The sequence below is a fragment of the Oncorhynchus clarkii genome, chromosome 5, assembly GCF_045791955.1.
Source record: "Oncorhynchus clarkii lewisi isolate Uvic-CL-2024 chromosome 5, UVic_Ocla_1.0, whole genome shotgun sequence".
NCBI classification, from domain to species: Eukaryota; Metazoa; Chordata; class Actinopteri; order Salmoniformes; family Salmonidae; genus Oncorhynchus; species Oncorhynchus clarkii.
In genome coordinates, this window is record NC_092151.1 from 79,749,898 (window position 1) to 79,821,986 (window position 72,089).

Sequence of the window (72,089 nt, forward strand, 5' to 3'; positions counted from 1 at the left end):
TTTACAGGTTCAATAGACAAACAATAGACAGACATCTGCATATGGGAAGACAGACACGCTCCTCTGAGAGGTTTGTAGCAATCTTCCAACCTCCTCAAGGGCAGGCGGGCGTAAATACTCGTACTTATCTGTTCGTTCTCCAAGTGTTCCAGGCCCCTGATCAAAACATTAATCAAGGTTGTCAAGACCACTTGGGTCAGAGTGAGCCGTATATTAGATGTCTTTATCATCTGAAACCACTGATGGCTGAATTTACAGCAATTGGCCCTCGGCCTCAGGAAGGTCACCTAGAGGTCACCTAGGATACAAGGTTCTCCTTTATGGTGATTCCTAACCTCTTGGAAGTCACTCAGGGGCTGAGTTCAGATTTAAGGGGAGCCAAGAATTTAGATTTTAACGACACACACACACACACACACACACACACACACACACACACACACACACACAATGTTGGTATTACTATCCAAGTGGGGACCCATAACTAATAACCCTAACCCTAAACCTAACTCCTAAGCCTAAAATAGCCTCTTCAGTTATTTACTTGATATGCTTTGTGAATAAAGATGCCAACAGACTGATTCATCTCTCTTGTGAAGTTTTAGCTTACCTTTTGCCTTTCAAAACAGGTTTGAGGAAACTGTTGAAAAAGTATTGTGCTATCTCATAAAATACATACACTATATATACAAAAGTATGTGGACACCGCTTCAAATGAGTGGATTCGACTATTTCAGCCACACCCGTTGCTGACAAGTGTATAAAATGGAACACACAGCCATGCAATCTCCATAGACAAACATTGGCAGTAGAATGGCCTTACTGAAGTGATCAGGGACTTTCAACGTGGCACCGATATAGGATGCCACCTTTCCAACAAGTCATTTCGTAAAATGTCTGCCCTGCTAGAGCTGTCCCGGTCAACTGTAAGTGCTGTTATTGTGAAGTGGAAACGTCTAGGACAGGGGTACTCAAGTACTATTTGAGAAGGTCCAGTCACACAAATTTCCTAGGTGTAACGTCTGCTTCCAACTCACACCCTCAAACACGTAGATCCCCTGAACACAGCTCACTTTCCAGCCCACTTTCCAGCTCACACTCTCAAACACCTAGATCCCCTGAACGCAGCTCACTCTCCAGATCCCAATCACCTGAATTCTAATCACCTGTTCACACACCTGTATGTTATTACCACACACAAGCCTTTGCTTGTTTGTTTTGTGACACACATCTTTCAGAGCGCAATTTTGTTTTTTTGGTGAATCACTCCTCCCGTGTATGATAGTTTGTGCCTGCCTCACTAACGATGCCTATTCCCTTCCTGTACTTTAGCCTACCGGATTTCCTGTTATCTACTGATTGCCTGATCTCCCGGACTACATTACTTGCCTTTTCCCTGCCTGTACTATTTCCCTTTGGACCCCCCCCCCCCCCCCCCCCCCCCCCCCCCCCTGTGTATAACCTTCTGCCTACCCCTGGACCCAGCTACCTGCCTCCTCCTGTGGTGCTTTGCAATAAACCCCTGCTGCGCCCTGCACTTGAAACCAGCTCTCTGTCTCCCCTCGTGTTTATTAGACTAGGTGGCAAAGGTCTGGATGGATGTTATTTATCGGCGTAGTAACAAACCCACACCTCACAACCCATGCAAACCCAGACTGTTCATACCCCTCTTATTGGCGTTGAACAAATTTAGCAGTTTAAGTTAATTTCCTGCAATTCTACACATTATTCCATGTCTGCCCGAATGCATAGTGACAACTGTAAAGTTTGGTGGAGGAGGAATAGTGGTCTGGGGCTGTTTTTCATGGTTTGGGCTAGGCCCCTTATTTCCAGGGAAGGGAAATGTTAACGTCACAGCATAGAGTGACATTCTGTGCTCCCAAATTTGTGGCAACAGTTTGGGGAAGGGCCTTCCTTGTTTCAGCATGACAATGCCCCTGTGCACAGGCGAGGTCCATACAGAAATGGTTTGTCAAGACCGGTGTGGAAGAACTTGACTTGCCTGCACAGAGCCCTGACCTCAACTCCATCAAACACCTTTGAGATGAATTGGAAAGCTGTCTGTGAGCCAGGCCAAATCGCCCAACATCAGTGCACGACCTCACTATGGCTCTTGTGGCTGAATGGAAGCAAGTCCCTGCAGCAATGTTCCAACATCTAGTGCAAAGCCTTCCCAGAAGAGTAGAGGCTGTTATAGCAGCAAAGAGGGGAACAGCTCCATACTTTTGGTCATGTAGGATGCTTGTAATTTTAAAAATGCTAAATATAACGACTGGTCCATTAGTGGGCGGAGCCACATCAGTTCTTACAGCAGGTAAAAGTGATGTCAGTGGCCTAGTTGGGCTCAGGTGACAGATATCTGATCCTCCTTCTTCTCTCCCCCTCCATCCTCCCCCCTCCCCCTGCTCTGTCTAACCCCCTGGGTGAGTATCCATGTCACACGGCTCACACAGGTACTCTATTGTCAGGCATCGCTCTCCCTCCATCCCTCTCACCTCTTCCCATCACTGTGCCCTTGGTGACCTAACAAAGCGTTGCCTATCCACAGGATCATTTTTAAAATCAAACAAACCCTGCTGAAGGGACTCAGATAATCACAGGATGTCCCCTCAAGTATTGTGATTTGTGTTTATTTCTCATGCCAAGCGTCATTTGACTGAGGCAACAAAGATGTGTTTGAGCTGCAAACAGAGAGTGACTGTGTCAGCCTCCCAGGTGTGACAGTGACAATCACCAATTTGGCCTACTTCCCACACACTCACTATCTGAAAATATTGAAAGACCAGCTTCATCATCACAACCTACACTGAACAAAAATATAAACACAACATGTAAAGTGTTGGTTCTATGATTCATGAGCTGAAATAAAAAGATCCCAGAAATTGTCCATACACATAAACAGCTTAATTCTCTCAAATTGTGTGTACACATTTGTTTACATCCCTGTTAGTGAGCATTTCTCATTTGCCAAGATAATCCATCCACCAGACATGTGCGGCATATCAAGAAGCTGATTAAAAAGCATGATCATTATACAGGTGCACCTTGTGCTGGGGACATTAAAAGGCCACTCTAAAATGTGCAGTTTTTTCACACGACACAATGCCACAGATGTCTCAAGTTTTGAGGGAACATGTATTTGGCATCCTGACTTCGAGAATGTCCACCAGAACTGTTGCCAGATAATTTCATGTTATCTTCTCCACCATAAACTGCCTCCAACGTCATTTTAGACAATTTGTCAGTACGTCCAACCAGCCTCACGCCCGCAGACCACGTGTATGGCGTTGTGTGGGCGAGCGGTTTTCTGATGTCATCTTTGTGAACAGAGCGCCCCATGGCAGCGGGGGGTTTATGGTATGGGCAGGCATAAGCTATGGACAAGAATACAATTGCATTTTGCGATTTGAATGCACAGAAATACCGTGACGAAATCCTTTGTGAGGCCCATTTTTTTTAAAGGTATCTGTGACCAACAGATTTATATCTGTATTTCCAGTCATGTGAAACCCATAGATTAGGGCCAAATTAATACATTTCAATTGACTGATTTGAACTGTAACTCTTTGAAATTGTTGCGTTTAGATTTTTGTTCAGTATATAATGTCCGCTGGGATACAGAACTACCTCATCATCATCTTACTGTACACTCAGATTCTTCCATAGAGATCTGAGGTCTGAGCAGAGGTGTGGACTCGAGTCACATGACTTGGACTCGAGTCAGACTCGAGTCACAAATATGATGAGTTGCAACTCGACTTTGACTTTAACACCATTGACTCGTGACTTGACTTGGACTTGAGCCTTATGACTCGACCTGACTTGATACCCTCCCCAAGCCCAAATATGATAAATTATGCTATTAAAACAAGTGTGCAGCACATCAACTCTTCATTTAACGGATTACAGTTTGAATCGGACAGCAGCCAATCAAATTGTGCCAGCTGAGAAAAAGGTGTGCGTGGCAGTGCAGAGGTACTTCGAGTGAAATCAGATGGAGCCGTTGGAAAGATGATACCCAAAATTATTATTTTCGGATATGAAGACGATGCTGTATCAACAAAAAACGGTTTGCAAAACATGCGGGCAGAAAATGACTGACGGAGGCACAACAATTTCTAACTTTGTTCGACATTTGAAGCTGCACAAAGTCGTGACTAATATAGCCAACAGCTACAGTGCCTTGCGAAAGTATTCGGCCCCCTTGAACTTTGCGACCTTTTGCCACATTTCAGGCTTCAAACATAAAGATCTAAAACTGTATTTTTTTGTGAAGAATCAACAACAAGTGGGACACAATCATGAAGTGGAACGACATTTATTGGATATTTCAAACTTTTTTAACAAATCAAAAACAGAAAAATTGGGCGTGCAAAATTATTCAGCCCCCTTAAGTTAATACTTTGTAGCGCCACCTTTTGCTGCGATTACAGCTGTAAGTCGCTTGGGGTATGTCTCTATCAGTTTTGCACATCGAGAGACTGACATTTTTTCCCATTCCTCCTTGCAAAATAGCTCGAGCTCAGTGAGGTTGGATGGAGAGCATTTGTGAACAGCAGTTTTCAGTTCTTTCCACAGATTCTCGATTGGATTCAGGTCTGGACTTTGACTTGGCCATTCTAACACCTGGATATGTTTATTTTTGAACCATTCCATTGTAGATTTTGCTTTATGTTTTGGATCATTGTCTTGTTGGAAGACAAATCTCCGTCCCAGTCTCAGGTCTTTTGCAGACTCCAACAGGTTTTCTTCCAGAATGGTCCTGTATTTGGCTCCATCCATCTTCCCATCAATTTTAACCATCTTCCCTGTCCCTGCTGAAGAAAAGCAGGCCCAAACCATGATGCTGCCACCACCATGTTTGACAGTGGGGATGGTGTGTTCAGCTGTGTTGCTTTTACGCCAAACATAACGTTTTGCATTGTTGCCAAAAAGTTCAATTTTGGTTTCATCTGACCAGAGCACCTTCTTCCACATGTTTGGTGTGTCTCCCAGGTGGCTTGTGGCAAACTTTAAACGACACTTTTTATGGATATCTTTAAGAAATGGCTTTCTTCTTGCCACTCTTCCATAAAGGCCAGATTTGTGCAATATACGACTGATTGTTGTCCTATGGACAGAGTCTCCCACCTCAGCTGTATATCTCTGCAGTTCATCCAGAGTGATCATGGGCCTCTTGGCTGCATCTCTGATCAGTCTTCTCCTTGTATGAGCTGAAAGTTTAGAGGGACGGCCAGGTCTTGGTAGATTTACAGTGGTCTGATACTCCTTCCATTTCAATATTATCGCTTGCACAGTGCTCCTTGGGATGTTTAAAGCTTGGGAAATCTTTTTGTATCCAAATCCGGCTTTAAACTTCTTCACAACAGTATCTCAGGCCTGCCTGGTGTGTTCCTTGTTCTTCATGATGCTCTCTGCGCTTTTAACGGACCTCTGAGACTATCACAGTGCAGGTGCATTTATACGGAGACTTGATTACACACAGGTGGATTGTATTTATCATCATTAGTCATTTAGGTCAACATTGGATCATTCATAGATCCTCACTGAACTTCTGGAGAGAGTTTGCTGCACTGAAAGTAAAGGGGCTGAATAATTTTGCACGGCCAATTTTTCAGTTTTTGATTTGTTAAAAAAGTTTGAAATATCCAATAAATGTCGTTCCACTTCATGATTGTGTCCCACTTGTTGTTGATTCTTCACAAAAAAATACAGTTTTATATCTTTATGTTTGAAGCCTGAAATGTGGCAAAAGGTCGCAAAGTTCAAGGGGGCCGAATACTTTCGCAAGGCACTGTATATATTTTATTACTTTACTAGTATATCATGTAGGCTAAATCAATGAGCCTCCACACAGTCACACTGTGGGAATGGGATCATTGCACCCATGATTGAGCTACAACTGGCTAGGCAGTTGGTAGCCTAAATCCTGCCTGATGTTACTGCTGTTCCTAAAACCATTGACATACGTTAGCCTACTGTAACCTCACACAGAGAGAGAGAGAGAGAGAGAGAGAGAGAGAGAGAGAGAGAGAGAGTGTGTGTGTTAAGATTGAGAGATTGTGTACATTTGTGGCCAAAAGTTTTGAGAATGACACAAATATTAATTTTCACAAAATCTGCTGCCTCAGTTTGTATGATGGCAATTTGCATGTACTCCAGAATGTTATGAAGAGTAATCAGATGAATTGCAGTTAATTGCAAAGTCCCTCTTTGACATGCAAATGACCTGAATCCCAAAAAACATTTCCACTGCATTTCAGCCCTGCCACAAAAGGACCAGCTGACATCATGTCAGTGATTCTCTCGTTAACACAGGTGTGAGTGTTGACGAGGACAAGGCTGGAGATCACTCTGTCATGCTAATTGAGTTCGAAAACAGACTGGAAGCTTCAAAAGGAGGGTGGTGCTCGGAATCATTGTTCTTCCTCTGTCAACCATGGTTACCTGCAAGGAAACATGTGCCGTCATCATTACTTTGCACAAAAGGGCTTCACAGGAAAGGATATTGCTGCCAGTAAGACTGCACCTAAATAATCCATTTATCAAATCATCAAGAACTTCGAGGAGAGCGGTTCAATTGTTGTGAAGAAGGCTTCAGGGCGCCCAAGAAAGTCCAGCAAGCATCAGGACCATCTCCTAAAGTTGATTCAGCTGCGGGATTGGGGCAAAACCAGTACAGAGCTTGCTCGGGAATGGCAACAGGCAGGTGTGAGTGCATCTGCACGCACAGTGAGGCAAAGACTTTTGGAGGATGGCCTGGTGTCAAGAAGGGCAGCAAAGAAGCCACTTCTCTCCAGGACAAACATCAGGGACAGACGGATATTCTGCAAAAGGTACAGGGATTGGACTGCTGAGGACTGGGGTCAAGTCATTTTCTCTGATGAATCCCCTTTCCGATTGTTTGGGGCATCCGGAAAAAAGCTTGTCCGGAGAAGACAAGGTGAGCGCTACCATCAGTCCTGTGTCATGCCAACAGTAAAAGCATCCTGAGACCATTCATGTGTGGGGTTGCTTCTCAGCCAAGGGAGTGGGCTCACTCACAATTTTTCCCCAAAACACAGCCATGAATAAAGAATGGTACCAACACATCTTCCGAGAGAAACTTCTCCCAACCATCCAGGAACAGCTTGGTGTTAAAAATATGAAATGGTATTACATTTGGTGAAGAGTACATTATGACTGGTTTGGACTCAACGTTTAGGACTTGAGACTTGACTCGGACTTGCCTGTCTTGACTTGGGACTTGACATGGGACTTGAGTGCTAAGACTTGAGACTTACTTGTGAATTGTAAAACAATGACTTGGTCCCACCTCTGGTGTAAAGATCTCTCTTTATTTTCTTTGTGAGAGGAGGACAAGCTGTGACCCGGTTCAAATACATAAGAGTGAGACCACGCTCTATGTTTGGCATGTTACTGATTTCCTGCAAGAGCCTTGAAGCCTGAATACCATTCTATCAGACAGACTGACACACCACTCATTACCCACATTCCTTATAATTATTGACACTCCTGTTATGTCTTTTTCAGGCAGAGCAACACTTCCTGTGTACATACAAACCCACCTACTCACACCTACCTCCACCCACTGTTGAAGTCAGAAGTTTACATACACCTTAGCCAAGTACATTTAAACTCAGTTTTTCACAATTCCTGACATTTAATCCTAGTAAAAATTTGCTGTCTTGGGTCAGTTAGAATCACCACTTTATTTTAAGAATGTGAAATGTCAGAATAATAGTAGAGAGAATGATTTATTTCAGCTTTTATTTCTTTCATCAAATTCCCAGTGGGTCAGAAGTTTACAAACACTCAATTCGTATTTGGTAGCATTGCCTTTAAATTGGGTCAAACATTTCAGGTAGCCTTCCACAAGCTTCCCACAATAAGTTGGGTGAATTTTGGCCCATTCCTCCTGACAGAGCTGGTGTAACTGAGTCAGGTTTGTTGGCCTCCTTTCTCACACACGCTTTTTCAGTTCTGCCCACATATTTTCTATAGGATTGAGGTCAGGGCTTTGTGATGGCCACTCCAATACCTTGACTTTGTTGTCCTTAAGCCAATTTGCCACAACTTTGGAAGTATGCTTGGGGTCATTGTCCATTTGGAAGACCCATTTTTCGACCAAGCTTTAACTTCCTGATGTCTTGAGATGTTGCTTCAATATATCCACATAATGTTCCTTCCTCACTTCCTTTGTGAAGTGCACCAGTCCCTCCTGCAGCAAAGCACCCCACAACATGATGCTGCCACCCCCGTGCTTCACGGTTGGGATGGTGTTCTTCGGCTTGCAAGCCTCCCCTTTTTTCCTCCAAACATAATGATGGTCATTATGACCAAACAGTTCTATTTTTGTTTCATCAGACCAGAGGACATTTCTCCAACAAGTACGATCTTTGTTCCAATGTGCAGTTGCAAACCGTAGTATGATTTTTTATGGCAGTTTTGGAGCAGTGGCTTCTTCCTTGCTGAGCAGCCTTTCAGGTTATGTCGATGTAAGACTCGTTTTACTGTGGATATAGATACTTTTGTACCAGTTTCCTCCAGCATCTTCACAATGTCCTTTGCTGTTGTTCTGGGATTGATTTGCACTTTTCGCACCAAAGTATGTTCATCTCTAAGAGACAGAACGTGTCTCCTTCCTGAGAGGTATGATGGCTGCGTGGTCCCATGGTGTTTATACTTGCGTACTATTGTTTGTACAGATGAACGTGGTACCTTCAGGCATTTGGAAATTGCTCCCAAGGATGAACCAGACTTGTGGAGGTCTACAATTTGTATTTTGAGGTCTTGGCTGATTTCTTTTGATTTTCCCATGATGTCAAGCAGAGGCACTGCGTTTGAAGGTAGGCCTTGAAATACATCCACAGGTACACCTCCAATTGACTCAAATAATGTAAATTAGCCTATCAGAAGCTTCTAAAGTCATGATGTAATTTTCTGGAATTTTCCAAGCTGTTTAATTAAAGACACAGTCAACTTAGTGTATGTCATCTTCTGACCCACTGGAATTGTGATACAGTGAATGATAAGTGAAATAATCTGTCTGTAAACAATTGTTGGAAAAATTACTTGTGTCATGCACAAAGTAAATATCCTAACCGACTTTCCAAATTTATAGTTTGTTAACAAGAAATTTGTGGAGTGGTTGAAAAATTTAGTTTTAATGACTCCAACCTAAGTGTATGTAAACTTCCGACTTCAACTGTACCTGTCCAAACACAGGCGATGATTGATAAGCAAAAATATAAGGTGACAGGTAATTTGTAGAGTTGTGACAGTTTGTTGACAGTTCAATGACAGGGGTTGGGGAGAGTCAAAGTGGCAAAAGTCATGAAGGGGTTTCTACTCAGTTTTCTTCAGAAGACAGTGTCTGAACATGCCTCCCAGAGTCAGCACAGAGAGGAGCAGAAAGAGAGGGAGTGTGATAGGGGGTTGGAGGAAAGACAGGTAGAGAGAGAGAGTTAGGACAGGTACAGAGAGAGAGTTAGGACAGGTAGAGAGAGAGTTAGGACAGGTAGAGAGAGAGAGTTAGGACAGGTACAGAGAGAGAGTTAGGACAGGTAGAGAGAGAGTTAGGACAGGTAGAGAGAGAGTTAGGACAGGTAGAGAGAGAGTGTTAGGACAGGTACAGAGAGAGAGTTAGGACAGGTAGAGAGAGAGAGAGAGAGAGAGAGACAGTGAAAGTAATGTAGAGATGTCGGACAGAGAGAGAGTGGGAATTGGCAGGCACTCTGTACTCGATACCAGGGCTGGGTGTGGTGTGATAGGGGTTGGTTTTCGTGGGTTTTGGTGGAGTTTTAGGTGTGTCTGTGCTTCAACAGAGCCTCCCAGGGCTCACTCATTTCAGCTCACCTGATGAGGCACGATGGGACAGGTGTACGTGTTGGTGGTTGCCCCTCTATTGTGAGACTAGGGCGTAACCCCTAAGGCGTGGCCTGTTGGAAGTGTGATGAACGACCGGTTTTATCACACTACCATGGGAACAACTTCAAGAGATTTAAATCAAAGAGTGTCACTATAAAAATGCTCATCACACAGTTTTTCTGGTCAACACACATACACAAGGAGACTTATTAGATGCCCATTACAAGCCCTCATGTCTCATCCTGTCTGACATCTGGAGATGAGTGAAGTGTGATGTGATGTGTGAACTGAGAGCCTATCCAATGCCACACCTGACTCAGCCCAAGTATACACACACTACAATTACACACACACACACACACAAACACACACACACACACACACACACACACACACCTTGTCATTCAATTGGGATGCTGATGGTGATTCTTCCTGTCCTGTCTCTCTGATTCTTACATCCATTCTCGTAAAGACGTCTCCATATACAACTGGGCCAGACGTCTGTGTTTACTGTATAGAAATGCACTTTAGACCTTGTAAAATGTACATACTATATAACCTACCTGAGCCACGCACACATGTGAACATGTACATGTCTGCTATGCATCATCATAAAAGTGTCAAAGAAACATTTAAGCCCATAGAATATTGTATTTATATTGAAGACAAGAACACTGATGTGTTCCAATATATTCCAACACACACTGATCTGTTTGCTTGTTTTCTATCGTGGTAGAATGAAGACCAGCCGTGGAATGTTGGTTTGGCAGAATGTGTGTGTGTGTGTGTTCATCTGTGTGCACACACAGGCAGGGACGTGTTTCAGAAAACTGAAATGTGCCAACAGGCATATAGCCTAGTGATTATAAGGGTGGGACTACATTGGTCTTCTATCTGAGAAAAACTCAAACTCCGAGTTTATTACATTCATGAATCAATCCACCCATACTGTTGCTATTAAAAGTCTAAAAATGTTGGGTGATGGAAGGGAGGAATGGGGTTGATAGAGAAGGGGTGGTTTGTAGGTTTGTCACGCTGCATTTCCATGACAACAAACTTAGGTGTACTAACCCTGGTCTCTGGCTTGGAGCAATAGGCCTAGCTCACACACCAAGGAGCAACATTCTGCACTTACATGTTTGAGCTAACAGAAAATACACAGTCTTTCAATAAATCAATCATGCACACACAAACACCCACTGTACCCTGACACACACACACACACACACATGAACTCACGCACACGCGCGCACACACACACACACACTGTACCCTGACAGTCAATCATCATAAAAACACACACACACCACACACACACACACACACACACACACACACACACACACACACACACACACCACACACTCACACTGTACCCTGACAGTCAATCATCATAAACACACACAGACTCTCACACACACACACACAAACACTGTCCCTTGACAGTCAATCATCATGAACACACAGACTCAAGAAAGCACGTACTTACGCACACACGCACGCACACACACACAGAAAGAGCTGTGAGATTCCTCAGAGCCTGCTGAAATCGTAGGGGTAGAGTTGTTCTGGTTAATACAGTATATAGGCCAAGTACAAACATAAAATTGAATCCCCCTTATTTATTTGTTATTTTATTTAGAGTTTTTCCCCTTATCCTACCATCCCTACCCTGACTGGAGTAAGCTAACGGACAACAATACTTCTACTGCTATTTACATCTATTTTTGCTCACAGTTATGGTACCTGTAGTTAAATAATTATACATATAAACTCAGCAAAAAAAGAAAAGTCCCTTCTTCAGAACCCTGTTGTTCAAAGATAATTCGTAAAAATCCAAATAACTTCACAGATTCACATTTTAAAGGGTTTAAACACTGTTTCCCATGCTTGTTCAATGAACCATAAACAATTAATGAACATGCACCTGTGGAACGGTCGTTAAGACACTAACAGCTTACAGAGGGTAGGCAATTAAGGTTACAGTTATGAAAACTTAGGACACTAAAAGAGGCCTTTCTACTGACTCTGAAAAACACCAAAAGAAAGATGCCCAGGGTCCCTGCTCATCTGCGTGAACGTGTCTTTGTAACAGTATAACTTTGGTCCGTCCCCTTGCCCATACCCGGGCTCGAACCAGGGACCCTCTGCACACATCAACAGTCACCCTCAAAGCATTGTTACCCATCACTCCACAAAAGCCAAGGCCCTTACAGAGCAAGGGGAACCCCTACTTCAAGGTCTCAGAGCAAGTGATGTCACCAATTGAAACACTATTAGCGCGCACCACCGCTAACTGGCTAGCCATTTCACATCTGTTACACCTTACGCATGCTGCAAGGAGGCATGAGGACTGTAGATGTGGCCAGGGCAATAAATTACCATGAGATGCCTAAGACAGCGCTACAGGGAGACAGGACGGACAGCTGATTGTCCTCGCAGTGGCAGACCACGTGTAACAATACCTACACAGGATCAGTACATCCGAACATCACACCTGCGGGACAGGTACAGGATGGCAACAACAAGTGCCTGAGTTACACTAGGAACGCACAATCCCTCCATCAGTGCTCAGACTCTTCGCAATAGGCGGAGAGAGGCTGGACTGAGGGCTTGTAGGCCTGTTGTAAGACAGGTCCTCACCAGACATCACCGGCAACAACGTCGCCTATGGGCACAAACCCACCGTCGCTGGACCAGACAGGACTGGCAAAAGGTGCAGGGTTCTTCACTGACGAATCGCGGTTTTGTTGTGCCAGGGGTGATGGTCGGATTCGCGTTTATTGTCGAAGGAATGAGAGTTACACAGAGGCCTGTACTCTGGAACGGGATCGATTTGGAGGTGGAGGGTCTGTCATGGTCTGGGGCAGTGTGTCACAGCATCATCGGACTGAGCTTGTTGTCATTGCAGGCAATCTCAACACTGTGCGTTACAGGGAAGACATCCTCCTCCCTCATGTGGTACCCTTCCTGCAGGCTCATCCTGACATGACCCTCCACCATGACAATGCCACCAGCCATACTGCTCGTTCTGTGCATGGTTTCCTGCAAGACAGGAATGTCAGTGTTCTGCCATGGTCAGCGAAGAGCCCGTATCTCAATCCCATTGAGCATGTCTGGGACCTGTTGGATCGGAGGGTGAGGGCTAAGGCCATTCCCTCAGAAATGTTAGGGAACTTGCAGGTGCCTTAGTGGAAGAGTGGGGTAACATCTCACAGCAAGAACTGGAAAATCTGGTGCAGTCCATGAGGAGGAGATGCACTGCAGTACTTAATGCAGCTGGTGGTCACACCAGATACTGACTGTTTGTTCAGGGACACATTATTCAATTTCTGTTAGTCACATGTCTGTGGAACTTGTTCAGTTTAAGTCTCAGTTGTTGAATCTTGTTATGTTCATACAAATATTAACACATGTTAAGTTTTCTGAAAATAAATGCAGTTGACAGTGAGTTTCTTTTTTTGCTGAGTTTATATTATACATTTCTTCAAGTGCTGGATTTTCACCCAGAGTGGCCAATTCACCATTAATTCTGATCTTAACGCCAACCTTCCGATGCCCAAGGCTGTTCAGTCTGTACAGAGTGCAATATAGGTTATACCTTATGCTAAACAATGCATTACTGCAACATTATCTTCCGAGCTGGAAACATTTGAGAGCAAGACACATTACTGTAAATCTTTTAGAATAGCTTAGTGCTGAAGACTGAATGTGTTCATATTATCTTAATATTATATTTAAAGACTACTGTAAGGTGATAAGATGGAAATTATTATAATAACTCTTTATACAATGTGCTGAGCAGGGCCGGCTCCAGGCATAAACTTCATAAGCTGACGTTTAGGGCCCACAAAAGGCTAGAGCCGGCCCTGGTGCTGATTGACACCAGTATACTTCACGGGCAGGTTGTCTCTGCCAGTGGCATTCTGCAATCCAAATGTTTTTTCCTGTGGACCGCATCCACTGTCTTGGATGTGTAAAAATGGTTGAGGTGAAAAGTATTACAATTTTTTTTGCAATGAATGCTGTAATAAATGCTATTGTAATTAATGCTGTGATGAATATCTCATAAGATATGAACTGTCACAATTGTGTGCAACATACAGCACTTTTTAAAGATGTTTATTAGCTATTCCAGGGGGCCTTTGCTATTCAGACTCTTGCTGCATTCGGTCTGTCAATAGTGATCTAGGGGAAAGGAACAGTAAACATTTCAGTGTCGAAACTTCTTAAACTTGAGTGACACACTGAGACACTGAGATAATAATAATTAGGCTGGTCACTAGAAACACAATAATGGCGTATCCTCTCACAGAGCACGCACGCACACACATTCTTCCATAGTCTAGAAAGAGGAGAGGGTGGGAACATGGAAAGAAAAAAGGATAACATTAAAATCGTTTGCGAGGCAAACACGTTGATGGTAGGTGTGGTCTGTCTTGTTTAAACAAAACAGATTCTCTTCCGTGTTGTAGATCCAGTCTGCGCTCCTCCGCTGAAAGGTGCGAGGGGAGAGAATTAAAGCGTCACCACCAACCGCTTCGTTCGCAGCATCTCCGCTCAAAGCTACCGCGCTGTAGCCAGGATTTTTAAGTCTTCGTCCCATAATTGTTTTTCTTCCACCAGAGTTTCATAACTTTTTGCATCCAAAGATGAGTCTACACACGTCCCAGAGAAACCGCAAATCCGGTTCTAGGCCCGACCTGAGTGGGGGAACTCAACACTATGACCGGAGTGAAGTGCACGGTGGTAATGGATACGGACAGGAGTACATGGACGGCGCAGGATACAATACATACAGCTACTCAAAGACTTCAATGGGAGGTGGTGGAGGAGTACAGGGGTATGAAGGTTTTTATTTATTCTAAAGGCCATTCATTGTGCTGTATTACACAACTGTTGCTCTCACTTGACCGAATACCTATTTTAGTAAGCTAAATTCCTGCAGAGAGAAAATGCATTGTCCAAAGTGTTTCTATCTCCAATTGAAATCATCAAACACATTTTTGATTTCCTTCTAGTTCATTAATAACTTGATATCAAGATAATGGAATTCTTGAGGGAAATGTATGCAGTTGTCTGCCAGGGGCATTATACAATCCAAATGGTTTTTCCTGTGGACGCATCCACTGTCTATGATGAGGGATAGAGTTTGTATATTGTTATCTACAATGCAGTTGTCTGTCTATTCACTGGGAGGAATATTTGTATTACCACAAAAACCAGTAATACACACAGTAATTTTGTGCTGTGTGCAGTCCCATTTCATAATTTATTACCCTGCGTTGAGGTGTTTGTTTTGAAGGACAAAGCAGACTGCCTGACTGCTAAAACCATGACACTAAATGCAAATAAAACGTTTTATTGGAGCCTACATTAGTTAACATGTCAGACATGCATATTATGAGCACTGACAATTTATTTGCATGCATCCAAATAGATATGTGGAGTTGTTTTCATTGGAATATTTTCACTAGAGAGATCACTACTGACTGTTGCCGGGCTACCTAAACGCCTTGCTCTGGCCAAACGCTATGCCACGCCCACCGATTCTAGTTTATGTATGTAGTAAACATAGAACTGACACCATCTGTCTTTGTGCCTCTGTGGACAAGCTGCTGGGAGACTTAAACTTGAATTATAACTCACATGGAAACTGTGAGGCGTTGTTTAGACACCAGCTCTAACACACTTTTACTCCATTCCTGAGACCTATGTAGGAATCTAAAACATTCTATACTAGTATAGAGGTCATAGTTGATGATTACAGTATGAATAGCTGTAGAAAGACTATTCATATGACAACAAAGACCAACAGATCCTCTGGGAGCATGTAAAGCCACGTGAAGTTTCAGTCGCTCTTTAGCAGTTGCATTCTCTTTATATGTGAAGTTTTTAGTCTCTCTGCCACTCTGTGTTGTTGTGTTTGTAGGCTAAGGAAAAGCATGTCACTACTGGCAAAGGAAAAGCATGTCACTAGTCTTGAAAACCACTTCACAGGAAAAGCATGTCACTACTCTTGAAAACCACTTCACAGGAAAAGCATGTCACTACTCTTGAAAACCACTTCCCAGGAAAAGCATGTCACTACTCTTGAAAACCACTTCACAGGAAAAGCATGTCACTACTCTTGAAAACCACTTCCCAGGAAAAGCATGTCACTACTCTTGAAAACCACTTCAAAGGAAAAGCATGTCACTACTCTTGAAAACCACTTCCCAGGAAAAGCATGTCACTACTCTTGAAAACCACTTCATAGGAAAAGCATGTCACTACTCTTGAAAACCACTTCCCAGGAAAAGCATGTCACTACTCTTGAAAACCACTTCACAGGAAAAGCATGTCACTACTCTTGAAAACCACTTCACAGGAAAAGCATGTCACTACTCTTGAAAACCACTTCACAGGAAAAGCATGTCACTACTCTTGAAAACCACTTCACAGGAAAAGCATGTCACTACTCTTGAAAACCACTTCACAGGAAAAGCATGTCACTACTCTTGAAAACCACTTCACAGGAAAAGCATGTCACTACTCTTGAAAACCACTTCCCAGGAAAAGCATGTCACTACTCTTGAAAACCACTTCACAGGAAAAGCATGTCACTACTCTTGAAAACCACTTCCCAGGAAAAGCATGTCACTACTCTTGAAAACCACTTCAAAGGAACAGCATGTCACTACTCTTGAAAACCACTTCCCAGGAAAAGCATGTCACTACTCTTGAAAACCACTTCCCAGGAAAAGCATGTCACTACTCTTGAAAACCACTTCCCAGGAAAAGCATGTCACTACTCTTGAAAACCACTTCCCAGGAAAAGCATGTCACTACTCTTGAAAACCACTTCCCAGGAAAAGCATGTCACTACTCTTGAAAACCACTTCCCAGGAAAAGCATGTCACTACTCTTGAAAACCACTTCCCAGGAAAAGCATGTCACTACTCTTGAAAACCACTTCCCAGGAAAAGCATGTCACTACTCTTGAAAACCACTTCAAAGGATCAGCATGTCACTACTCTTGAAAACCACTTCCCAGGAAAAGCATGTCACTACTCTTGAAAACCACTTCCCAGGAAAAGCATGTCACTACTCTTGAAAACCACTTCAAAGGAACAGCATGTCACTACTCTTGAAAACCACTTCCCAGGAAAAGCATGTCACTACTCTTGAAAACCACTTCCCAGGAAAAGCATGTCACTACTCTTGAAAACCACTTCCCAGGAAAAGCATGTCACTACTCTTGAAAACCACTTCCCAGGAAAAGCATGTCACTACTCTTGAAAACCACTTCCCAGGAAAAGCATGTCACTATTCTTGAAAACCACTTCCCAGGAAAAGCATGTCACTACTCTTGAAAACCACTTCAAAGGAACAGCATGTCACTACTCTTGAAAACCACTTCCCAGGAAAAGCATGTCACTACTCTTGAAAACCACTTCCCAGGAAAAGCATGTCACTACTCTTGAAAACCACTTCCCAGGAAAAGCATGTCACTACTCTTGAAAACCACTTCCAAGGAAAAGCATGTCACTACTCTTGAAAACCACTTCACAGGAAAAGCATGTCACTACTCTTGAAAACCACTTCCCAGGAAAAGCATGTCACTACTCTTGAAAACCACTTCCCAGGAAAAGCATGTCACTACTCTTGAAAACCACTTCACAGGAAAAGCATGTCACTCTTGATTCATGTTTCCCCTTTGCCCATCCCTGCACATAGTCTATTCAATTAAGGCACATCGGAAGCATCCTTAGAAAACTAAATACTTGCTAGTTGCTGCAATAAGACCACAATTCATAACAGGAAACCACTGGGATCATTGATGTAAATCATTGATCAATGTTAAACATTTATTTAACGAGGACGTCACATTGAGGTCAGAAGAAGGGCCAGTTTTTTATAGGTTTGTTGACGGTGATGAGGATGATGATTACAATGTGCTATAGTGATGTTTATAGTAGGCTGATGATGATAATGATGTCTTCCATGTCTCCTACAGCCAATCCACCGCCAGTGCCCTCCAACAGAAGGCCTACATCCTGCAGGGCCAATGTCAGGAGTACCTGAGGAAGGCAGAACACTGCCTACAGGCTGTAAGTCACTACCTACCATAGAGACATAGAATAAGTGTTCTATTCTGTGAGTCACTTCATGTCCTGTCTGCTTTGAGATGCCTGCTTTGGTCCTGTTTTAGTCTAAAAACAGTTAGTCTGACAACAAGTACATGTAATCAGACAGTCTGACTAAGATATGTACCGTACCTGACTGTGAGGTATGAAAGCTGAGATAGTACTGTACTAATCCTACAGCCAATCACCCTTGACTTGCTTTAGTGGATTTGTTGTCTAAGTACAAGTAGTAGGAACATGAGGTTTCTTAAAAGTCAGGTCTATTGTGAGATGATCCATAACAGGTCATTATTATCTTTGGTAGACACTCACACACGATGAATCCTCACACCTGGCATGTGAAATATGCTCTGTCAGATGCGACTCCACCCTTTCCCTTTATGTTCTCAAATGAGCTTAAAACAGCTTTAGATATTTGTCTGTCAATCCAGGTTTTATCAGAATCATGTCTTTGTTTAAGTCATCATAACCAGTGAGATTATGTCTCATCTGTCCCTGTTATGTTTGACATGTTCATGCAGGAATGGCTGACTCAACGCGTGTGTGTGAGCATGAGTGCGAGTTTTTGATTCAATCTGCTTGGAATAAGTGTTTTTGATTATGAATGGTATGAAAGAAGGCCGTGTCAGCTTTTGTCTGGTACACAGTCTGCAGCAAACCCAGGGATTATCTTTAATCACACACCCAGGGAAAGTGCTAATTTGGCCATGACCTGTCACATTATAGTACACTACTTATAGTACACTACATTATAGGACACTACTACAATCTGATAGAAGTAATAGAAGCTGTCTGGACAGAAAGGAGATTTATACATTATTGTCCTGTCGTTAACTGGGTTTGAACTGAAGGACTCACCTGACTGAACATAGTCTACCGTATTCTCATTTGAGAAACCTAGAACACCAAGTCAAAGCTAGACTGAACGTAATGTACAAATCCATAATGTGCATCTCTTCCTGACATTTCCCTGTTGATCCTACAGGGCGGCGACTCTGGGCGTGCCACAGCCGAGGCAGAACGCTTCATGGCCATGGCCAAAGAGACCATAGAGCAGCTGAATGCGTGTGCTCGGGACCTGAGCCACATGGGCCAATCCAACGACAATGTGTTCCGAAGGTCAGTAGTCTCATGGTACCAAACCTCAAAACCATATTCTTGTTTGAAACCTAGAAAGGCTGGAGTCAAGGTTAAGAGGTAAAATATACAGAGCAATTATCACTACTACAGATTTTTATTTGTACAGGTTATTCTCATTGTGGCCGATTTAGGAAATACATTTATTTTTTACATGTTTTGATGCAAGTACTTCTCAGTATTTGGTATTTAGACTTACTTTATCTAGGTGTGCAACGAGCTCTTTGGGAGTGGCTCCCTTATGCACACTGAATGCACACACTGTAATTCAACCGCCAAAGAACCTCCCACATATTGGCCAACAGAAATAGGGTTTTCAGTACATTTATCTAAAGCAATCCCTTTCAATACAGTACCTTTTTTCATTTGAATTCCCGACAGATGTTCCCCACCCCAAATAATGTTGCTCAAACAGAAGGGGGAACTAGGTGGGGTTTTAGCAGGGGTTCTGAAAGACACTCATGGGGGTGTCCACTGAAAGTTGACCAGCAACAACAACTGGGGCCCAAAAGACACCCACCATGAACGCCCAAGAACAGGCAAACTATATTAAAACTCACATCAAAGTTAAAGACAGGAAGCGAACCAAAGAGTGGAGCAAAACAAAAACAGGGAAAATTAGATAAAGGATTGTCCTTCTAGAAATCAAATACGGAGCTCCAACTCAAGACAACTGGAGTATTGGGCCAGCCACTGTAATGTCACCTGGGCCAGCACAGGTGAAACACCTACCCACTAACGAGATGACAAACCAGCACAGGTGTAACATATACTGACTAACGAGGTGACACCAATCGGTGTGCCCCACATGCTAATGTCCAACCTCGAACTATAAATGGGAATGCCAAAGCCTGTAACAAGGCTCACTAGAATATATGAAGAGAATGGGTTCTGAGTATTAGGGATCAATGAAGAAAGCCATCAAAATATGCATATTCGTCTCTGTTTAGGAGATTTAAAAATACACTGATCTTATAAATGATTTAAGGGTTAGGAAAGTATTAATGAATTTACCTACTTCTTAAACAAAAACAGGTTTGGAGAGCCTTTACGCACAAGATATATTGGTGAATCAAAAATGCAGAGGTTTGATTCATCCTGAAAGTTGCCATATTCAGTTGTTCAATTCATGAATTTTGGAAGGGGAGAAAAGTCTACAAAGTTTGTTGAACAATAGTCATATAAATCTCCCTTAATCACTGATCATGGAACTGTGATGACAAAGGCTCACTCGTTGTGAACCATGCTCCAGGCTCCAGGTTTAAACTGCCACGTTTTGCCTGCGTTCCATATTGATACCAAACATTTTCACAACAGTGTTTACAGAGGAAACAACTACAGGTAGGCTAAATCAAACAATGTGGACTATTGGAATGATACAGAATGTAGTGACTGAAGGGAACTAACTGAAGGGAACTAACCCTAAATAAAGTTAAGGCCATACAATTTAAATTCTGCTTAACAGCACAGCATGTCATACTGTGGGAAAGGGGTATAAATACTTGTTATGTTGATATGCTTTTCAGTTTGCAGTCTTATGACTGATTTCACATTTGTCTCCAGAGATCATAAGATGAAATAGATCTAAAAAAAATAGGCATTTATATTTACAATCTCCAAATGGATGACTCATGTACCTAGCTCCTATCAATACAGTGAGCTCCAAAAGTATTGGGACTGTTACCAATGTTTTGGTCAATGTTGTTGTCCTTCCAATAAAACACCAGCTCTTTTGGAATGATACAACAACTATGAGTTTAAAGTGCAGAATCTCAGCTTTAATTTTAGGGTATGTTCATCCATATTGGGTGAACCATTTAGAAATTACACCACTTTTGTACATAGTCCCCCTGCATTTTAGGGGACCAAAAGTTTTGGGACAAATTCACTTATGTCTAAAGAGGTAGTAAAAAGTTAAGTATTTGGTCCCATATTCACAATGACTACATCAAGCTTGTGACCACAAATGATTTGGATTCATTTGCTATTTGTTTTGCTTGTGTTTCAGATAGTTTTGTGCCCAATAGAAATTCATAGTAAATAATGTCTTGTGCATTTTGGAGTCACTTTTATTGTAAACAAGAATAGTATATATTTGTAAACACTTCTACATTAATGTGAACGCTACCATTGTTAGGGATAATCCTGAATGAATCGTGAATAATGACAAAGTTACAGACGCACAAATATCATACCCCCAAGGCATTGCTAACCTCTCACCATTACAATAACAGGGGAGATTTAGTGGGGTATAATATTTGTGCGTCTAACTTTCGCACTCATCATTATCAGCACTCCTACTTTGAGAATCTTTGTGGATACGGGCCCAGTTCTGTGTTCATATCTTAGAAATCCCTTACTGCCTTCACTTTCCCAAACTGTTAGGGTCATGTATAGGCGTTGTTTAACTCTCTGTCTCTGTCTCTCCCCCTGCCTCCATAGTATTGATCTGTTTAGGGACCAGTTAAAGGGAGTCCACATGGCCGTATACGGGACCATGCAGAGGCGGAGCCGGGGGAGCAGGGGGAGTGGTGCATGGGAGGAAGCTGGGAGGAGCTTCAACGAGGCTATTGCCTGGATTGGACAGCAGAAGGTACAGAAAACCACACCCTACCCAGAGATACAGGATAGATGTGTAATGCTGTGTAGGAAGGCATATGCTATGGGATTGCATAATATTATTGCTGCCACCTGTACATCTTCAAAATATATCATGATAACTGCATGTAGTTGTGAGTCAAAAGGGGTGCTGACAACTTCTTGCAAAACATTCCCAGTGATATTTAGAATATTTAGGTCATCATTGTGAGACACTTGACCCTTTGACGCTTTTAGGAATTTCTCCCTCCCACACATAACGTTTTGATCCTGAAGGACTGGGGTGTGTAGGAGAGGCCAGTGTAGATAACACACTGACATTCTAATCTAGATCTGAATACACAGGAAATCCCACACCGCACTCGCACACAAATGCACGCATGCGCACTAATGCACGCACACACACGCAGTAAATAAAATAACCATAGCCCTTCTCTGACAATTCCCACTAAGACTGTTATCACAACCGCCGGTGACGTACGTCATCCCTGCCTGCTGAACACACCTTCCTATGCCAGCTCCTGCAACACTCTGGAGAATGAACAGAGAGCAGCTGGTGGGGAAGGTTATAATGACTGTGTAACAGTATAGCTTCCGTCCCTCTCCTTGCCCCTACCTGGGCTTGAACCACAACTGACACCCATGAAGCATCGTTACCCATCGCACCACAAAAGCCAAGGCTCTGCAAGGGGAACAACTACTTCAAGGTCTCAGAGCGAGTGACTTCACCAATTGAAACGCTATTAGCGCTCACCACTGCTAACTAGCTAGCCATTTCACAGCGGTTACACTCACCCCCCTTTTGACCTCCTCCTTTTCCACAGCAACCAGTGATCTGGGTCAACAGCATCAATGCAACAGTATAGCTTCCGTCCCTCTCCTCGCCCCTACCTGGGCTCGAACCAGGGACCCTCTGCACACATCAACAACAGCCACCCTCGAAGCGTCGTTACCCATTGCGCCATTGAGCCATTTCACATCGGTTACAACTGCAGCTTTGCCACTTATGTATTAACAGAAAATATCCAAATGTCATGTTAGCGGTAACCTTTTAGAAATGCATGTCAATTGTCGTGCCAAGTTGAAAGCATTCTTCTTATTTGCATATGCAGTAATTAGAGTTTTTTAAAGTTGTAAAGAATGCTTTAGAGTCCATCTGCCACTGTCAGACATACATCTCAATTAGGAGGGGTGGAGACCAGAGACACAGAAGGACAAAAACATTCTCACACGCCCACACTTCCCACAAACCGAGGTGAAAGTGAGACTATGTTATTGTGGTCTTCAGTGGATCAAACTCCATGTCTGCTGGTGAACTCCTGACATACTGTTCTTCCTTGGCTGTTTTTCTGTGTGTATTACAGCCTTACAGGGGTAACCATTCAGTCATACCTCGTGTTTCTCCATCACCACCGTGTGGCAATATGCAGCATTGTCTTCACAATAGTCAAATCAAATCAACGTTTATTGGTCACTACATAGTTTAGCAGGTGTTATTGCAGTGCAACAAAATGCTTATGTTACAAATAAACATGGGGTCAAAACTGGGTTTTCATAGACAGGTTGGTTGCTGTTGTGTGTTTTCAATATGTCTGGCCTCTGAGCGTTGGTTGAGATGTGTTAATGTTGTGTGTGAGAAGGTGTTGTTATGTGGTTATTACATGGTGGTGATATCTTTGTGTTCCAGCGTCTCATAGAAACCTCACCCTGGGGAGACGACTCTGCAGCCATCGAGCAGCAGCTGATCAGCCACAACAAGTTTCACAGCTCCATACAGAGAAGTGCAGAGGTGGACAGAGCCAAGGATGAATTGGTGTGTAGGATATATATATAAACAAACAAACCTATCACAAACACAGTTACTTTCACACTCTCATACATTCTATCTCTGTGTGTGCGATTCTGAGTTTGTGTGATTCTAGCTCCGTGTGTGTCTTTCCCTACAGTTCAAGAAAGGAGACAAGGCCAACCAGCACGCTCTGGATCAGGACTGGGACACACTGCAGGTGTGAGAGGGCTCTGGGGAAAACTCTCTCACACCCTGCATTACTTTATAATATGGTTGTTGTACCATATCCTATCTCTGTATGTTTGTGTTGTATTTAACATGTTGGTGTCCATCTGTCTGTCAGTTAGTCATGACACAACCAGGGGTGTAGTGCTGCCAGAGCGTGGAGCAGTGACGTGCATTCACTTCTTTACATTTGAGAATGCACAGAGCTGGTAACACTTTCGGGAAAATTCATTACATACATTTAAATAAATACCAATAACATTCCATGAAAAACTATAGAACTATAGGCTATGTGTGTACTGCTAAGGCCCGTCGGTGGCTTGAACACTTAGGGCAATCAGAACATGTCTGCCTTGAGGTTCAAGAATAGCACTACACCACTGGTAACAATGGATGTTTAACTTTATTGATTGTACCTAACTATAGATGTCTCACCATGTTTTGTGTGTCAGAAAATGTCTCATGGCCGTAGCAACCAGCTGAGAGAGCTGCAGCAAATTATTGAGGAGATCAGCAGAGAAATCATGTGGGTGAATGAGAGAGAGGAGGAGGAGCTGGTGTTCGACTGGGGGGAGAAAAACATTGACCTCTACATTCCCAAGAAGCAGGAGAGCTACTCGGTAAGGACTGGGTCAAGGGTTAAAGGTCAAGGGTCAGGGGGGAAGTGTCACAGTGGGAGGGGTGAAAGGCTAGTTCATTATCATTATCCCATAGAGGCCATACAGGATGTCTGTGTACCATATGGCACCCTATTACCTATTTAGTGCACTACTTTTCACCAGGACTCTGGTCAATGTAGGGAATAGGGTGCCATTTGGGGTGTATACTAGCTGTAATATTTCCTGATTGTTACCGATCCTTCCTGATGATTGGTAATGTTTGGTAATCTCTAGTCCCGTGACTGACACATCTAGTTTATTGTGTATCTGCATGTCATTATGTCTTGTTCATCTGTTTTGCATTCTGTTCCCTAGGAAACTATAATGCCAAACCACTGGGAGTTGTGCAATGAAACCACAGATCATTCTTCCAGTCCCAATGGGTCCCCAGGTCCTAACACTGTTTCTGTCTCTCCAGTTCTGCCCTAACTGTGTTGTTCTCTGACAGAAACTGATGAGTACCCTGGAGGAGAAGGAGAAAGACCTGAATAAACTGAAGTTGAAAGTGGACAGCCTTCTGAAGAACCATCACCCTGCCTCTGACAAGATCGAGGTGAGGAGAATATCTATTTGATTATTGATTATTAGCTGTTAGTCGCAACAGCTCCTCGTCCTGTGGCCCATGATACCTAGCAATATCTACTGCAGCTATCTACACTGAACACAATTATAAACGCAACCTAAAACCATTTTGAAGATTTTACTTAGTAACAGTTCATGTAAGGAAATCAGTCAATTGAAATACATTCATTAGGCCCTAATCTATGGATTTCACATGACTGGGAATACAGATATGCACATGTTGGTCACAGATACCTTACAAAAAAGGTAGGGACGCGGATCATAAAACCAGTCAGTATCTGTTGTGACCACCATTTGCCTCATGCAGTGCAACACATTGGCTTCACATTGATCAGGCTGTTGATTGTGGCCTGTGAAATGTTGTTCCACTCCTCTTCAATGGCTGTGCGAAGTTACTGGATATTGGCAGGAACTGGAACACGCTGTCATACATGTCGATCCAGAGCATCCTTAACATGCTCAATGGGTGACATGTCTGGTGAGTATGCAGGCCATAGAAGAACTGGGCCATTTTCAGCTTTCAGTAATTGTGTACAGATCTTTCGACATGGGGCCGTGCATCATCATGCTGCAACATGAAGTGATGGCGGTGGATGAATGGCACGACAATGGGCCTCAGGATCTCGTCACGGTATCTCTGCATTCAAATTGCCATCAATAGAATGCAATTGTGTTCATTGTCCATAGTTTATGTTTGCCCATACCATAACCCGACTGCCACCATGGGGCACTCTGTTCACAACGTTGACGTCAGCCAACTGCTTGCCATCTGCCCGGTACAGTAGAAACCAGGATTCATCTGTGTAGAGCACACCTCCAGTGGGCATCGAAGGTGAGAATTTGCCACTGAAGTCGGTTACGACCCCGAACTGCAGTCAGGTCAAGACCCTGGTGATGACGACGAGCATGCTAATTAGCTTCCCTGAGATGGTTTCTGACAGTTTGTGCAGAAATTATTTGGTTGTGAAAACCCACAGTTTCATCAGCTGTCCGGGTGGCTGGTCTGAGATAATCCCGCAGGTGAAGAAGCCGGATGTGGAGGCCCTGGGCTGGCGTGGTTACTCGTGGTCTGTGAGGCCGGTTGGACGTACTGCCAAATTCTCTTAAATGACGTTGGAGGCTGCTTATGGCAGAGAAATTAACATTCCATTCTCTGGTAACAGCTCTGGTGGACATTCCTGCAGTCAGCATGCCAATTGCACCCTCCCACAAATCTTGAGCCATCTGTGGCATTGTGTTGTGTGACAAAACGGCACATTTTAGTGGCCTTTTATTGTCCCCAGCACAAGGTGCACCTATGTAACAATCATGCTGCTTAATCAGCTTCTTGATAATCCAGGCACCTGAAAGGTGTGGCATATTTCGGTGAAGGGGAGATGCACACTAACAGGGATATAAACACATTTCTGCACAAAATGAGAGAAATAAGCTTTTTGTGCATATGGGAAATTTCTGGGATCTTTTATTTCAGCTCATGACACATTACACCAACACTTTACATGATGCAAATATATTTTTGTTCAGTGTCATTCGTTGTGATGGTTATCTTGATTCATTCATCCTTTAACCCCTCTATCCTTTTGTTTTTATTTCTTCCAGGCCTACATGGACACTCTGCAGACCCAGTGGAGCTGGCTCCTCCAGATCACCAAGTGTATTCATGTCCACCTGAAGGAGAATGCTGCATACAGCCAGTTCTTCAAGGAGGCCAATGAGACATACAGCAATCTGCAGAAGGAGCATGAGAACATCCGTAGGAAGTTCACCAGCGATAGGAACACACCTCTGGAAAACCTGCTGGAACTACTCAACGGCCTGGAGGTAAGACATGTATATCAGCACCACAGATGCTGTTCATCAAAGCACAAGACGAGACCCAAATGCAGATACAGGAGGCAGATGGTTTTGAGTCTTACATTGTTTATTAATCTAAAGGGGTAGGAGAGAGAGGTCGTGGACAGGCAAAAGGTCAAAACCAGATCCGAGTCCAGGGGGTACAGAGTGGTAGGCAGGCTCGTGGTCAAGGCAGGCAGAATAGTCAGGCAGGCAGGTGCAAAGTCCAGAAACAGGCAAGGGTCAAAACCAGGAGGACTAGAAAAAGGAGAATGCAAAAAGCAGGAGAATGGCAAAAACACTGGTTGACTTGGAAACATACAAGACGAACTGGCACAGAGAGACAGGAAACACAGGGATAAATACACCAGGGAAAATAAGAGACACCTGGAGGGGGTGGAGACAATCACAAGTGGAACAGATCAGTGCGTGACAGTTCAAGGCTATATCTCAAACAACCAATTCCCAATATAGTGCACTACGTTTGACTGTAGTCACACCAATTAAAAAAAACTGCACTACATGGGGAATAGGCAGTAATTTGTGAAGATACAAAAGTTCAATTGCTCCCCTTGTCCTCTGAAATGGATATTAACCTCTGACCCCTAACCTATGTGTCCAACAGAAGGAGAAAGAGTGGATCTTGGAGAATAAGAGGCAGGTGCAGCACCTGGTCAACATGTCCAAAAGCATCGTGAGGCTGAGACCACGTAACCCTGAGGAAGAGAAGAGCAGTAGTCCTGTTATGGTACAGGCCCTGTGTGACTTCAAACAAGACCAGGTCAGAGACGTATTTATTTAACCATGGAGTCATACTGAGACCAAGGTCTTTTACAGATGAGCCCTGAATGACAAATTACATCAATACACACATCAATATAAATACAAAATGCAAGGAGAAAGAACAACACGGTCATTAAAAACAAGCACATTCGTCAGTAATTAGGTCCTAAATCAGCCTACTGAATTGGCCTAGAGGCACCAAAACATAAAATGTAAGAACATTTAAGATTGTTCCACAAATAAGGCGCAAGAAAGGTAAATCAGCTTTTAGTTAACTCAGTAGAGACCAACAGAATTCCCAGAGTTAACCATTCCTGAGACTGGGTGTGGTAACTTGTATGTCAAGTTTAGTTATGATGTTAGGTACAGTGGGACTTTTTGTAAAAGGGCTTTATAAATGAAAACATAGCAATGTATCAAACTAGGAGACATCGAAGAGGGCCAACCAACTTTCTGGTAGAGAATGCAGTGAAATACTAAAACTGTCACCCGTAATAAAGAGCAGTGTGCTATGAGAAACTGCATCTAACGACTTTAATGAGGTGGCAGCTGTGTTCATATAGACGATGTCACCATAGTTTAGGACCGACAGAAACGTTGACTGAATGATCTGCTTTCTACTATTTAGCGAGAGGCAGGACCTATTTCTGTAGAAGAAGCCCGTTTTTTTTTTTTTAACTAACTCATCATTATGCTTTGTAAAAGACAGCTTTTCAACCTTCAAGATGCCCAGATATTTGTAAGCAGGGACACGATCAATATGCACACCATCCAAAATACATGTTTAAATCATCAGCTCCACTTTTATGCGCACTAGGGAACGACTTATACTTAAGTTTTACCAGCATTCCATAGTAATTTCAGGTCAACACAGTGTTTCTGTAATACAATGAATGCAGACTTTCTTCAGCTAGAGCCTGGTCAACTGTGGGGGCAATAGCAAACACAACAGTATCATCGGCATACAAGTGCAGGTTACAATTTTTTTACAGACAAGTCGAGATTGTTAATGTAAAAAGTACAGGACCCAGAATCGACCCCTGCGGGATACCTTTCGTAATATCCAGGAAACCTGATATCTGTCAAGTAATTTTTCAACCAGTTACATGCAGCCTGGTCTAGGCCAATTGAGGAACGCCTCTGAATTAGAGGTGAGTGATCAACAGTATTGAAAGCCTTTGAAAGGTCAATGAAGAGGGCAGCACAATGTTGCCTTTTATCCATACAGTTAACCACAGCATTTATAACTAGTGTTGCAGCAGAGATAGTGCTATGACCTGGTCTAAAACCCGACAGATGTACATTTAAAATACATTTCAAATATCAGAAAGATCTTAGCTGAGAATTAATCAAGGATTATATTTTAGCTAGGCAAGAAAGTAGAAATAGGGCAATTTTAATTGTTTAGGTCACATAAGGGTCTCTTCTCTCGTACACATTCTGTATTGTGCTCCACAGAAGGTGATTCTGAAGGGCAACGAGGGCATCCTAAAAGACAACTCCCAGCGTAGTAAGTGGCAGGTAACGGGACCAGGAGGACTGGACATGCTGGTGCCTTCTGTCTGTCTGCTGGTGCCACCACCCAATTCCCTGGGCATCAACCTGGCCAACAAGTAAGAACACTCGCATACACACACAGTACCAGTCAAAAATTCCACAAATGTACTTAACAAGGCACACCTCTTAATTGAAATGCGTTCAAATAGAAATTGTATTTGTCACATACAAGGTTAGCAGATGTTAATGCGAGTGTAGCAAAATGCTTGTACTTCTGGTCCCGACAGTGCAGTAATATGTAACAATTCCCCAATACACACATCTAAAAGGGGGAATGAGAATATGTACTGTGGCAGACCAGGGGGTTTGGTCAAGACATTTACACATATCAGACACGGACAGAGTAGGATTAGCTCCGTTTCAAGGGTGTTTATTTAAATACTAGATCAAAAAGGATAGGATAGGTCTCCCCCTGAGACCCTCTCCGGGATACCGTCTTCTGGGCGCCGGGTCTTGCTGTATTCTGTCGGGATCAAAACTGCACTCCTGTTACCTCTGTAACCGTCCCCAACTATACGGGAGTTCTTTCTTCCCCCCCATCCCCAACTATACGGGAGTCCTTTCTTCCCCCCCCTCCCCAACTATACGGGAGTCTTTTCTTCCCCCCATCCCCAACTATACGGGAGTCCTTTCTTCCCCCCCATCCCCAACTATACGGGAGTCCTTTCTTCCCCCCCATCCCCAACTATACAGGAGTCCTTTCTACCCCCCATCCCCAACTATACAGGAGTTCTTTCTTCCCCCCCATCCCCAACTATACAGGAGTCCTTTCTACCCCCCCATCCCCAACTATACGGGAGTACTTTCTACCCCCCCATCCCCAACTATACGGGAGTACTTTCTACCCCCCCATCCCCAACTATACGGGAGTCCTTTCTACCCCCCCCATCCCCAACTATACAGGAGTCCTTTCTACCCCCCCATCCCCAACTATACGGGAGTCCTTTCTACCCCCCCATCCCCAACTATACGGGAGTCCTTTCTACCCCCCCATCCCCAACTATACGGGAGTCCTTTCTACCCCCCCCATCCCCAACTATACGGGAGTCCTTTCTACCCCCCCATCCCCAACTATACGGGAGTCCTTTCTTCCCCCACTCTCCCTGTGTGCTGTCCTTCTGGCAGCTTTATGGGACTTGCACAGCTGGTGAGCAATCAGCCCTTGATTACTCACCAACTCCCAATCAGCCCCAATTAGTCTTGGCCGGAGAGCCCGTCGAGACCTGGCACGTCCAGCAGATGGAGCCAATGCCTTGTGACGTATACACTGTCTGTCACCAGGCCTTGACGAGTCTCCCCCTGGTGGCTGACCTGCTGTACGCAACAGTACATATAAATATATGGATGAGCGATGGCCAAGCAGCATAGGCAAGTGCAATAGATGGTATAAAATACCGTGTATACATATGATATGAGAAATGTAAGATATGTAAACATTATTGAAGTGACATTATTTAAAGTGGGATTTTTTAAAGTGACTAGTGATCCATTTATTAAAGTGGCCAGTGATTGGGTCTCCATGTAGGCAGCAGCCTCTCTGAGTTAGTGATTGCTGTTTAGCAGTCTGATGGCCTTGAGACTGAAGAACAGCTTCTGTCTCTCGGTCCCAGCTTTGATGCACCTGTACTGACCTCGCCTTCTGGATGGTAGTGGTGTGAACAGACAGTGGCTCGGGTGGTTGTTGTCTTTGATTATCTTTTTTGCCTTCCTGTGACATCGGGTGCTGTAGGTGTCAGGTAGTTTGCCCCCGGTGATGCGTTGTGCAGATCGCACCACCCTCTGGAGTGCCTTGTGGTTGTGGGCGGAGCAGTTGCCGTACCAGGCTGTGATACAGCCCGACGGGATGCGCTTGATTGTGGATCTGTAAAAGTTAGTCAGGGTTTTAGATGACAAGCCAAATTATGCGCTGTTGCACCTTCTTCACCACACTGTCTGTGTGGGTGGACCATTTCAGTTTGTCGTTGACGTGTACGCTGAGGAACTTAAAACTTTCCACTTTCTCCACTGCTGTCCCTTCGATGTGGATAGGGGGGTGCTCCCTCTGCTGTTTCCTGAAGTCCACGATAATCTCCTTTGTTTTGCTGACATTGAGTGAGAGGTTGTTTTCCTGACACCACACTCCGAGTACCCTCACCTCCTCCCTGTAGGCTGTCTCGTCATTGTTGGTAATCAAGCCCACTACTGTTGTGTTGTCTGCAAACTTGAGTTGGAGGCGTGTATGGTCACGAAGTCGTGGGTGAACAGGGAATACAGGAGGGGGCTGAGCACGCACCCTTGTGGGGCCCCAGTGTTGTGGGTCAACAAGGTGGAGATGTTGTTTCCTACCTTCACCACCTGGGGCGGCCCGTCAGAAAGTCAGGGACCCAATTGCACAGCTTGATGATGAGCTTGGAGGGTACTATAGTGTTGAATGCTGAGCTGTAGTTAATGAACAGCATTCTTACATACAGTGGGGCAAAAAAGTATTTAGTCAGCCACCAATTGTGCAAGTTCTCCCACTTAAAAAGATGAGGCCTGTAATTTTCATCATAGTTACACTTCAACTATGACAGACAAAATGAGAAAAAAAATCCAGAAAATCACATTGTAGGATTTTTAATGAATTGATTTGCCAATTATGGTGGAAAATAAGTATGTCAATGTCAAATAGTAAAAATAAAGAAAAACCCTGAATGGGTGAGTCCAAGATTTTGACTGGTACTGTGTATGTGCTATGCATGTATGCACCCACGCACGCATACACAGACTAAATCCATGTCCGTGTTGTGTGGTCCATCAGGAATGAACAGTACTATGAGGCCATCCTGTCTGTGTGGAACCAGCTCTACATCAACATCAAAAGTCTCATCTCCTGGCAGTACTGTGTCCAGGACATCACACGCATCAACTCTCTCACCATCACCATGGTAAGAACCTATCGCCATCGTAACCATATCACGTCATCACTGTCACTACAGTTTCACTTACAAGGGCCACGACTGACTCAAATGTCAGTTTGACTTTATGGTGCAGCTGAGTCCATTATTACTAAGATTACAAATGACCTGACTACATAACTACATTCACTAAAAGGAGGACACAAAAACAATGTCTGAATTTTTCTTAATATGTGTGTGTCCTCTCAGCTGTCCCGTATGCGTCCTGAGGAGTACTGCAGCATCCTGAAGAGTCTGGAGACCCACTACTCAGACTTCACACACTGTTGCCATGGCTCTGAGATGTTCAAGGACGACGACAAGAGGAGCATCGAGAGCCAGTACACTGGAGCCCAGGCTCACTACGACCAACTGGTGGTCCAGCTACCTGCTTACAGTGAGTAGATATACAGTAGCGAGTCAGTACACTGGACCCCAGGCCTACTACGACCAACTGGTGGTCCGACTACCTGCTGAGTGAGTAGATATGCAGTAGCGAGATAGTAGATATACAGTATCAGGTCCATTACAGTTAATAGAGATACAGTAGATATACAGTATCAGGTCCATTACAGTTAATAGAGATACAGTAGATATACAGTATCAGGTCCATTACAGTTAATAGAGATACAGTAGATATACAGTATCAGGTCCATTACAGTTAATAGAGATACAGTAGATATACAGTATCAGGTCCATTACAGTTAATAGAGATACAGTAGATATACAGTATCAGGTCCATTACAGTTAATAGAGATACAGTAGATATACAGTATCAGGTCCATTACAGTTAATAGAGATACAGTAGATATACAGTATCAGGTCCATTACAGTTAATAGAGATACAGTAGATATACAGTATCAGGTCCATTACAGTTAATAGAGATACAGTAGATATACAGTATCAGGTCCATTACAGTTAATAGAGATACAGTAGATATACAGTATCAGGTCCATTACAGTTAATAGAGATACAGTAGATATACAGTATCAGGTCCATTACAGTTAATAGAGATACAGTAGATATACAGTATCAGGTCCATTACAGTTAATAGAGATACAGTAGATATACAGTATCAGGTCCATTACAGTTAATAGAGATACAGTAGATATACAGTATCAGGTCCATTACAGTTAATAGAGATACAGTAGATATACAGTATCAGGTCCATTACAGTTAATAGAGATACAGTAGATATACAGTATCAGGTCCATTACAGTTAATAGAGATACAGTAGATATACAGTATCAGGTCCATTACAGTTAATAGAGATATAGTAGATATACAGTATCAGGTCCATTACAGTGAATAGAGAGACAGTAGATATATAGTATAGAGTACAGATGTAGTAGATGTAATAGGAGACACAGTAGATATACTGTAGAGCGATAGTATATATACAGTAGAGCGATAGTGTATATATAGTAGAGACAGTGAGAGTAGATATACAGTATCAGGTCCATTACAGTTAATAGATATACAGTAGAGAAACAGTAGATACTGTAGATATAGAGTAGAGATATAGTAGATACAGTAGAGTGATAGATATATAGTAGAGAGACAGTATTGCGATAGTGTAGATACAGTTGAAGTCGGAAGTTTACAAACACTTAGGTTGGAGTCATTTAAAACTCGTTTTTTAACCACTCCACAAATTTCTTGTTATGAACTATAGTTTTGGCAAGTCGGTTAGGACATTTACTTTGTGCATGACACAAGTAATTTTTCCAACAATTGTTTAGAGAGATTATTTCACTTCTAATTCACTGTATCACAATGGGTGGGTCAGTGGGTCAGAAGTTTACATACATTAAGTTGACTGTGCCTTTAAACGGCTTGGAAAAATCCAGAGAATTATGTCATGGCTTTAGAAGCTTCTGATAGGCTAATTGACCTCATTTGAGTCAATTGGAGGTGTACCTATGGATATATTTCAAGGTCTACCTTCAATCTCAGTGCCTCTTTGCTTGACATCATGGGGAAATCAAAAGAAATCAGCCAATACTTCAGAAAAACAATTGTAGACCTGGTTTATCCTTGGGAGCAATTTTCAAATGCCTGAAGGTACCACTTTCATCTGTACAAACAATAGTAGGCAAGTATAAACACCATGCGACCACGCAGCCGTAATACCGCTCAGGAAGGAGACACATTCTGTCTTTTGGAGATGAATGTACTTTGGCGTGAAAAGTGAAAATCAATCCCAGAACAACAGCAAAGGACCTTGTGAAGATGTTGGAGGAAACCGGTACACAAGTATCCATATCCACAGTAAAACAAGTCCTATATCGACATAACCTGAAAGGCCGCTCAGCAAGGAAGTAGCCACTGCCCTAAAACTGCCATAAAAAAAGCCAGACTAAGGTCTGAAACTGCACATGGGGACAAAGATCATACTTTTTGGAGAAATGTCCTCTGGTCTGATGAAACAAAAATAGAACTGTTTGGCCCTAATGACCATTGTTATGTTTGGGGAAAAAGGGGGAGGCTTGCAAGCCGAAGAACACCATCCCAACCGTGAAGCACGGGGGTGGCAGCATCATGTTGTGGGGGTGCTTTTCTGCAGGAGGGACTGGTGCACTTCACAAAATAGATGGCATCATGAGGGGGGTAAATTATGTGGATAGATTGAAGCAACATCTCAAGACATCAGTCAGGAAGTTAAAGCTTGGTCACAATGTCTCTTCCAAATGGACATTGACCCCAAGCACACTTCCAAAGTTGTGGCAAAATGGCTTTAGGACAACAAAATCAAGGTATTGGAGTGGCCATCACAAAGACCTGACCTCAATCCCATAGAAAATTTGTGGGCAGAACTGAAAAAGCGTGTGCAAGCAAAGTTGCCTACAAACCTGACTCAGGTACACCAGCTCTGTCAGGAGGAATGGGCCAAAATTCACCCAACTTACTGTGGGAAGCTTGTAGAAGGCTACCCAAAACGTTTGACCCAAGTTAAACAATTTAAAGGCAATGCTATCAAATACTAATTGAGTGTATGTAAACTTCTGACCCACTGGGAATGTGATGAAAGAAATAAAAGCTGAAATAAATAATTATCTCTACTATTATTCTGACATTTCACATTCTTAAAATAAAGTGGTGATCCTAACTGACCTAAGACAGTGAATTTTTACTAGGATTAAATGTCAGGAATTGTGAAAAACAGAGTTTAAATGTATTTGGCTAAGGTGTATGTAAACTTCCGACCTCAACTCTATATAGTAGAGATACAGTTTCAGGTCCATTACAGTGAGTAGAGCAGCTCTCTCATTGTAGGGCGCAGTATGCTCCTCTATTCTGCTGTCTCTGCTCACCTATGTACTCTGGGTGTATGTCATTAATCTAAGTTGTACCTTTACCATACAGCATATGACCTCTAACTCTCTATATCTCTGTCCCTAGCTGCACAACAGACCGCCAACGAAGGGAGGATCAAGGCAGAGGAGGAGGCCAGGATACTGGTGGTCAATCAAGAGGAGGCAAAGAAGATAGAGGAGACCAAGATAGTGGAGGTTAAGCAACAGGATGTGAAAAAGGGGGTGGTTAAGAAGGTGAAGAAGAAAGTGGTGGTGACGTCACACAGCCTGACGGAGCTGCACACGCTCAGACAGCGCCTGGAGGAGGCGGAGGCAGGGCTTACCCAGCACATCCATATCTGTCTGGGAGAGGACGGAGCGCACGACTGTGGCCTGAGGATTAGCCAACTAGAGGTACATACACACATGGACGCCACACATGAACGCACGCACACACAGATACAATATACTGTACATCCTAGGAGTACTACTGTGTGTGTAGGGTTAGGTTTGTGCATGTGACTAAATGTGTGTTTTTTCCCCAGTCTGTACAGAGGGATGTGAACTCTATCCGTGAGGAGTACCAGCGTCTGAATGAGCATGTTCTGAAGGAACTAGAGGGTATGACTGACTCTGACAAGGCCACGTTCTTACGCAGCCAACTCAGCCTCATCAACGAGAGACTGGGCAGTCTGGACGGGTGCTCCACCGCCTACCTACAGAGGTAAATATTATGCTATATGAACATACACACAGCCTGAAAGGGTTCTCTGCAGAATAACCATATAACTACTCCATACACAGACAAACTCATCCATACACACACTCAACACTCATTGCTCAAATTGAACTAATTCGTTCTGATGAATTCTCTCTCTCTCTTCCTGCTCTCTCTCTCTCTTCCCGCTCACTCTCTCTCTTCCCGCCCTCTCTCTTTCTTTCCGCCCTCCTTTCTTTCTTTCTCGTTCTTCCCGCCCTTTCCCACTCCAAGGTTGCGGGCTCTAAGGGCCCTCCTGGAGAGTGAGTCCAGGGCTGAGGACATCATTAAGGTCCATGAGGCCAGACTGACAGAGAAGGAGACCACATCCCTGGATCCTGCAGAGGTGGAGGACTACAGGTCCACTCTGAAGGTAACAGTTACTGTTTGAAACACAAGCCCCAAAACATTGGGAATGGGAGTGACTGTCACAGCAATGATTAAGTCGGTCATTTAGCTGTGTGTGGTGCTCCTAGGCTAAATGTTCCGTTGTGTGTAAATGCTTTGAAGTCAGTAAGTTTTGTGATTATTACTATTCCCGGTATGTACTCTGTAAAGGCCAGTTAGCTTTGTGATTATTACTATTCCCGGTATGTACTCTGTAAAGGCCAGTTAGCTTTGTGATTATTACTATTCCCGGTATGTACTCTGTAAAGGCCAGTTAGCTTTGTGATTCAAATCTCAGATGTTCTGTTGTATGTGTAGAGTATGAGGGCCGAGCTGGAGGGGAAGAGGGACGTCCTGGTCTCCATGGAGACAGAGCTCGGGAAGGCAGTCCACTGGAACGGCCAGGTGGGCGGAGCCTTCCACAGGTGTGACGTGGACCTGTCCAGATACAGTGAACAAGTCACCCAGCTGTCTGACCGCTGGAGACGCCTCCAGAGCCAGATAGACTTCAGGTATACAGACCTCTCTATATCTTATCTATGCACACCTTTTTGGTTCCATATCTCACTCAGACATTTACCTCCGTCTCTAGCTGGATCTGTTTTGTTGTCCCTCTGACTTCTGTATATAGAGTCCTGTTCTCCATACCTATCCAACTTGTGATGTGCTGTACCTCCTTCCTTTACTTTGTGATGACTTCAAGCATTTACTATTGATGACCATTTTCTTCTTTTTTATATATATATACACCAAAAAAGATTTTTTACCTGTATCTCTTGCTTTTCCTCTCTCAGACTGAGGGACCTAGAGGGGTACCAGGGGCAACTCCAGCAGTACACCACCACTAGCTCAGTCCTCAGTGAGTGGATCGGTACTACGCGTCAGAAACAGGACGCCCTGCAGGCCACCAAGATAGACAGCATCACAGCCCTGGATGAACACCTCAACCAGCAGAAGGTCGGTCAGTCAGTCAGTCAGTCAGTCAGTCAGTCAGTCAGTCTAATTGTTCAGGGCAATATAATCAACATATGGAGGTTTTTGTGTGTTTGTCTAGGCTCTGAACTCCGAGATCAAGGTGAAGAGAGAGAGTGTTGAGAGTGTTCTGAGAGACACTGACGCCTGTGTGAACTCCATCAAGGTAAGGGCTTTCACATCCGGCCCATGTATTACTATACCCGTCATAGTATAGTAATGTACTACTTTTCCTGCATTCTATTCCTGTGATTTATAGATATATTTGTTTTCAGGATTATGAGCTGGAGTTGGCTTCATACAGTGCTGGTCTAGAGACTCTACTGAACATCCCTATGAAGAGGACCATGACACAGTCTCCTTCTACTCAGCTCACAGAGGAGGTAACAATCATAGCACCACCAAGTCACTCAAACATATACTGTTTACTTATACAGGTGCATACACTACATGTACATCTGTTACTGAGTGCCTTCAGTGTCAAGGTGAATCTAGCCTCATACATACAAACTCTGCTTTACTCCGGGTTAGAAACCCAGTAAACAGGTAGAACTGTGTCCCTAGTCTGGTGTATTCGGTGCCCAGTATGTTAACAATGTTACCACTGAGTTGATTGTGTGTTTAGGTGACTTTGTGTTACTGAGTAGTTTGTATGTTTCCGTTATTAACTGTGTGCTGTATGCCCTCTCCCAGGCTACTCTACTGCAGACCCGTTACATTGAGCTGCTCACTCTGTCTGGTGACTACTACAAATACCTGGGAGAACTACACAAGAACATGGAAGAGCTCAAGGTACTGAGAGGAACCACACTGACCGCCTGTAGAATCAATCTGTTCAGCTGTTTTTACAACGATGAGCTTTTAGACCTTCTGCATTATAATTTCATTTATTTTCCATGTTTTAATGAATACATTGGAAATCTTATTCAGTCTTATAACTGGTAAATCTAACATTGCATTATTATTATATTAAATCTAAAATATTAGTTCTGTACTAAGGCATCTAAAGTGATACTATTTTGGTTGCATATGCTCCTTAATATTTTGCTGTGCAACCTGCATGTAATAATAATGTTGTAATGATTGAAAACGGATCGTTTTTAGCCCAAACAGTTCCAAAGATTAATTAATTTACCCAAGTATACCTCCCCCACCCAAAAACATGCAGAAAGTGTCAAAAATGTAAAAGGAGGCCATTACCACTTCAGGAATAATAACTTTTTTAGGCCTTGCTAATGAATTGAAGTTTAAATTATTATTACATTCTAAAATATGTGAGAATGTGGACATCACCTGACTAAATAGATTGGATGCATGGCAGTTTTTCTGTAGACTATGTGGCCGACGCAGGCACACATAATAAAACCATGAATAGCGGTAGCATTAATCTCACCATTGCTGTTTTTATCATGAGAAAGTGACCAAAAAACAGGTAATTTTTTTAACGGAAGGATTTGTATGGAAAGCCAAGTTGAAGCCAACATTAGATGTTGTTGTCCTCATAATAACCACACGTGGTTTTACCTCAGCGGAGTACTGCAACACCCTTCAGTTGAAGTGGCGGGAAACGAACGAAAGTGGCCACATCTCTCACAAAAACTCATCAAAAATACAATTACAGATAATTATAAGGGAGCAAGAGAATTTATAAATTGGCTACAATAATTACAATAACTTTTCAAGCACCAAATTGAGGAAATGTCAGTTTTTCAAGGTAATCCTATTCTAGTACTTCAATTTCTGAACTCTAAATTCAAGTTCAAGTAGGCTACTTCAAGCCTCTTGTATTGTTTACAATTGCAGGTCAAAATGCATTTGTCATGTTATTTCATGACCAGATCATATTGTGAATAAGCCCACTAGGCTATGTAATTTGTTGTCATTATATCCAGAATACTTAATAGGAATAGCTTTGGGTGTTGCACAATAGTCTATCCTACACAATTCTGCACAGTAAACTCAGGGGCACAAAAACATATGAAACCATGAACTCAATACCTTGATGCTTTCTCTGTTAAATCAAAGGAGACCCTGCTGTAAATCAAACAGACAACAACAGATGGTCAACATCAATTCACTGGGGATATTAGATCCAACGTGGATCCAGGCACAACTGTCTTCCCTGGCATAACAAATATGAGAACTAAATATTCAAACACTTTTTTCCCAGCACTTGCCTGCACTATCAAAACAGCTGTTCGTCACTTAACAGACACCAAATGTGCATCCAACAAGTATTATGCATAATTATTGAAGAACCGCATTTATAACAGTATTGATTTAGGTGTTAAGTATCAAGGTAAGGCGACTCTTTCGGTTAGAATAATTTGATTTTGCAATGCATACATTATTTTAGTGGCCCATAAACAGTTTTCACCCTGTAACATAAGGACACAAAATGTTATGTAGTTACACTGCATTTCTGAGATCTCTATACAAAAACATAAGAATCCTGGCTCTAGCTGTCGTACAATGTTCAAGTTCAATGTCTAATTGAGCTGATTAATGCTTAATATATTGCATACAGCTGAAGTCAGAAGTCTACATACACCTTAACCAAATACATTTAAACTCAGTTTTTCACAATTCCTGACATTTGAATCCTAATAAGAATTCCCTGTTTTAGGTCAGTTAGGATCACCACTTTATTTTAAGAATGTGAAATGTCAGGATAATATTAGAGAGCGATTTTATTTCAGCTTTTATTTCTTTCATCACATTCCCAGTGGGTCAGACGTTTACATACATTCAATTAGTATTTGGTAGCTTTGCCTTTAAATTGTTTAACTTGGGTCAAACATTTCAGGTAGCCTTCCACAAGCTTCCCACAATAAGTTGGGTGAATTTTGGCCCATTCCTCCTGACAGAGCTGGTGTAACTCAGTCAGGTTTGTAGGCCTCCTTGCTCGCACACGCTTTTTCAGTTCTGCCCACACATTTTCTATAGGATTCAGGTCAGGCTTTGTGATGGTCACTCCAATATACCTTGACTTTGTTGTCCTTAAGCCATTTTGCCACAACTTTGGAAGTATGCTTGGGGTCATTGTCCATTTGGAAGACCCATTTGCGACCAAGCTTTAACTTCCTGACTGATGTCTTGAGATGTTGCTTCAATATATCCACATAATTTTCCCTCATCATGATGCCATCTATTTTGTGAAGTGCACCAGTCCCTCCTGTAGCAAAGCACCCCCACAACATGATACTGCCACCCCGTGCTTCACGGTTGGGATGGTGTCCTTCGGCTTGCAAGTCTCCCCCTATTCCCTCCAAATATAATGATGGTCATTATGGCCAAACAGTTCTATTTTTGTTTTATCAGACCAGAGGACATTTCTCCAAAAAGTATGATCTTTGTACCCATGTGCTTTGCTGGGGTGGCAGGTATCCTAGTGGTTAGAGCGTTGGACTAGTAACAGGAAGGTTGCAAGATCGAATCCCCGAGCTGACAAGGTAAAAATCTGTCGTTCTGCCCCTGAACAAGGCAGTTAACCCACTGTTCCTAGGCCGTCATTGAAAATGAGAATTTGTTCTTAACTGACTTGCCTAGTTAAATAAAGGTTAAAAAATTATGTGCAATTGCAAACCGTAGCCCAGCTTTTTTATGGCGGTTTTGGAGCAGTGGCTTCTTCCTTGTGGAGCGGCCTTTCAGGTTATGTCGGTATAGGTCTCGTTTTACTGTGGATATACAGTGGGGCAAAAAGGTATTTAGTCAGCCACCAATTGTGCAAGTTCTCCCACTTAAAAAGATGAGAGGCCTGTACTTTTCATCATAGGTAGTACACTTCAACTATGACAGACAAAATTAGGAAAAAAATCCAGAAAATCACATTGTAGGATTTTTAATGAATTTATTTGCAAATTATGGTGGAAAATAAGTATTTGGTCACCTACAAACAAGCAGGATTTCTGGCTCTCACAGACCTGTAACTTGTTACCTGTATTAACGGCACCTGTTTGAACTTGTTATCAGTATAAAAGACACCTGTCCACAACCTCAAACAGTCACACTCCAAATTCCACAATGGCCAAGACCAAAGAGCTGTCAAAGGACACCAGAAACAAAATAACAAAGCCTACCATCAGTAACACACTACGCCGCCAGGGACTCAAATCCTGCAGTGCCAGACGTGTCCCCCTGCTTAAGCCAGTACATGTCCAGGCCCATCTGAAGTTTGATAGAGAGCATTTGGATGATCCAGAAGAAGATTGGGAGAATGTCATATGGTCAGATGAAACCAAAATAGAACCTTTTGGTAAAAACTCAACTCACGAGGCCTCCCGGGTGGCGCAGTGGTTATGGCCCCACGATGTCAAGCAAAGAGGCACTGAGTTTGAAGGTAGGCCTTGAGATACATCCACAGGTACACCTCCAATTGACTCAAATCATGTAAATTAGCCTACCAGAAGCTTCTAAAGCCATGACATCGTTTTCTGGAATTTTCCAAGCTATTTAAAGGCACAGTCAACTTAGCGTATGTAAACTTCTGACCCACTGGAGTTGTGAATGAAGGGAAATAATCTTGTCTGTAAACAATTGTTGGAAAAATGACTTGTGTCATGCATAAAGTAGATGTCCTAACTGACTTCCCAAAACTATAGTTTGTTAACAAGAAATTTGTGGAGTGGTTGAAAAACGAGTTTTAATGACTCCAGCCTAAGTGTATTTACTTCCGACTTCAACTGTAACGACAACTTACACTGCCATAAATGCAAGGACAGAAAAGTAAATGTTTTATGTCACATGATTTTGGACAAATCTGTCAAGACACCAACTATGATAAAGGTTTAAATCAACTCGTATATTTTCTTGAATAAAGCTATGAAATACCCCCATATATCTTAATATAATGACAGAAAAAAAATTGGCATGTTATTATCAATAACTTATCAACAGCTGTAACAAGTTGTCCAGTGTAGGAAATCCTCACTGATACCCTAGTTTATAGAAACACCAAAGTACACAAAAAAATACACATTTCTTATATTTGTCCCAGACCTCAGACTTAGAACATCCAATTTTGTTATTTTCAGATTAAAAAGTGTTATTTAGATAGCGAAAACCTGAAAAAAAATTGAGAAAATCCTAAACCTGGAAAAACAAAACCAAGATAATGGGTGGCATGGATAAGAGCATTTGGCCAGTAACCAAAAGGTTGCTGGTTTGAATCCCCAAACCAACTAGGTGAAAACTCTGTCAATGTGCCCTTGAGCAAGGCACTTAATCCTAATTGTTCCTTTGTCGCTCTGGATAAGAGCGTCTAATAAATGACTAAAATGTATATTTGGGACAAAATGGAATTAGACAAATAATAACACCGATTTTATAATGCCCTAAAAACTACAGTGCATTCGGAAAGTATTCAGACCCCTTGACTTTTTCCACATTTTCTTACGTTACAGCCTTGTTCTAAAATGTATTAAATAGTTTTTCCCCCCTCATCAATCTACATACAATACTCCATAATGACAAAACAAAAACATGTTTTTATTTGTTTGCTAATTTATATTTTTCTTATCACATTTACATAAATATTCAGACCCTTTACTCAGTACTTTGTTGAAGCACCTTTGTCAGTGATTACAGCCTCGAGTCTTCTTGGGTATGACGCTACAAACTTGGCACACCTGTATTTGGGGAGTTTCTCCCATTCTTCTCTACAGATCCTCTCAAGCTCTGTCAGGTTGGATGGGGATCGTCGCTGCACAGCTGTTTTCAGCTTTCCAGAGATGTTAGATCGGGTTCAGGTTCTGGCTGGGCCACTCAAGGACATTCAGAGACTTGTCCCAAATTCACTTCTGTGCTGTTTTGGCTGTGTGCTTAGGGTCATTGTTCTGTTAGAAAGTGAATCTTCGCCCCAGTCTCAGGTCCTGAATGCTCTTGAGCATGTTTTCATCAATGATCTCTTTACTTTGCTCTGTTCATCTTTTCCTCGATCCTGACTAGTCTCTCAGTCTCTACCGCTGAAAACATCCCCACAGCATGATGCTGCCACCACCATGCTTCACCGTAGGGATGGTGCCAGGTTTCCTCCAGACGTGACGCTTGGCATTCAAGCCAAATATTTCAATCTTGGTTTCAACACGACCAGAGAATCTTGTTCCTCATGGTCTGAGTCCTTTAGGTGCCTTCTGAAAACTCCAAGCGGGCTGTCATGTGCATTTTACTGAAGAGTGGCTTCTGTCTGGACACGTAACCATAAAGGCCTGATTGTTGGAGTGCTGCAGAGATGGTTGTCCTTCTGGAAGTTTATCCCATCTCCAGAGGAATTCTGGAGCTCTGTCAGAGTGACCATCAGGTTTTTAGTCACCTCCCCTCCCTGGCTCTTCTCCCCCAATTTGTCAGTTTGGCAGGGTGGCCAGCTCTAGGAAGTGTCTTGGTGGTTCCAAACCTCTTCCATTTAAGAATGATGGAGGCCACTGTTCTTGGGGACCTTCAATGCTGCAGACATAGTTTTGGGACCCTTTCCCAGATCTGTACCTCAACACAATCCTGTCTCTGAGCTCTACGGACAATTCCTTCGACCTCATGGCTTGGTTTTTGCTCTGACATGCACGCTGTCAACTGTGGGATCAGATATAGACAGGTGTGTGTGTACCTTTCCAAATCATCTCAATCAATTGAATTTACCACAGGTGGACTCCAATCAAGTTGTAGAACTATCTGAAGGATGATCAATGGAAACAGAATGCACCTGAGATTAATTTTGAGTCTCATAACAAAGGTTCAGAATACGTATTTCTGTTTTTCATTATGGGGTATTGTGCGTAGATTGATGAAGAAAAATTATTTAATACATTTTAGAATAAGGCTGTAACGTTACAAAATAGGGAAAAGGGTCTGAATACTTTCTGAATGCACTATATGTAGAAAGCTTAATATTCTACAAATGACTTAGAAATACCGGTCATTAAAATTTACAATCAACTTTTTTGCTTTTCATAATAAACAAATGCATTTACAGGGTTACCTATTTGTTTCTCAATCGATTAGAAAAATCCTATTTTCTCATGCTCCTAAATTTAATGGTGTGCTCCAAACTTATTTAAGTTGGGAATAGGGCTGTTATGGTGATCGTATTACCTCCACACCAGCGGTCACAAGCCATGACATCGGTCAAATTCCATGTGACTGTTTAGTCACGGTAGTTAGGCTTCTCCAAGCTCTGATGCTGCTCATGGTCATTAGTAGCCTACCAAACTTGCTAACTGCCGGGTACTCAACACTCTATTGTCCCTCTAATCACTCTGACATCAATGCAAATGTAATCGAAAATCGAATCAAACACTTCATCAGAGCCTATGAGCTCATGTTGCACAACATTTCTATAGGCTATGATTTCATGAAAAATACAGAGTGATGGCCTCTATTAAAAAGAGGATGATCCCATCAGCGTTCAATAGGCTAGGCCTACTATATGTATTTCTCAACTTTCCTAATATTAAGCACATTGCTTCTCTTTACAACAGGAGTATAGCCTACCTGGCTGGCATGAAAATGAACCATGGGAAAAGTGTCCTCCATTCACTATTTAAGTGCATATATGACATTTATTTTTTCCCCTTTCCTTGATTTGAGACAGGTACATGATAATGGTCCATTCTAAATCAACAAATTTCACACCTATATTATTTAGTATATGTAAAGACCAGATTAAATCAAGAATAGGCTGACATTGTCACCCATCACACTGACTTGTGAATGATGCCCAGCTTGTGTGAGGTAAGGCCAGAAACGCATACCTTTTTTTGCTACTTTTTCAAATCATAGTCACACACCTCATGTCCATAGGCCTATATGTTTTGAAATGGTTTGTATCAACACTAAAGTGGCCAAATAATTTCTATAAATTCAGTACATTAAATAGGCTCTACACCTGTTGTAAAGCCAAACTTGCATACATACGAGACGCGTGAGTTTGAAGTTTGGGGAAGATAATTTTCACCATGAGAATGCACCTTTATAATAAAAGTATTACATGCAATCATCACATTTGTGGTCACTTTTGAAAATGGTGTTTTCCTTAGTAATGGAACATTTGCACTTACAGCCTACTGCTGTAGGAGGATTGCTGCGCTTATAATGTGAAGAAATAGCCTCATAGTTTATCAACATTTTAAGATAAAAGTTCTGACCTGTTGCGTCAGCCACACTGCATTACGTTTTTTTGATGCTAGTGGTTGTATTCATTTGGGATCTACCTCATACCACAACTGTCCCAGACTATGTTTGGAATATTTATTTCTCGCACAGAATAGAATGGGTCAACTTTCGTACTATGGGGGATAGTAGATTGACATAGGCTAGTGCTTTTGCTGTTCATTAGGCCTACTCATCTTGTTGGTTGACGAAAAGTAAATGTGGACAGTTCATCCAATATCTTTAATATGCCGCAAAAGGCATTAATTGTTTTAGGGGGCATTACGGTTACACAAAGTGATGCCGCTGGGAAATTCTAGGCATTATCAAGTGCTTGTCAGATTGTGAATGAGAGACTGATGAAGTGTGTACAGCCTGCAAAAAAACAACTAAGCAGAGCTCATGCCTTTTCATGCAACTTTTTTTCAAATCATCATTAGTTACATCATGCAGTCTTAGAATGTATTAAAATTCAAAACATTTAGCCCAATGTTTGGATCACAACTACAGTTACATAAATAACTCTAAATTAAGCATGTCTGATGTGCTTATGTTAATTTATCGGTCAATTAATGTGAGACTGGCAGTTACATCATTTGCTTGACAATCACCAGCTGACTAAATTTCATGCACCAGTGCTACCAATGTTTTTTTTTTAAATTAAGAGCCTTGCATGTACTTCCTCCACTCTACCCCGAATCCTTCCTTCTCCTCCTCTAGATGCGTAACACCAGGATTGACCTGTTGGAGGAGGAGCTACGGCTCCTCAAAGAGGATATTGGGTACCGCAACACTAAGAACAGTTCTCTGGAGGAGGCGTTAGCTCGCTACCGGCTGGAGCTGTCCCAGTCGCAGGAGCAGCTCCACTCTGTGGAGGAGGTGAAGAGGAGCAAGGCCCTGCAGTGCAGCGTCACCCAAGACTCCCTGGCTTCCACCCACAGCCAACTGAAGGATCTGCAGGAGCAGGTGGCCCGCCTCACATCCCTCATCGAGGAGGAGAAGAGGAAGAGGATGCGGGCGGAGGAACACTACAGGGAGCAGCAGGAGGAGCACGAGCAGGTGCTGAGGAGGAGGCAGAAGGAGCTGGAGGAGGCCAACTGGGCAAAGCTGGAGGTGGAGAAGAGCGTTGGTGACCGGGATAGGGAGGCGGAGAGGCTACGGAGGCAGCTGGAGGAGGAGGTGCGACGCTGCAAGGACCTGGAGCAGGAGCTGTCTAAGGTAAGGAGCCAGTGCAGTGTGGAGATCAGTAACCTAAAGCTCAGCTACGAGTCCCAGATCACCTTCTGCAGGACAGACATCCAGCACCTGTCTGCCCAGAGGGAGGAGGTGGACCAGGGCATCAGACTGCAGTGTGACAAGCTAGAGGCCGAGAGGAGAGACCAGGAGGACCAGCTCAGGAGGCTAAAGGTGTGTCTGAGCCAAGCCGAAGAGCAGAGGAGGAGGGCCGAGGAGGAGGCGCTTGCTCAGAGATCTGTGGTCACAGAGGAGGTGCGGAGGAGGAGGGAGCTGGAGGCTCAGGTGGAGATGTTAGTTAGGGAGAGAGGGGCGGATAGTAATCAGTATAGAGAGGAGGTGTCAGAGCTCACAAAGGCCCTGCAGGAGAGGAGCGGCCAGCAGGTTCACCTCACACACAGCCTGGAGGAGGAGCAGAGGAGGAGGAGAGCCCTGGAGGAGGAGAAGATCAGGCTTGAACTGCTCCTGGGGGAGATTCAGGCCAAGCAGGCCTCCTACTCCCAGGCTGTCACCCGGCTGAGAGAAGTGGAGGAAGAGCTGGTTAGCATCCGTACAGAGTTTAAGAAGGAGAATGGTGAGAAGAACAAGGCAGAGCAGAGTGGAACCAGGTTACAGGGACATGTCAGGGAGCTGCAGGCCACGGCTGATAGGCTAGAGGGGGAGGCGGAGGCCCTGAGGAGAACCAACCAGGAGGAGGTGACCAAGAGGAGACACGTGGAGACAGAGCTCCAGAAAACCACCCACACCATGCGGGAGTACACCAGCACCATCGCCACCCTACGCCGGAGCCAGGAGGAGGCCCAAACCACGGTGAGGAGGGGAGAGGAGGAGCACAGGAAGCTCCAAGTGGAGCTGGAGAGTAGGTTGAAGGAGTTCAAGGCTTCCACTGAGCGCCTGACGTCCCTGAGCTCAGATCTGAAGTCTCTCCAACAACAGCTCCTCCAAGAGCAGGCTAAAGTCTGCGAGGCAAACATGCGCAATGAAACACTCTACAAGACCATCGAGGAAAAGAGCCTGGCACTCAACGAGAGCTCTGTAGAACGGGAGAGACTCCAGACCCTGACCCAGACACTGACCAAGGAGCGACTGCGGCTCGAGGAGGAGCTGCGGGGAGTGAAGCACGAGAGAGAGGAGTTGCTGATAACCAGGCAGGGGGCTGATGACGAGCTGGTGTCCCAGAACACTGCTCTGGAGCTGCAGCTAAAGAGCAGCTTGAGAAGCAGTGTGGAGACCCAGATCCTCGTGGCAGAGCTCTCTTCAGAGAGGGAGAAACTCAGGATGGAGATAGATCAAGTCCAGAGGCAGGCCATGGAGGTACTTGTCTTGGACCTTTAGAGGTTCATGTCGGACTGTTCTGTGTTTCTCTAAATCAAACTATACTCCTTCAGTAAGTCTTAGTGGAATAGGCTTTAGGCTGGCTGTGGACAAGGCTTTCTCTTGCATGCTGAAATACCTCCTGTTGATACCTGTAATTGTTCTTTTAGTTTTTTACTCTAATTAGATTGTGAAACACATACAAGTTATTCTTCTGTGATGGAATTTGCAATCGTTAAATTTTTTTTTTAAATCATGCAAACGCAATCTCTGTTTCCCCTTCTGCCTTCTCTCACAAAACTGTTGTCCCACCCAGAACTATACTCTTAGAAAAAAAGGTGTTATCTAGAACCTAAAATAGTTCTTCGGCCCCATTTGAAGAACCCTTTTTGATTCCATGTTGAACCTTTTTGGGTTCCATATAGGACCCTTTTCACAGTCGGTTCTACATGGAACCAAAAAGGGTTCTCCCTGTAACCAAAGGGGGTTTTCCTATGGGGACAGCCAAAGAACACTTTTTTTCCCCTAAGAGTCTTCTGTGATTGACTAATCAGCATGCTTTTTTGCCATTGCTTGTTTTGACTAAAATGATCCACAGTGTCTTCATCACTGGTCCTGTGGTGTCTGTGTCTCTCTAGTGTCATCCTCAAGTCCTTGTCTAGTCTTGAAGTCCCTTTGTCTAGTCTAGATATCAGTCCTAGTCTACTGTGTCTGCCTATTTCCTTTGTACATTCTAGAAACCTACAATGTACAAATGTGCTGTTAATTGCACTCACTCTTAATTGAGTGTGAATTGTGTTGATGTATCCATGTTGAGGTTTAACTGGTAATCTCTTTACTCTTATCATTTTAATTGACAAATGATAAATGCGCATTGTTTATGTGTGGGTAAGTTATTGGAGCTGTGTCGTGTTTCTTTAATAACAAAGCATGCTGTCACATGTCATTTATATTGTAAATGCCAAATCAAAATATTTTGACATTTTTAAACAAAATAATTCATTATAATTGCCCCTTCCTCTGTCTCTCTCCTCCACCCCTATCTCCTCTCTCCCTCCCCATCAACCCCTCTTCCCATCCAGACCTCCTCTCTGATCCAGTCCACCAAGACCCAGTACAGTGAGATGGTGGTGGAGAGAGATGCTCTTCTGCTAAAGCTGAAACAGACAGACCAGGACAGGGCCATGTCCCAGAATCTGGAGGAAGAACTACATCGCATCAAACTCTCTCTGGAGTCCGAGTTACGCCTCAAACTGCGTCTGCAGGAAGAGAACGAGAAGGTGTGTATTGTTGTTTTCACTTTTGCCGCCTAGAAGCAACTTTATATATTTATTTAAAATTTGTCAAATAAAATAAATTTATCCATCCATTCCTTTATCCATTCCTTCATACATTCATCCATTCAGGTCAAGAATGACTTCCTGTACTGGAAGGGCCAGTACGAGTCCAAGGAGGGTGCGGTGAGGCAGTTCGACTCCGTGAAGGAGAAACTGGAGCGGGAGAGGAGTTCTCTTGAGACTGAGATTGAGCGGCTGATGAGAGAGCTGAGGGAGGGGGAGGACAGGTATAAGAGCAGGCTGTTGATCACGCAGACCCAGCTCTCTGAATTGACCTCTGTCAGAGACACCCTGGAGGCAGATTTGAGGAAACTCAGGGAGCAGCATAACGCCTGCGCCAAACACACCCAGACGGACGAGAACGGGAAGAAAGACCTGGACCCCGCCACACTGATTTTCGACAGTGTCCGTAAGACAGTGACAGCCAAGCAGCTGCTAGACTGCGGGGTCATCGACAAGTCAACCTATGGCCAGTTGTTGAAGGGTCAGAAGACTGTCCGTGAGGTATCTGTGGACATAAAACTGAATCTGAAAGGGACCGGCATCATCGCTGGTGTTGCTGGAAACTGTCAGGATAAAATGACACTCACAGAGGCCAAGAGAGCCAACATCCTCTCTGAAGAAAGCGCCACCATGCTGCTGGAGGCACAAGCTGCCACAGGCCACATAGTGGATCCCAGAGCCAACGAGAAGATGTCGGTGGAGGAGGCAATTAAGAGAGGAGTGGTAGATGAGGAGGCTAGAGAGAGGTTGCTGGCTGCAGAGGCTGCCTGTCTGGGGTACCGCGACCCCAATACTACCAAACCCCTGTCAGCAGGCCAGGCTATGAGGAAGGGCCTGATCGATAGAGACACAGCTCTACGGATGCTGCAAGCCCAGGAGTCTGTTGGGGGCATCATAGACCCTGTCCTCAGTGTCTTCCTCCCTAAAGATGCAGCCATGGACCGGGACCTGATTGACGAGGACCTGTACAGGGCCTTAAACCAACGACCTGAGTGTTACCTGGACCCAGACACCCAGATGGGAGCCAGCTACGTCTCCCTAAAGAGGAGATGCAAGTCCGAACCCACCACTGGTCTCCTGCTCCTCCCTGCCCCAGAGAAGCCCATGACGGTGAAGGGTCTCAGGGGAGAGGTGTCTATCAAGGATCTGATGGATGCTAACCTCTTGGAGAAATCGGACATGGACCAACTGAAGGATGGAAAACTGACCAGCCAGGACATCGAGGACCGGTTGAGGTCGTACCTCCGAGGCTCCACCTGCATCGCAGGCGTCTATGACGAGGCCAACCACAAGACCCTATCCATTTACCAGGCCATGAAGGATGGGTTACTGAGGCCTGGCACAACCCTGGAGCTCCTCGAAGCCCAGGCTGCCTCGGGATTCATGATCGATCCCATCAACAACCTTTGTCTGACCGTGGCCGATGCCTACAAGAGCGGCCTGGCTGGGCCGGAGTTCAAAGACAAACTCTTGTCTGCAGAGAGGGCCGTCACCGGGTACAAAGACCCAGGCACGGACAAGATCATCTCCTTGTTCCAAGCCATAGAGAAGGGGCTGATAGAGAAGGGACATGGGATCCGTCTACTAGAGGCTCAGATTGCCAGCGGTGGCATCATCGACCCCAGGCACAGCCACCGCATCGAGGTGGAGACTGCCTATAAAAAGGGCTACTTCGGCAAGGAGATGAACCAGATCCTGACAGACGAAGCGGACGTCTCCAAGGGCTTTTTCGATCCCAACAACCAGGACAACCTGACTTATCTCCAGCTAAAGAAACGCTGCATCATAGACCAGAAAACTGGCCTGGTTCTCCTGCCCATCAAGGACAAGAAGGAGCCTCCACAGACAACGACACAGAAGAATACTCTGAGGAAGAGGAGGGTGGTGATCGTAGACCCAGACACCAATAAGGAGATGAGTGTGAAGGAAGCATACGACAAAGGGCTCATCGACTACGAGACCTTCCTGGAGCTGTCGCAGCAGGAGTGTGAGTGGGAGGAGATTACGATCACAGCCCAGGATGGATCCTCGCGATTGGTCATCATCGACAGGAAGACTGAGATCCAGTATGACATCAGAGAGCTGCTAGAGAAGAAGGTGATTGACCAATCAGTGTACGACCAGTACCAATCCCAGAAAATCACTCTCGCACAGTTTGCTAAAATCATCACCAGCAAGACCAACTGCACCAGATCCTCCTCCTCAACATCCTCATCCAAAGCCAGAGCATCAGCAACATCAGCATCCTCCCTGTCTTCATCAACCACCACCTCTCAGCGGATCACTTCCAACAAGGCTGAGAAGACGAGCTCCATCATTGGTGGCTCCACCACTGGCAGCTCCACCATAAATGGCTCCAGCATTGGCAGCTCCTCTGGTGGCTCCTTTGGCAGTTCCACCACCTCCAGAACCACCACCATCAGCTCCTCTACCCAGCCTGATGGCCCTCCCTCCCACAGCTCCCTGAAGAACATCGCTAGCATCTCAGTCTCCCTGGCTGGCCCTGCTGAAGCTGTGGTCTTGGATGGGGAGCGAAGCCCTGTGGGTGCCATCTTTGATATGGAGGCCCTAGAGAAGATCTCCATCTCTGAGGCCCACAAACGTGGCCTGGTGGACAGCATCTCTGCCCAGAGACTACTGGAGGCCCAGGCTTGCACAGGAGGCATTGTAAACCCTTCCGATGGCAGGCGCCTGTCCATCCAGGAAGCCTCCCGCCAGGGGATCATCGAGAATGACATGGCTACCAGGCTAAAGCCCGCCCAGAAGGCCTACATTGGATTTGAAGACGTCAAGTGTAAACGCAAGATGTCTGCCGCCGAGGCCATGAGGGAGAAGTGGCTTCCATACGAGGCGGGCCACCGCTTCCTGGAGTTCCAGTTTGTCACTGGAGGCCTGTACGACCCAGAGCTGGGCTGCAGGAGAACCATCGAGGAAGCTCTCAAAGTGGGCTGGCTGGATGGGAGGGCAGCCCAGAAGCTCCAGGACATGAGGCACCACGCCAAGAACCTAACCTGTCCCAAGACAAAGCTGAAGATCTCTTATAAAGAAGCATTGGATAACTGCTTGTTGGAGGAGAATACGGGAGTCAAGATGCTCCAAGCTGCCTCCACCTCCTCCAGAGGGATCAGTAGTCCGTACAACTTCTCTTCGGCTCCCGGGTCCACCTCGGGCTCCAGGACCGGGTCGAGGACGGGCTCGCGGAGAGGCAGCGTGGACCTGGGGTCACCTAGCTCCTCCAGCCGATACAACGTCATAAGCAGCTCCACCTACAGCCGCACCTCCTTCAGTTCTAGCTCCATTTCATAGGGAAAAGAGGGAAAACTATTCATTAATTCATTAACTTAGTTGTCTTAATCTTTGCATACTTTTAGTTTTTACATATTACCTTTTGCTTTACTTATGAAAGTTAAACCTACTTATTGGTCAGTTAGAAATGTGCCTGTCCTAGATAAAGAGGTACCATCACATGTTGTTTGTTCTGTTTAAAGTGGTAAAAAAATGGATAAGAATTGAAGTAAAATTTTAAGTAAAACTTTATGTATACTGAACAAAAATATAAAACGCAACATGGAACAATTTCAAAGATTTTACTGAGTTACAGTATATATAAGGAAATCAGTCAATTTAAATAAATAAATTAGGTCCTAATCTATGGATTTCACATGACTGGGCAAGGGTGCAGCCATGGGTGGGCCTTGGAGGTCATAGGCCCACCCACTTGGCAGCCAGGCGCACCCACTGGGGAGCCAGGCCATGCCAATCACAATAAAAAAATTTCCCCACAAAAGGGCTTTGTTACAGATAGAAATAGTCCTTAGCAACCCCCCACACACACACCCCTCAGACAATCCCGCAGGTCAAGAAGCCGGATGTGGAGGTCTTGGGCTGGCGTAGTTACACGTGGTCTGCACTTGTGAAGCCGGTTGGACGTACTGCCAAATTCTCTAAAAATGACATTGGATGTAGCTTATTGTAGAGAAATTAACATTAAATTCTCTGGCAACAGCTCTGGTGGACAATCCCGCAGTCAGCATGCCAATTGCACACTCCTTCAAAACTTGAGACATCTGTGGCATTGTGTTGTGTGACAAAACTGCACATTTAAAAGGGGCCTTTTATGGTCCCCAGCACAAGCACAAGAAAACCTATGTAATGATCATGCTGTTTAATCAGCTTCTTGATATGCCACACCTGTCAGGTAGATGGATTATCTTGGTAAAGGAGAAATGCTCACTAACCAATGTGTGCACAGAATGAGAGAAATAATATTTTTGTGTGCAAGGTGCATTTCCGAGATTGTTTATTTCATCTCATGAAATATGGGACCAACACTTTACATATTACGTTTATATTTTTGTTCAGTGTAAATTGGCTTTGTTCTCTCAGACAGCATGATACGGCCACTTCGTTGTCAGACATTATTTTTCCAAACTCTATAGTACTGCAGTTTAAATTTAATTCATTTTGGTGACAATAATTTAAAAATGTAATGAATGTATAAAAGGTTGGATGGGAGAGGGTTAGTGTCTTATGTGTGTTTTGAAGAACATTAATAGGTGTTATGTTTACTTTGAATTTGGAAGTACAGTAGTGTTTCTTGCATGGGATGTGAGGTGTCATAACATTGCTTAGTGTTTATACTGTTAGTGTAATATGGGGCTGTCTTTTAACACATGGTAACAATTTTTCTATTTCTCCAAATAAAATGTTACGTCATTGCACTTGTGTGTCTGGTCAATAAGATTGTGATGATTTTGGTACGAATACATGAAAATACCACACTAAGCCAAAGATATGAGCATCATGACATGTATTCATAGTCATAAATATTGTGTGAAATAAACACAGAACTTGTTAATGATCGTTTAGAACTCATTCCATGGAGGGCCAAGTGTCTGCAGATTTTCGCTCCTCCCTTGATTGATGAATTAAGGTCACTGATTAGCAAGGAACTCCCCTCACCTGGTTGTCTTAATTCAAAGGAAAAAACAAAAACCAGCAGACATTAGGCCTTCCATGGAATGAGTTTGACACCCCTGGTTTAGACTCTGCCAGATGGCTCTCACATAAAACCTAAATGTTCTTGGTCAGAGAGAGTGTTTTCAAAATCATGTTTAGAGAATAAATAACAGTCAAATAATGAATCGTATAAATCGTCCAATTTTCAACTATACAAGTCTGTCAAACTTTAATTTCTGAATTCAACTCACTAGATTTGACATTGGATTGCAGTAGACCAGGTATTCCCAAACGGGTACACGCAATGCTGTCGGGGGTACGCCAAATAAAATGTGATTCACATTTAATTATTTAAAATTGTAAACATTTTTTCTTCACATTTTCAAACAGCCCATTTATATTTTCCAACGGAGCTCTACATTTGGGTGAGGTTTTTTTCTCACCTGAGTAGCCTCGTTTCACTGCCAAAAATAAAATTAAAGCACCACAAAGTCAAATACAGGTAGCCTAGCCATCCAATCACATTAACTGTTACTCTCTCGTGGGAATTCCACTAACGGTCCGTATGTAGCCAAACGTACAGTGGCTTGTGAAAGTATTCAACCCCCTTGGCATTTTTCCTATTTTGTTGCCTTACAACCTGGAATTAAAATAGATTTTTGGGGGGTTTGTATCATTTGATTTACACAACATGCCTACCACTTTGAAGATGCAAAATATTTTTTTTGTGTGAAACAAACAAGAAATAACACCGAAAAAACAGAAAACTTGACCGTGCATAACTATTCCCCCCCCCCCAAAAAAGTCAATACTTTGTAGAGCCACCTTTTGCAGCAATTACAGCTGCAAGTCTCTTGGGGTATGTCTCTATAAGCTTGGCACATCTAGCCACTGGGATTTTAGACATTTCAAGGCAAAACTGCTCCTTCAAGTTGGAATGTGTTCCGCTGGTGTACAGCAATCTTTAAGTCATTCCACAGATTCTCAATTGGAGATAAGAGATTTAAATGTTTCCCCTTAAACCACTTGAGTGTTGCATTAGCAGTATGCTTAGGGTCATTGTCCTGCTAGAAGGTGAATATCCGTCCCAGTCCCAAATCTCTGGAAGACTGAAGCAAGTTTCCTTCAAGAATTTCCCTGTATCTAGCGCCACCATCATTCCTTCAATTCTGACCAGTTTCCCAGACCCCGCCGATGAAAAACATGGGATGGTATTCTCGGAGTGATGACAGGTGTTGGGTTTGCGCCAGACATAGCATTTTCTTTGATGGCCAAAAAGGTACATTTTAGTCTCATCTGACCAGAGTACCTTCTTCCATATGTTTGGGGAGTCTCCTACATGCCTTTTGGTGAACCCAAAACATTTCAGTTTGCTTATGTTTTTCTTTAGTTAAGCAATGGCTTTTTTTCTGGCCACTCTTTCGTAAAGCTCAGCTCTGTGGAGTGTACGGCTTAAAGTGGTCCTATGGACAGATACTCCAATCTCCTCCGTGGAGCTTTGAAGCTCCTTCGGGGTTATCTTTGGTCTCTTTGTTGCCTCTGATTAATGCCCTCCTTGCCTAGTCCGTGAGTTTTGGTGAGCGGCCCTCTCTTAGCATGTTTGTTGTGGTGCCATATTATTTCCATTTTTAATAATGGATTTAATGGTGCTCTGTGGGATGTTCAAAGTTTCTGATCTTTTTTATAACCCAACCCTGAGCTGTACTTCTCCACAACTTTGTACCTGACCTGTTTGGAGAGCTCCTTGGTCTTCATGGTGCCGCTTGCTTGGTGGTGCCCCTTGCTTATTGGTGTTGCAGACTCTGGGACCTTTCTGAACAGGTGTATATATACACTGAGATTATGTGACACTTAAGATTGCACACAGGTGGACTTTATTTAATTAATTATGTGACTTCTAGGTAATTGGTTGCCACAGATCTTATTTAGGGGCTTCATAGCCCACCTTTTTTGTCCATCTGAGGTGTGCACCAGGCCCACTCTGAATACAAACACACACGTTTGCACCAGGCCCACTGAATACAAACACACACGTTTGCACCAGGCACACGTTGAATACAAACACACACGTTTGCACCAGGCCCATGTTGAATACAAACACACACGTTTGCACCAGGCCCACTCTGAATACAAACACACACGTTTGCACCAGGCCCACTCTGAATACAAACACACACGTTTGCACCAGGCCCACTCTGGCCCATTCGGAACATGAATGGTTCCTTGAGGAGAATATTTTCCTCTTCATCCAGGCCATCATAAAACCATAGTTCTTTAAGGGTTGTAATGCGGTCTTCCCCGTCCATCCCAATTACACTATGAGGGAAACGGTGTTTGCAGTTCACACCACCTTACTGCCTCTAGGGTGTCCCTTAGAAGAACATCTGCTTCCTTGAAGAAAAAGGAAGAATAAATATTAAGAGTAGTGCCTCATTGGGTGATCAAGACAAATTACACCCCACTTTCACAATTCTACCATGCAAACAAAAGACACTATTATGAAAGGGGTTTTCAGTGATATCTATAGCTACTCAACAAGTCATCACAACTATTATATCTTGCCATGCCTCAAGCCTTCAGCATTACACACAGTAGACTACATACCCAGTTCACAGCTCCCAGTTCACATTCATTTTGTTTTCAGTATCGTCTAGAAAGGAAACAGATTGTGGTCATTAAGTAATGTAAGGGAACCTCTAGGGATGTGTGTACAAGAATGCACCTTACTTTAGCTAATAGCCTATACAGTACCTGATCCTACACAGCTGGATGCTGATGTGACATGCTGTGACTTCTTGGGGGGAAGTCTTCTACATCATCCTGAAATATATTGGAGAGGGGCGGGGTTTAAGTCTTTATACATTGGTTTAAGACTATACCATTCATCATATGAGAGGGGGGGTTATGTCTTTAAACATTGGTTTAAGACTATACCACTCATCATATGAGAGGGGGGGTTAAGACTATACCATTCATCATATAACACCTACCTGTAGTGTGTTTTGTTTTCACTCGTTTTTTAAAATATTTTTAACCTCTTCAGACCTTAGTGAGTGAATGACATACATTCAAAATGAAAATATATTGAAGTCAGTCTGGCTACAGTGAAACAAGTGATTTTAAGGATGGAAATGAAAGGTTTTTTATAATGTTCAATACTTACGGCATGGGAAAGTTCTGCAGGAGAACTAGACACCACCATCGCCTAATTTGCTGCATGTATGTTTTCCTTTGAAAAAGAAAATCACACAATCGGATGGGGATCCCAAAAAAACATTATATCCACTAGTGATGAGAATTTCATAATTTATACATACCTCAGTGAAATCACACTGTGCTTCCATTGCAATGGACAGAGCGTACTGTAAGTTAAGAGTAGGTTAAATTGGATCGTTATGATAACAACAATAATGCTAATAGTAAATATTAATAATAACAAGTTGTCACATCAGAATCCAGCTCTCCAGGAGATTGATATATGAATTGTGTAAAAACTGTAGGAAATAGGTCCCAAAAAGTGTGAAGAGTAATAAACAGGGAAAGGTATGAGCAATAACAATAGTGTGCTTTGCATGTTGCAAGCACAGAAATGATAACTTTTCATATGTTACAACAGAAAATAGGACTAATATAATATACTGAATAGCATCTTACCATCACAACAAACACCCCACAGTTGTTTGAGAAACCTTGCTTTGGTAGGCCCTGTGGTGTGAACAAGGTACAATTTTCAATACAGGAATGACAATGAAATGGTACAGTTCAGTGGAATCATTTAAAGGAATATCTAACCTGAACATCATCCACACCAGAAGTCCTCCAGGGTCCAGGGGACAAGATCAGAGCAATGTTTCTGTCAACACAGTGTATGTGAAAGTAAAGAAAAAGTACAATTCAACATGTTTTTAATAGTCCAGCATGCATAACCGTTTTGAACACAGTTGTAACTGAATTAGCCCAAGTATTTTTTACAACATGTATGGGTGTTGCTGTACCAGAAAATGTATTTCTGACTGAAAACACACCATTTCTCACATCAATGCACTCACATGCCAAAAATCTTTCATTGGACACTGTTTCAAAGCAACGTGTATGCTTTCTTTGTATATGTGTTCTGAAGTTTTTCTTATTCAACTTCAGTTTGCAGTGTGGACAAATTACAATGACTTTTCTTGACTTGCCATGTATTGTCACGTTGATCTGATCTTAGTTCTGTTGTTATGTCTTTGTGTAGTATGGTCAGGGCGTGAGTTGGGTGGGTTGTCTATGTTCCTTTTTCTATGATTTGGGATTTCTGTGTTTGGCCTGTTATGGTTCTCAATCAGAAGCAGCTGTCAATCGTCCCTGATTGAGAACCATACTTAGGTAGCCTGTTTTCACTTTTGAGTTGTGGGTAATTATTTTCCGTGTCAGTTCCACACGGAAATGTTTCGGTTTTTCCGCGTGGTCGTTTATTGTTTTGTTCAGTGTTTATTATTCTTATTTAAAAACTAAGATGACCACTTACCACGCTGCGTATTGGTCCGATCCTTGCTACTCCTCCTCGGAAGAGGAAAGCCGTTACATGTATGTTGGGACCAGGTGATTTCATTATTGTATATACTATGTGTAGGCTGTGTAGACTCGCTATAGCGAACTAAAGGAATGGCATCAACGATATACATTTAGAGCCAGCCAAACACAAGGCATACATTGAAGAAACACGGAAAATCAACGAACAAATCGATTACATAACTGTATATGTAAACCTAGACTTACTGCTCAAGCAGGCAAATTTGTCCAAATAAGATTCCCTCATTGTGAGCAATTAGCTAGTTCACGTGCAAATGGGTGCTAATTAACACTATTCTAACATCAGTGCGGTAGTTGGCCATATAAAATATACAGCTTCACTGGTATAACATGAATATTAAAGTACATTATGCATAACGACAGTCTCACTTCCATGGTTTATATTTATATTCATGTAGGTTAGGTTCGATTAAGATTCAACGTTTACCTCAACTTGGGTGACCTTGAAGGAGATGGGAAGGGTTCGGGTTAAACGCGTTAGACTCCGGCCACATCGAGCCCGGCCAGACGTTTGACTCCACCCACATTGAGCCCGGCCCAGGACTGCACACTGCAGTCGGGATTCTCACCTGGCTGGCATGAAAATGAATCACGGGAAATGCATCCTCATTCGCTATTTAAGTGCATAGATGACATGTATTTTCTCCCGCTGCCCCCGTTTCGAGACAGCTGCATGATAATGGTCCATTCTAAATCAAAACAAATTTCACACACATGTTATTTAGTGTATGTAAAGACAAGATTAAATCAAGAATAGTGTGATGGGTGACAATATTAGCCTATCACTTGTGAATGGTATACTGTTTTATCACTTGTGAATGATGCCCAGTTTAAGGCAAGAAACAGTGCATGCTTTTTTTGGCAACTTTTTAAAATCATAGTTGCACACCTCATGTAGCCTAGCCCATATGCCTAAGGTTTGTATCACAGCTAAAATGGTCAAATAACTTCTTAAATTGAAGCACATTAATCCGCATTACAAGGAATGTTGAGCCAAACTGAGTTTCAAGTATGGGGAAGATCATTTTCAAAAGCATCTTTATAATAAAAGCATTACATGCACAATCACATTTGTGTTCACTTTTGAGAATGGTGTTTTCATGCTAATGGAACATTAGTGCTTATAGCCTACTGCCGTGTGCGCATTGCTGCGCTTATAATGTAAAGAAATAGCCTCATAGTTTATCAACATTTTTAAGCTAAATGTTCTCATCTGTTGCGTCAGGCTCATTGCTTAAAACAGGATTTTTTTTATATGCTAGTGGTTGTATTAATCTGGGATCTATTGCATACCACAACTGTCCCAGACTATGTTTGGAATATTTATTTTTTTGCACAGAATAGAATGGGTCAACTTTCGTACTATGGGGGATAGTACATTGACATAGGCTAGTGCTTTTGCTCTTCGTTAGGCCTGCTCATCTTGCTGGCTGTTAAAAAGTAAATGTGGACAGTTCTTCGAATATCTTCAATATGCGCCTCGGAATTGGATAAGGACACACGCAGTTGAGTCCCCGATGTGTCTGTCTTCACTTGTAGCCTGTGAGAAAGATTTGATAATGAGAGCCATGTGAGTGAGAGGTGCGAGCATACAGGCGGGAGAAGGGAATTATAATTATTATATTCAGCCTAAGGGCACAACAGCCACTGGCCGCAAAAGGCAAGGATATTTTTGGTGGGCATTACGGCCACACAAAGGGGATGCAGACGGAAAAGTTGAGGCGTTATCAAGTGCTTGTCAAATTGGGAATGAGAGACTGATGAAGTGTGTACAGCCTGCGCAAAAAAACAAATCAGAGCTCATGCCTTTCATGCAACTTTTTTCAAATCATCATTAGTCGAGTCATGCTGTCTTAGAATGTATAAAAAATTCAAACATATAGCCAAGTCTAGGTCCAAGAGACTTCTAAACAGCTTCTCCCCCCAAGCCATAAGACTCCTGAACATCTAGTCCCTTCTCCACACCACTGCCACTCTCTGTTGTCATCTATGCATAGTCACTTTAATTCACTCTACCTACATACTACCTCAACTAACCGGTGTAACTGCACATTGACTTTGTACTGGCACCCCCCCCGTCTATATTATTTTTTATTGCTGCTCTTTAATTACTTGTTACTTTTATCTCTTGTTCTTATCCATATTTTTTGAAACTGCACTGTTGGTTAGCTGCTCGTAAGTAAACATTTCACTGTTGTACTCAGTGCATGTGACTAATACAATTTGATTTGATTTGAACATTTGTATCACAACTACAGTTCCATAAATAACTATAAATGAAGCATATTCGACTACCTGTTTCTTTGTTAACCACTCAACACAGAACAGCCAGACGTGCACACGCCCTCATTGTTTGGAAAAAATATCCTTTCTGTTTTATTCAGCTATGTTCAATTGTATTCTTCATACTATAAAATAGTGGCACAGAATTTTAAGCAAATCTTGTCTTCTAAATGAACTAGTATAGCCCATAGCCTTATGGCATAGCCAGATCAGGGCCAAACAGAAGGACAACTCATAATATGCTGTTCGGTTCCTCTGAATAGACTACATTTTCTTCATATCATGTTTCTTTAGACCTGTCTAAGATCATACCCCTGCCAACCAAAACGATTTACCTCCTTTCTCTACCAAACACATTGATTTGTTTTGTTTTCTCCTTCCTCTAGCAGGTGCCACAAGAGAACACAGATGCCATATTGACTAAAGCCATTGACCTGTGGCACCCCCATGCAGTCTGTATAGAATCACAGACCTCCAGATCCCCAGCCAGACACCCTTGATGGGGGTCAATGACATTGGGATAGGCTTGTTCTCCCCCTCCCCTCAACTGGAGAACTCTGCCACTAACAAACATCCAATGAGTTTGGACTCAATGGATATAATGAATGATAGAATGTCTGTACTAAGGACCGGTCCAAGGTAAAAACAATTATATATATATTACAGGTCGACCGATTATGATTTTTCAACGCCGATACCGATAGCGATTATTGGAGGACCAAAAAAAGCCGATACCGATTAATCAGCTGATTTAAAAAGAAATGTATTTGTAATAATGACAATTACAACAATACTGAATGAACACTTATTTTAACCTAATATAATACATCAATAAAATCAATTTAGCCTCAAATAAAATTAAACATGTTCAATTTGGTTTAAATAATGCAAAAACAAAGTGTTGGAGAAGAAAGTAAAAATGCAATATGTGCCATGTAAAAAAAGCTAACGTTTAAGTTTCTTGCTCGGAAGATGAGAACATATGAAAGTTGGTGGTTCCTTTTAACAGGAGTCTTCAATATTCCCAGGTAAGAAGTTTTAGGTTGTAGTTAATATTGGAATTATAGGACAATTTCTCTCCATACGATTTGTATCTCATATACCTTTGACTATTGGATGTTCTTATAGGCACTTTAGTATTGCCAGTGTAACAGTATAGCTTCCGTCCCTCTCCTCACCCCCACGTTACCCATCGCTCCACAAAAGCCGCTGCCCTTGCAGAGCAAGGGGAACAACCATTCCAAGTCTCAGAGCGAGTGACGTTTGAAACGCTATTAGCGCCCACCCTGCTAACTAGCTAGCCATTTCACATCGGCTACACCAGCCTAATCTCTGGAGTTGATAGGCTTGAAGTCATAAACAGCTCAATGCTTGAAGCACAGCGAGGAGCTGCTGGCAAAACGCACGAAAGTGCTGTTTGAATGAATGCTTATGTAACAGTTGTTAAAGTACTATGTGAATTTCACCAGGTTCATATATCAATATGTTGTGTTGATTTGTTATGCATGCCTGCATCCTGGGAGAAGGGGAGTGTGTACTTACGTTTTGCCCGGCATGCTCAAATCATTTTGATGCACTGAGAGAGGTAGGCACGCTTTTTCTGTCCTCAGAAAAGTTTGATTCTTTTAAGTACAAAGTCATACACACAGTGTTTTGTTCATGAATAATGATGTATATTTAGAGGTTACTCATAAGTGGATGGTATTGTTAAGATGCACTTGTAATTGTACTTTTTAGGATGATGTCAATATTCTGAATTGAACATGTGGTTAATAGCTAGCTAAGGTATTAGCAGGCTATTGTATGTGTGAACGATGGCTAGCTCCTCGAATGATCCCAGTCCCTCCTATTGTGCATCTGTTGTAGAAAGAGGCGACGATTCTCAGAACATATGTGCTCTACAAATGTTTTATTTCCTTTTGGATGCAGATGCAGGATGCAGAGAGTCAGTTCTGCTTGATTAAAACTACCTGATCTCCAAAGTCCACGTTTATAGTCTATCAACCACACACAATGCAGAGTTACAGTGGTGCAGTATAGCTACACTTACGAGCATGTTGGTGCTTACCATCGCTCAGTCAGACTGCACTATCAAATCAGACTTAATTATAACATAATAACACACAGAAATACGAGCCTTAGGTCATTAATATGATCGAATCCGGAAACTATCATTTCAAAAACAAGACCTTTATTCTTTCAGTGAAATACGGAACCGTTCTGTATTTTATCTAACGGGTGGCATCCATAAGTCCAAATATTCCTTTTACATTGCACAACCTTCAATGTTATGTCATAATTATGTAAAATTATGGCAAATTAGGCGGCCCAAACTGTTGCATATACACTGACTCTGCATGCAATGAACGCAAGAGAAGTGACACAATTTCACCTGGTTAATATTACCCGTTAACCTGGATTTCTTTTAGCAAAATATGCAGGCTTAAAAATATATACTTCTGTGTATTGATTTTAAGAAATGCATTTATGTTTATGGTTAGTTACAGTCGTGCAACGATTGTGCTTTTTTCGCAAATGCACTTTTGTTAAATCATCCCCCGTTTGGCGAAGTTTGCTATCTTTGTTAGGAAGAAATAGTCTTCAGAGTTCGCAACGAGCCAGGTTAGCAGGCAATATTAACTAAATATGCAGGTTTAAAAATATATACTTGTGTATTGATTTTAAGAAAGGCATTGATGTTTATAGTTAGGTACACATTGGAGCAAGACGGTCCTTTTTCGCGAATATGCACCGCATCGATTATATGCAATGCAGGACACGCTAGATAAACTAGTAATATCATCAACCATGTGTAGTTAACTAGTGATTATGATTGATTGATTTTTATAAGATAAGTTTAATGCTAGCTAGCAACTTACATTGGCTTCATACTGCACTCGCGTAACGGGCAGTCTCCTCGTGGAGTGCAATGTAATCAGATGGTTAGAGCGTTGGACTAGTTAACTGTAAGGTTGCAAGATTGAATCCCCGAGCTAACAAGGTACAAATCTGTCTTTCTGCCCCTGAACAAGGCAGTTAACCCACTGTTCCTAGGTCGTCATTGAAAATAAGAATGTGTTCTTAACTGACTTGCCTAGTTAAATAAAGGATAAATAAAGCTCAAAAAAAAAAAAATTATCAGCCAAATCGGTGTCCAAAAATACCGATTTCCGATGCCCTAATTAATCGGCCATTTCGAGTAATCGGTCGACCTTTAATATATATATATATACCCATGGTTGGGGAAACTGGTTCCAGACCTATGCTTAGGGAGGCTTACTGAGCAGTCTGTGATATTGGATCACAGCAGCAGTCCACTCTGTTTTTAATCGCCTGGTCCCAGATCCGTTTGTGTTGTCTTGCCAAGTCCTCCAACCCACTCGGTTCAGTCTACTCCAAATACAGCCCCTTTCCTTGAACATGTCCTGATGGAAGGAAGTTAAGAGGCAGCTTTGCTTGGCATGTGAATGTCTAGCAGAAGAGCACAGTTAAATCATGTATTTGTCAATAAACATACATTTAATAACAGAGAATGTTGAGTGCATTAAAACCCCTCAAATACAGTGCCTTGCGAAAGTATTCGGCCCCCTTGAACTTTGCGACCTTTTGCCACATTTCAGGCTTCAAACATAAATATATAAAACTGTATTTTTTTGTGAAGAATCAACAACAAGTGGGAGACAATCATGAAGTGGAACGACATTTATTGGATATTTCAAACTTTTTTAACAAATCAAAAACTGAAAAATTGGGCGTGCAAAATTATTCAGCCCCCTTAAGTTAATACTTTGTAGCGCCACCTTTTGCTGCGATTACAGCTGTAAGTCGCTTGGGGTATGTCTCTATCAGTTTTGCACATCGAGAGACTGAAATTTTTTCCCATTCCTCCTTGCAAAACAGCTCGAGCTCAGTGAGGTTGGATGGAGAGCATTTGTGAACAGCAGTTTTCAGTTCTTTCCACAGATTCTCGATTGGATTCAGGTCTGGACTTTGACTTGGCCATTCTAACACCTGGATATGTTTATTTTTGAACCATTCCATTGTAGATTTTGCTTTATGTTTTGGATCATTGTCTTGTTGGAAGACAAATCTCCGTCCCAGTCTCAGGTCTTTTGCAGACCTCTTCCAGAATGGTCCTGTATTTGGCTCCATCCATCTTCCCATCAATTTGAACCATCTTCCCTGTCCCTGCTGAAGAAAAGCAGGCCCAAACCATGATGCTGCCACCACCATGTTTGACAGTGGGGATGGTGTGTTCAGGGTGTTGCTTTTATGCCAAACATAACGTTTTGCATTGTTGCCAAAAAGTTCAATTTTGGTTTCATCTGACCAGAGTACCTTCTTCCACATGTTTGGTGTGTCTCCCAGGTGGCTTGTGGCAAACTTTAAACGACACTTTTTATGGATATCTTTAAGAAATGGCTTTCTTCTTGCCACTCTTCCATAAAGGCCAGATTTGTGCAATATGCGACTGATTGTTGTCCTATGGACAGAGTCTCCCACCTCAGCTGTAGATCTCTGTAGTTCATCCAGAGTGATCATGGGCCTCTTGGCTGCATCTCTGATCAGTCTTCTCCTTGTATGAGCTGAAAGTTCAGAGGGACGGCCAGGTCTTGGTAGATTTGCAGTGGTCTGATACTCCTTCCATTTCAATATTATCGCTTGCACAGTGCTCCTTGGGATGTTTAAAGCTTGGGAAATCTTTTTGTATCCAAATCCGGCTTTAAACTTCTTCACAACAGTATCTCGGACCTGCCTGGTGTGTTCCTTGTTCTTCATGATGCTCTCTGCGCTTTTAACAGACCTCTGAGACTATCACAGTGCAGGTGCATTTATATGGAGACTTGATTACACACAGGTGGATTGTATTTATCATCATTAGTCATTTAGGTCAACATTGGATCATTCAGAGATCCTCACTGAACTTCTGGAGAGAGTTTGCTGCACTGAAAGTAAAGGGGCTGAATAATTTTGCACGCCCAATTTTTTAGTTTTTGATTTGTTAAAAAAGTTTGAAATATCCAATAAATGTCGTTCCACTTCATGATTGTGTCCCACTTGTTGTTGATTCTTCACAAAAAAATACAGTTTTATATCTTTATGTTTGAAGCCTGAAATGTGGCAAAAGGTCGCAAAGTTCAAGGGGGCCGAATACTTTCGCAAGGCACTGTATACTGTTCTACTTCTATTATGAAACACTAATTTAGTAAAGGTGAGTTAAGTTCTCACTGTTGGTGATGCTACATATGTATGGCATAGAGACGGTTGAGGAAAAGCAGTTTTGAATGTTGTTTTTTAATACGTTTCCTTTAGACAAGAAACTGCATACATGATAGAAGACGAACAATAAGTTAACAATCATCACATGCAGTTTCCCTCTGTACAAAAAAGAAAAACATTTTAGTTTATTTTGTATTATGTACACGTCTTATACAGTAATTCCCAAAGAATGTCCTCTTTCTTTTCTTAGTATGGAGAGGCACAGGGAGACGGTCCTGGGTGGTGTTTAGTAAGCACTCCGTTGTAAAACGTTTTCCATGTTTTGTACCTTATGAACATATCCCTGTACATACACGCATACCAACATACACCACAAGCCAAAGGGTTCTCCGACTAAACGATCAAGACCATCAACTGCATGTGTTTATTATAAAATAACCATTTTGAAATGTCTGTCTCCTGTGTATGAGCTAAAGGTTGTAGAGTACTTTCATTCACAGCCAAAGGGTTGTCTAATGTCAGTTCTCCACTATGAGGCGAAACAAGGCAGAACCATAAAACTCCTGTTTTCAGAAATCTAAATTCCATTCCCTTCATAACTATTGGCCGTTAACTTGCCAGTCTATGGCGCACTCTGCTGAAACGTTGTATAGACAACATACTTCATCAAATGTCATTCAAACAAAGTACATTTGACAAGGTTTTCATCCCTGTAAACAGTGACACTATACAGAGGGTTGCAGAACTCTCAACAATAATAATGGTGATCTGGGTTGCATCAAGATCACAACTCATAACAGCGTTTCAAAGTGTATTTGGTATTGAACAGGCAGCTCTCTGAAATGTTCCCAGTAATTGTTCTCTTGAATGCAGCCCCGGAGGAAAGAAAAGTTTAATTATTGCTAGGTTCATATTTCCATACTGTATCAACATGAACACAACATGGACAGGATGTGTTGTATTTCAACATTTAAGGGTATATATTCTGATCATATTCTCATACTACAGCTTCCCGAGTAGCACATGGTGTATACGGTATTGTAAGTAGTACTGCAACACACTTATTACAGAATCCTATTCTGCAGTCCTATCTGATTGAAAGGGATTGGTCCCTCTGTTTTGGAAACAGCAGCCCTTGGAGGAGAATCATTTTTCCCAATCAGTTGTAGGAGGTCTCTGTATTAATTTTTTTTAGATACCCTGCCAAACTCAAATCTCCCACAATCCCAAAGTCCCATTGGCACAGATATAAGAGCAGAGTTCCATAACTCCTCCATAGAGTACCGTCAAAAACCCAAATGCAATAAAGTAAACACATGAACCATCTTCATTATTAACAATTATAATAAAAGGTTATTAAAAAAAACAATACTTTTCAGTCCATATAATCTCAGTTGACAGAGAAGCCAGTCAGTCTAGTGCCTTCTGTCAGTCTCTCCATGTGTATGACAGTCCCTCACCCCAACCCGACCACACTGTGACCACTGGACCAAAATACTGTTGTAGTTGGTCCAGTCTGCCCTTTCCATTCATTTGTAGCCATTTTGGGTCAACACTAGAGTTTGTAGAAGTGTCAGTCGCACAGTTCTGTACACACCCCGCCAGCTTCAGATCACGTTCTACTCTGGTTCTAGTGTGGTTCTGGTCTGGAAGGGGAGGGGTGTAGTACACAGAGGCAGCAGTTTTGAGGTCCAGCACTTGAGGTTCTTGAAAAAGATGGCTTAAGAAGAACTATGGTCGATGAAACCTCCAGGACAGAGAGAGGGAGAGAGATAATTAGTTACTGCTTGAAGTACACTGCTACACTGCTTGAAGTATGGGCAAGTGTATCTGTGTTGTGTTGCAGTGTAGTATGGCTGTGACATACATACCTGGTTAGATGCCGACTACCCTCATGCACTTCCATCTCTGTGCTTTTAAATTCATTGAGTTCTTTACGTATAGCAGCCTACAAGGGACAAACAGAACCGGAGATCAGTCAGAAAACCCCCCCACAGTATACGCATTATTAGAGTTGCAAAATTCCAGGAACATTCAATAAATTCCCTGGTTTCCCAGCAATCCTGGTTGGAGATTTCTAGATTTCCTGCTTATTCCCTTCTGATTCTGGGAATCCTCCAACCGGGATTTCAGGAAAACCAGGGAATTTATTGAAAGTTCCTGTAATTTTTCAAACCTACGACTGACTGTGCATTTGTGTGTGATTGTATATGTGTGTGCGGTGTGCGCACCTGCATGTGAGTGTTATTACCTTATCTGCAGCTGTGAGTCTTGTCCACGGTTTGTCTGCCCTCCTGTCGTAGTCCTGGGCGTCGGCTACCTCTACATAGTCACTGAAGCGGGTCAGGATCTTAGCTTCCCTCAGCTCCTCCACTGTAGGCCTCTGACTCAACTGGGGACAGGAGAAAAGGGTTATCAGAGAGTGTGTGTGTGGTGGCTGAGGGTCTCGGGGGCAGTAGATATGGATTATTGTGTTAGTTGTTCTCAACCGTAAAACAATAAAGATGGCCTCGCAGGCAATCATCCAAACCGTTAGAGAAATAGACACACACACTGCTTATGTTACACAACAGAGGATGAGATAACTTGATGTCATAACAGGTAATGCTTTTATATTTCTAATGGAAAGTGATACCCTGTTCCCCTCTCTCACCCTCCCCCCTCTCACCCTCCGCCTCCTCCCCCCCTCTCACCTTTCTAGACAGGCGTTTCTTTAGCTCTCTCATCTCATCTAGCTCCTCCAGTTCATTACGCGCTGAGAGGGAGAGACCGGTTAGAATAGAATAAAACAAAATATAAAAGTCACTATTGTCCATTTCGTGAGAAACTGGAAATGTGTATTCTGCCTATCTAGTATGTTCTACTTACGTTTGAGTATGTTTCTCTGTTCCAGCTCCTCTGTAGTTGGCCGTTGACTCAACCTCCTGAAAAAAATTAACTAAAGTCAGGACCGTTTCCTAACGTCTTTTATTGTGTTTTGTTCTATTGCGTTTTATTTTCTGACGTCAGACCAGTCTCCTTTGTGAGCCATGACTCCCTCAGATGTATATGTATTTACTTACCACCTCAACAGTCTGACACAGTGATTCACACAGCAACAAGAGGGAGGGAGGGAGGGAAAGGGGAAGCAGAGAGATGGAGAGGTAGGTAGAGAATTAGATACATGGAGAGAGGGAGGGAAGGAAGCGAGGGAGGAGGCAAGAAGCAGTGAGTGTAACAAATGAAAATGTGAGACGAAAGAAAGGAAGGAAACTGTTTGTGAATTCTTTATTCCTGTATTGCCACATTTATGTTCTGTACTCTGTGAAGTTAAAATCCCACTTGAAGCTGTCCGCCCTCTCACTGGCATATTCAAGATAATATGACAGGCTCTCTTTTACTCTCCTTCGTCCATCTCCCTCTCTCCTCATCGGTTTCCTTCCATCCTCCATCCCTCTCCCTTTTCTCACTTCCTCGCATCTCATCTCTGTCTCGCTCTTCACCTCTCCCCCAGGTCACATCTCAACCAGGCCAGAGCAGGTTGTACAGGCGCTGACAGAGGGGAGCGGTGTGTGTATGCGCTGGCGCAAGCCCCATGATAGCTATATACAATCTTTTAAAAAAGCAGCTGTGTGTGTTTGTATATAGGAACTGAGAGCCCTCCTAGCCATTGCTATTGGGAGGGTGTATGTGTGTGCGTCTCACCGTGTGAGCTTGGTGCCTATTTGCTGCCTGAACTCCAGTCTCTCCTGGTCTGACTGTCTGGGCAGGATGTTCTTCTCCTCTAGCTCTCTCACAGACGGACGGTTACTGATCTTAATGGCCAAGGAGTCCTTCCTCAATACCTTCAGAGCCAGAGTACCTACACACACACACACACACACACACACACACACACACACACACACGTCCATTAAATGTTTATAAAATTGAACAACTAACACCACCAGTAGCTAACTCATGCACTAGCAATTGTCACAACTTTTATCCTCTCCAGTGAGTGCTACAGGATGGGAGTGTGTTTCCAACCCACTCCTCTGTTTACATAACCAGATTACAGAGAGCTGTGTGTATAAATGCTTCAGATTTTTTATTTATCCTTTATTTAACTAGGTAAGTCAGTTAAGAACAAATTCTTATTTACAATGACAGCCTACCCTGGCCTAACCCGGATGACGCTGGGCCTGTTGTGCGCCGCTCTATGGAACTCCCAATCACAGCCAGTTGTTATACAGCCTGGAATCAAACCAGGGTCTGTAGTGACGCCTCTAGCACTGATATGCAGTGCCTTAGATCGCTGCACCACTCGGGAGCTTGAAATGGGCCTCAAATCAATAATTCAATGCTGAAGGGAACTACTGGAACAGGGTATCTGAGGACTAGCCATCGTGTGTGTGTGTTTCATGACACACACCACTGTCACCTCTGTGCATTTATTGGTCACAATCAGGGAAGCGAACCAATGGGAATCACAGCTCATAATGGAGGGGTCCAAGGAAAGGAGAGCTCTTAAACTACATATCCCAGTAGCCATTGAGGCTGTTACCAGGAGGAATGGCCACTAAGAAGAGACCAAACAGCCACTACGGCCCCAAACCTATGGATAAACAAACACTTACTTGAAAACAGTGTTTCATCATCATCTTCATCCTCCTCGTCCCTGTACGACCCAGGTATGTCTTGGTAGTCTTCTTCGTTGGAGAGGTTCTCTTTGTTGTTATCACATGCTATCATCACCGTGGGAACCACATGGTGCAGGGAGCTGAGGTCAGTGAGAAAGGTCAAACGTTAGCGAGCGATAGTGGGCTTGTATGTGTGTTTGTCCATCCATCCGCGTGTGTGTGGTGTTAGAAAGACGAGAGTAGTAAGGCAACGTCCACTATAAGTTATGAAAGGACCTATGGAAGTCTGTGATTAACGTAAAACAGCCCAGCGTAAACTGTACCTCAAATCAACTGAGAAAACAAGACTGAAACACTGTATAAAAACAGCCTGACTCAACCAAAAGGGAGACAAACTGCAGACCAATCAGAAACTAGCCTGGAAGCAGCATCCCTGATTGGGTCAGGGAAACAGCACAGGAGCAGATAGGAAAAAAAGCAGCAATCTCGTAACTGGAGCTCTCATACTGGAGAATAATTATCCCTGTTGCTTATACAAACTCAGTTTGAGTGTGCGTATATTTATTTTATTTTTTTTTATTTTTTATTTTACCTTTATTTAACCAGGCAAGTCAGTTAAGAACAAATTCTTATTTTCAATGACGGCCTGGGAACAGTGGGTTAACTGCCTGTTCAGGGGCAGAACGACAGATTTGTACCTTGTCAGCTCAGGGGTTTGAACTCACAACCTTCCGGTTACTAGTCCAACGCTCTAACCACTAGGCTACCCTGCCGCCCCTGCCAACAAGGTTTACTAACATCACATTTAGACTAATTCAGGCAGCAACCAAGTCAAAGAAATAAAGACTTTAAAAAGACTAGGATACCTATTACTATTTTGTGCTTGAGACCAAACCGAAAAATGAAAGGAGAGGAAAGGAAGGAGGAAAACAAATCGT

General features: G+C 43.0%; 2 protein-coding genes across 5 annotated transcripts in view; one reads left to right on the forward strand and one right to left on the reverse strand.

Moving 5' to 3' along the window:
* The first annotated feature begins 14,349 nt into the window (after positions 1–14,349).
* Positions 14,350–54,234, forward strand: LOC139409424 (desmoplakin-A-like). 3 transcript variants are annotated; one of them, XM_071154566.1, is made up of 24 exons: positions 14,350–14,713; positions 17,870–17,963; positions 18,985–19,118; positions 21,579–21,729; positions 23,422–23,547; positions 23,681–23,740; positions 24,201–24,368; positions 24,856–24,960; positions 26,589–26,810; positions 27,448–27,603; positions 29,064–29,218; positions 31,942–32,068; positions 32,288–32,474; positions 35,481–35,788; positions 35,920–36,098; positions 36,366–36,504; positions 36,837–37,030; positions 37,313–37,475; positions 37,573–37,656; positions 37,766–37,873; positions 38,184–38,282; positions 46,350–46,847; positions 49,259–49,456; positions 49,583–54,234. In XM_071154566.1, exons 1-24 carry the CDS (start codon positions 14,523–14,525, stop codon positions 52,820–52,822), a joined length of 7,086 nt encoding a protein of 2,361 aa, XP_071010667.1. In that variant the 5' UTR covers positions 14,350–14,522; the 3' UTR covers positions 52,823–54,234. The 3 variants fall into 3 exon arrangements, with proteins under 3 accessions (XP_071010667.1, XP_071010666.1, XP_071010668.1); XM_071154565.1 differs by having other exon boundaries at positions 14,352–14,713; positions 46,350–48,176; XM_071154567.1 differs by lacking the exon at positions 46,350–46,847 and having other exon boundaries at positions 14,367–14,713.
* Positions 54,235–66,606: 12,372 nt separating this feature from the next.
* LOC139409425 (phosphatase and actin regulator 1-like) overlaps positions 66,607–72,089 on the reverse strand; it is a 47,466-nt gene continuing 41,983 nt past the window's right edge. The window contains exons 7-13 of one of the 2 annotated variants that reach the window (XM_071154568.1): positions 71,149–71,291; positions 70,235–70,391; positions 69,419–69,474; positions 69,244–69,305; positions 68,802–68,942; positions 68,422–68,498; positions 66,607–68,297 (exon numbers count right to left, since the gene is read on the reverse strand). In XM_071154568.1, coding sequence (XP_071010669.1) covers positions 68,282–68,297; positions 68,422–68,498; positions 68,802–68,942; positions 69,244–69,305; positions 69,419–69,474; positions 70,235–70,391; positions 71,149–71,291 — 652 coding nt within the window. In that variant the 3' untranslated portion in view covers positions 66,607–68,281. The remainder of the gene's footprint in view (positions 68,298–68,421; positions 68,499–68,801; positions 68,943–69,243; positions 69,306–69,418; positions 69,475–70,234; positions 70,392–71,148; positions 71,292–72,089) is intronic. The other variant, XM_071154569.1, reaches the window with a different exon arrangement.

What these genes read in the sequence shown, in the direction of transcription:
- LOC139409424 (XM_071154565.1), top strand. Translation starts at nt 14,523, where the DNA reads ATGAGTCTACACACGTCCCAGAGAAACCGCAAATCCGGTTCTAGGCCC. An exon ending in CCTGGATTGGACAGCAGAAG is followed by an intron (nt 21,730 to 23,421) that starts GTACAGAAAACC and finishes TTTGTGTTCCAG; the next exon opens with CGTCTCATAGAAACCTCACC. An exon ending in CTACTCAGCTCACAGAGGAG is followed by an intron (nt 37,874 to 38,183) that starts GTAACAATCATA and finishes GCCCTCTCCCAG; the next exon opens with GCTACTCTACTGCAGACCCG.